Below are 61812 nucleotides of genomic sequence, written 5' to 3'. Positions count from 1 at the left end.
TTGGTGATAAAAGAGCTGAGAAGCCCAGGGGACAGTGAGGCAGGCAATCCAGATATGAACCACAACAGGGAAGCCAGGGCCACTCGTATGGCTGCAGGGGATAATGGGAAAGACAGTGTTAGCAGGACCCAGAATTTAAGGTTGCCTGGTGGAAGCTGGACCCACTGTGGAAATGCAGCCACTGCCATGGACAGCTCAGGAAGGAGAAAGAGAAGGAAGAAAATAACATGATTTCCCTCCGGCTCCCAGTCTTCCCACCAATGCCTTCCATTGGCCCAACCTAGCTAGAAGCCAGAGGGCAAGGGAACCTGGGAAATGTAGTCTCTTATGATATAGAACATGTGAGGAGGAGCCCGGAATGGACCTGAGCAAACAGGCAGTTGATTGATACTACAAAATGTAGTGTATACACTTTATTCACTCAATAATTCCTTTAGCAAATATTTATTGAGGACCTACTAGGTGTCAGAGATCATGTGAGATGCCGGGGATACCATAAAGACGGAAATAAACCTGATCACTGCTCTTAAAGGGATCAAAGACTAACAGGAGAAATAGAATAAACACAAAACTGGGGCGCCTGGGTGGCTCAGTTGTTAAGCGCCTGACTTCAGCTCAGGTCATGATCCCCAGGGTCCCGGGATCGAGCCCCACATCAGGCTCCCTGCTCAACGGGAAGCCTGCTTCTCCCTCTCCCACTTGCCCTGCTGTGTTCCCTCTCTTGCTGTCTCTCTCAGTCAAATAAATAAATAAAATCTTTTAAAAAAAAAAAGAATAAACACAGAACCATCCAATTATAAAGTGTGTTAAGTGCAACGAAGGGAAATATCACAGTGCTATGAGACAGCTAGAGATTAGAGAAAGGATGCAACCTCCCACGGTTTTAAGTCTAATTGACTCTTGAGGTGCGTGTATAGAAACTTGTGTTCAGGAAAACAGAATTTCTATCTAGAAAAAGTTTAGAAGGAGATACTGATGCCTTCATATTTTGACTTAACACCTGCGTCATACCGCTCCACCGTCTCAAAGCTGTGTATGTGATTGTAGGTAATAGAGTGTGTGTTCAAGTGTGTGTGTGACGGAGACACAGAGGGAGAAAGAGACTGTACAAAGAAAGATTCCTTTAGACAAACATTGTAAGGAGCCAGAGGGCTCACAGCAGCTAATCTCTTTTGCTTGCCTGACCCCACCCCCTTCCCTCTCATCATAACTTGTGATCTTAGAGGCATGAAAGAATTTGAGCCCCTCCCCCAGCTTCACCATCTCTGTTGGCCGCTCAGCCGGGTTCCACGTCAAATCCAGCTTGGGCCAGAAGCCTGAGGGCCACACAGAAGTTGGTGAGCTTGCAGGCAGGTTCCTCACCCTGTGGCCATGGGCGGCAACATTGGGCAGCTTGGCATTCATACCTGTAAGTCCCCAGCTGCGGATGACCCCTTTGACCCTGTGGAGCCACCCAAAAGACCCACGAGCAATCTCATCATGCACAGCATGGCCATGCTTGGCCGGGAGTTTTGCTACGCGGTGGAGGCCGCCTACGTGACCCCGGTCCTGCTCAGCGTGGGGCTGCCCAAGAGTCTGTACAGCACGGTGTGGCTCCTCAGCCCCACCCTGGGATTCCTGCTGCAGCCCGTGGTGGGATTAGCCAGCGACCACTGCCAGGCCAGGTGGGGCCGGCGGAGACCGTACATCCTCACCCTGGGCCTCCTGATGCTCTCGGGCATGGCTCTGTACCTAAACGGGGACGCTGTGGTATCAGGTCAGTGGGCTGCACAGGTGGGCAGGCAGGGGAAAGGGGCCCATTATGCAACTCAATAGGAGGAGAAGGCAGATTTCTTTATGTGACACTTACTTAGAAATTGATTAGAACCGATTATCTCTCCTAGGTTACAATGAACTTCCACCTAGGAATGACCCAAATTCCGTGGTTGGGGACACTTCACTTTTAGAAACATCAGGATGCATTGCTGTTGTTGTTTTATTGTTGTGAGGATTTAAAAATAGGAATAAGTTTTTATCTCTTTTATCAAATGAAATATTTTTACATGTTTATCAATTGCAGTGTTCTTTGAGCTTATGCTTTAGTTAGTATTTTTGTCAAATTAACCATTTGCCATATGATTCCATGAATACTTATAATAAATTACCTATGTATCTAAATAAGAGCTAATTCTGTTCATAGAATTACATAGAGTCTTTTAATGGGAGGAGGACATCAGCCTGTCAGCTCAAGGGGACATTTTTGCACTGCAAATTCTGGACAAAAACAAACCTCATGGTGAACACTTTTTCTTGACATTAATCAGCCACCAATTAATCAGTAACTGGTGGTAGTACATGAAAAGTTTCATTGAAAAAAGAATTGTTAAACTCAAAAATAGCACCCATTTCTGGACCATTAACTCTCAGGCTAGCAGAATGGATGATAATGAGGCAGGATAATCAGCTATCATTTGTATGTATTTAAAAGAGGGCATCAACACACAAATGTAGGTTATTTCTGCAATATAATCACAAAACCCCCTGATAAGAATAGTTGCCTCTAGGGGGGACTACTAAAGGACTTTGGAAGTAAAAAGTGGAGTGTAGGCTTATTTTTCACTTATTGTTATGCAGTAATCTTTAAAAATGTGCATATATTGCACATTATTCTTAAGTGAAACTGAAAGCAAGGGAAAAGATTCTTTTTTCTCTAATGGGAGATTGGGTGAATGAATTCGGGCATGTCCACAGAGTGAATATTATTCAGCTGTTAAAAATTATGCAGCAGATCTCCATTAATTGAAATGCAAAGAAATGAGGAGAGCTGGTTATAGATGAGCAGTTCCAACCTGATCCCATTAGTTAGTGCTCCTCCAAGCGTCGTCCTCAGAGCCAGGGCATCATCATCCCTGGGGGCTGTTAGAGAGATAAATGCCCAACCCCACCTCAGAACTCCTAGAGACTCGTGGGAGAATCATGGAGAATTATGGAGACAGAGCCCAGTAAATCTGTTTCAACAAGTTGTCCAAGGGATGATTAAGGATGCTGAGGTTTGAGAAGCACTGCATTAGGGCACAGGTATACACCTTTTTCTGTTAGTGCGTACGTACAGAAAGGGGTATCTGAAGAATGACCATTGGTGGGGGCTGGGATGAAGCATTTTCCCAGCTTTTCTACATTCTTGGAATGGTTTACAATGGTGTATAATTTTTTAAACAACTTTTTAAAATGAGATGTGATACAAATTCATACAACTCAGTGCCTTTTAGCATATCCCAAGGTAGTGCAACCATCACCACTATCTAATTCCACCATATTTTATCACCCCAAAAAGAAACCTAGTAACCATTAGCAGTCATCCCCCATTCCCTCCTCCCTACCAGGCCCAAGCAACCCTTCAATCTACTTTCTGTCTCTATAGATCTACCTTTTCTGGCATTCACGTGTATAATTTTTAAAACCTGAAAAAATAATGAAGCCATTTTTATTTGGAAAAGCAAAGCAAAATGAAAGCAAAGGGAGAAATTTAATGACAGGACATTTTGATGGAAATAAAAATGCAAATCATTCTAAAGCGGGATTTAGATGATGTATATTGATTTCCTTTTTAGCTTTGATTGCTGATCCAAGAAGGAAACGGATTTGGGCCATAACCATCACGATGATAGGTGTAGTTGTCTTTGATTTTGCTGCTGACTTCATTGATGGGCCCATTAAAGCCTACTTATTTGATGTCTGCTCCCATGAGGATAAGGAGAGGGGCCTCCACTACCATGCCCTCTTCACAGGTAGGGAATATTCCAGAAAGTCTCACCTTAAGCTCCCCAGACAGGGAGGCACTTCCACTGAAGCCATCTAGTGTCCATACACGTCAGAGTTTTTGAATGAATGGATCTGTTGATGGAAGGCTCCCATCACGCGGGCTCTGTCTTTCAGTGCATTTCCCTAAACAAATCAGCTTGTGACTGGGTTCTGGAGGTTTTGCAAAGGAAGTTCATACATAAGAGCTTTCTGAAGAATGGTTTGTGGAGACATTTACAACTGCAATGAAAAGGGGCCCTTGTGCATTTTACTTTTTCTTTCTTTCTTTTTTTTTTTAGATCGGTAACGTAGCATCAGCATTACTTAGGAGCTTGTTAAAAATGCAGCTTCCCGGCCTCTCCTCTTGTTATTTTGATTCATTGGGTTTGAGATGGGGCCCGGAAGTCTGCATTTTTAATAAGTATCCCGGATGATTCTGTGGCAAGTGTCCTAAGGGGGAAAAAAAGCCCCACATGTCCTAGAGATTTCTTAGTTTATATATATAAAGAGTTCGCATTTCCTCAACTTCCTGGTTTGAAATGAGGGGCTCTCTTCAATTCTTGGGGCTTTTGCTGTCCTTTGGTTGCTGTTGGGTCATTCATCTAGAGCAATGCTAGCAATGCTCAATATGCATTTATAGAGCACCAGTCAGGACTATTCTAGGACCCTGGGAAGGGAGGTTATACATCAAAATACAACATGATCCTGGCCTGGGAGTGTTTTCATATCTAGTTGGTGGGGTGCTTTATCAGTCCACCTTATTTGATATCTTTATGGCCCAGCCAATATATTTATTTTATGTTTTGATATGTTCTGTGTCTGTTCATGGCCAGATAGCTCCCATGAGAAGCAGGATCTTACATTTTGCTCAGTTTATGTTTCCACAGCCAAGAGCAGTGCCTGCTCATGGCAGCCGTTGGGTCAATATTGGTCATTTGCACCAAAATCTGAATGGTGAACTCTGGAAGAAGGGGGCTGCCCAGCCAGGAGAGTAGTTCTTCTTTGCTTTAGGGAAGATGGAGGAGCCGGAGTCCAGCCCATCCGTCTGTGGCCCCTTGACCACCCTGTCTGCATCTAGAGGGTCTCAGAATAGAGATTCGACCTGCAGTCTTCCAACTTAAATCCCTTCTCCTTTATCATCATTTGCTGAAATTAATTACAACAGTGGGAGATTTTTTGGCTTTTGAACCTGACACATTGAGAGTTTTATTGCTCTAAAGTACTTTGGGCAATGTGGCCACCCTTTCCCAGCTCATGTCAGTGTTAGTCCTGGCCAGTCTCTCCTTTGTTGCCTCTAATATTAGAAGATTGAGTTTGGGGGGCGCCTGGGTGGCTCAGTCGTTGGGCGTCTGCCTTCGGCTCAGGTCATGATCCCAGGGTCCTGGGATCGAGCCTCGTATCGGGCTCCCTGCTCCCGTGGGAGGCCTGCTTCTCCCTCTCCTACTACCCCTGCTTGTGTTCCCTCTCTCGCTGTGTCTCTGTCAAATAAATAAAATCTTAAAAAAAAAAAAAAGTATATAAAAAAAAGATTGAGTTCGGTGTTTAGGGAACTTTTCAAAGGCTAACACATGGTAATATTTCTATGAGTCTGAGAAAATATCTTAAGGTTTTCTGTTGATATTAGTGTATGGTGGTCTCAGCAAACATAGTATAATTTTCATATTACCTTGGTTCAGACTCTCACTACATCTTGTCTGAGCTTTAGTATTTTTCCCTTTACTGTCTCTCCGGTCTCTAATCTCTTCCTATTTCAATTGAATCAACACACAGCTTTCAGATTCATATTACTAAAAGACAGCTATGACCAGGGCACTGTCCTGTTCAGTCACCCTCAGGGGCTCCCCATTCACCTATTGGATAAAGAACAAATTCCTAGACAGGGTTCAAGACTCCCCATAATCTGTTCCCATCCTACTCTTCAAGCTTTACTTCCCATTACTCCCTCCACATTTTCTTTGCTCTGAACAATTTCCCAACATGTTCCTAGGGGCAGAGGCCAGGTCTGTTTTACTCACTGCATCCCTTATACCTTCAGCACAGCCTGGCATATCATATGTGCTCAAAATAAATATTTCTGGGAAAAACAAAGGAGCCTGCCCTTTTCTGTTCCAACTTCAAAATTCCCTTCCCCCTTTCTCCCTTTGGAAATCAAAGTTGCTTGGAAACTTTCCATCCACTTCTTGGGGAGAAGACCCCCTTTCTTCTAAATTGCAGGCAAACAACTTGGTCAGGGACTCTACCCACAAAGTGATCAAAGTAAGAGTTTATGAAGTAGATGAACATAGAGGTATGGACAAGGTGGGTAACTCCAGCAGGGAGAGATGGCAGAGGCTATAGTTCATCTCATACATACCCTGAACTTCAGTGCCCTTGGGTCCCATGTCATCTGCTTGGGCTGCCATAACGGAATACCACAGCCTGGGGGCTTAAACAACAGAAATTATGTTCTCACACTTTTGAAGGCTGGAAGTCCAAGATCAAGGGACTGCAGGGTTGGTTTCTGGTGAGACTTCACTTCTTGGTCCTTACCTGGCCTTCCCCTCACTCTGACCTCACGTGGCCTTTCCTCAGTACACATGTTCCTCATGACTCTTCCTCCACTTATAAAGACACCAGTCCTGGGGCACCTGGGTGACTCAGTTGATTAAGCGTCTGCCCTTGGCTCAAGTCATGATCCTGGGGTCCTGGGATTGAGTCCCTCATCAGACTCCCTGGGAGTCTGCTTCTCCATCTTCCTCTGCCCCTGCTTGTGTGCTCTTTCTCTCTCTCAAATAAATAAATAAAATCTTAAAAACAAAACAAAACACAGTCCTATGGGTTATGGCCCCACCCTTATGATCTCACTTAACCTTAATTACCTCCTTAAAGGCCTAATCTCCAAATGTAGTCACATCGGGGCTTCAACATAAGTCTCTCTCTCTCTCTCTTTTTTTTAAAAGATTTTATTCATTTATTTGTCAGAGAGAGAGGGAGAGAGAGAGAACAGAAGCAGGGGGAGGGGCAGGCAGAGGGAGAAACAGGCTTCCTGCTGAGCAAGGAGCCCGATGCTGGACTCGATCCCAGGATCCTGGGATCATGACCTGAGCCAAAGGCAGTGGCTTAACCAACTGAGCCACCCAGGCGCCCCTCAACATATGTCTCTTTTAAAGAAAGCAAAACTGGGGCGCCTGGGTGACTCAGCTGGTTAAGCGGCTGCCTTCGGCTCAGGTCATGATCCCAGGGTCCTGGGTTCGAGCCCCGCATCGGGCTCCCTGCTCAGCGGGGAGCCTGCTTCTCCCTCTCCCTCTGCCTGTCTCTCTGCCTACTTGTTCTCTCTCTCTATCTGTCAGATAAATAAATAAAATCTTTAAAAAAAAATTATAAAGAAAGCAAAACATTCCTAGAATTCCCATAGACTTCTGCTTGTTTCTCATTGGACAGAATTAGGCCACATGAGCCCCCAGGAGCCTAGGAGATTGGAAAAGTGAGGGTTTGGGGAGGTTGGGAAAGGCAAATCCCTAAACCAAATTTTAGTTCTGTTAGCCAGCAGGAAGGGGTAATTATTATGGAATAGGCCAAAAGGTGGTAGCTATCACATAGAATACAAATACAATTGAGTGGTAGCCTAATGAGAACAATTAAAGGCCAAGACTATTGCAAGAAAGAACTTTCAAAGCCCAATCTATTCGTGAATAATTGAAAGGAAATTGCATTTTAAAATTATACTCCAGTTCACAATGTTACCTGATCACATTTATTATAGGACGGTTTACAGCCTCCCCTGTATTCTAATTCAGTGTGTATTTATCTTTCTCTTTTACAAGATTTTATGAACTACACAGTTTGTAAAAACATTAGGGTTTATTTCCTTATGGCTTCTAACCCACTGCCTTGTGGACAGCAGGTACTTAGAAATGTTAGTTGCATAAAAGGAGATTCTTGGTTTCATAACCCGGCTTACATTTCCTGCAGCTTTACATCAAGTTGATGGCAAATTGTATCAATCAAATAAATATGCTCATTTAGTTATCTAATTTTGTCTCATGACCAACACTGAGCTCTGAATCCCAGCCAACAGTCCCTGGTTAAAGGGGGACCCCTGAGGGTGTGTGGATGGCTCAAATCAAGCTTTTTTTTTTCCTATTAGAAAAAAAGAAAACATCTTCCTCTTCTAAAACAGTACAGTGCAGTCTCACCTTGTTTAAAGCTTAGATTCTAGAGTCCCGGCCTAAGTGATAATCATAGAGTCTCTATTATTCATAAATATCTCACACATAAAATACAGTATGCCTTGTTTTGTGTGCACAGACCTGCATAGCAATGGATACATATAAATATATCTGCAGAAACATCTCCTCTTTAATGTTTACTGCTGGACGTGGGCTCAATGAATGGGAGAGAAGATAGGGTCACCTGTATTATTTAAAATATTAATCTCTCTCTCCCCTTCTTTTCAAAGTATGAATAGTTGAACTCTGTCCAGTTAAACATGGATGTGTTACCCCACCATAGTGTCCTTGCTCTGAATGGAAGACCACATTAAAAAATGGAGTGAAAAATAACAAGCAATGCATTATCATACTGCTCTGTCTTTGCATACAGGCCAGACCTCCTGAATTCACATGAACTTGGCAAAGAAATGTCTATAGCATTCTGCTTGAATCAAGCATTTTATGATAAAGTCAGGTTCAGTGTCAGAGCCTGATGTAGTTTTGGAATATAGGTGAGGTTTGGTGGGGTGAGGTCCGGAGCCGACAACCAAGAAAGAATTCTTGAGACGTCTTTGGTGCAAAATGGTGGTTTTATTAAAGCTCGGGGACAGGACCCGTGGGCAGAAAGAGCTGCTGCCCTGGGGCTGACTATATACTGGGGAACTGGGGGTAGGGAAAAGGGAGGTTTTCAAAAGAACTTTCATATGCTAAAGAGGACCTACAAGATACTCGAGGCCTTGCCGTTGTCAAGTTAAGGTTTTTCCCTCTAGTAAGGCATTAACAAAAAGAGAGTTGGGAGCTTCCTGGAGGAATGTCACACAAATCCCACCCAGGAGTGGGGGAAAGGGGGGAGGTTGCATGGTGTCAGCTTGTGCTTTGTCCTTAGCTAGCCTTCTGCTCCCTCATCAAGCCCATTTTGATTTTCATCATCATCAGCAAGACATTGTTTACCCAAGGAATCCAATCTTCTGAGTAAATTGAAATTCTTCTTATTTATTTCAGAGCTATTTATTTCATTTTAGTCCAGGCCTAACAATTCCAAATGCTTTGCAAATAAGTGTCAAGGATTTGTTGCCAAAATATTTCCCAGCATATTTCTGACTTTTCTTTTTTTTAAGAAAAGTCTCCACTGGTTCCCAGGGGACATTTTTGTCCCCTGGCTTCTTCTGTCTCTTATATTTGAAGGTAACTAACTCTTCCTCCCACCATCGCTGCTACCCCATGCCTTCACTTCTGGGTGCATCTGGGCCTGTGGAACCCACATTCACTAGTAGAGAATTCCTTCTTTGTGTCAGAATGCTTCCAACTGAGTGTATATCTGTTAAGCTGAACCCACCACCTTACTATCTTTAGCAGTTGGCTCTATCCTGCAGTGGGTGACTGGAAAGAGGCATGGTGGGAAAAGTTGTCCTGGTTCAAATCCCCGCCCCTCTTCTTAACTGCTGAGTGGTTTCAGTATTTCTAAACTCTTGTTTCCTCACAGGATCTTAAAGTGAATCTTTACACAATGTTAGTTTTTGTTTTGTTTTTTAAGAATTTACTTATTTGACAGAGAGAGAGAGTACAAGCAGGGGGAGCAGGCTCCCCACTGAGCAGGGAGGCCGATGCGGGGCTCGATCCCAGGACTCTGGGATCATGAGCTGAGCAGAAGGCAGACGCTTAACGACTGAGCCACCCAGGTGCCCCCACAATGTTAATATCCTGCCAAATGCCCAGAGTAGAGATCGTTTAAAAGGATCAAACACCAAATGTCTATATTTAGTTCATTCCCTCTGTTCCCACTGGGCTTATAAAAACCATCAAAATTTTATTTGTGGTAACTCAGAGAGGAACTTGCCCCACGTCCAAGGATGGGTAACTTGTGGAGCACAACCTCTTTGAACTCTTCTGGTTTTTTAATATCCCAAAGTATGTATACAAATGCTCAGGTTACAAATGATCTGATTAGAAATAATTAAGGACTAAGGAAAGAGTCTTAATGAAGGTTAGGCATGAGCTCCTGTGAGCAAACCTCTCACACAAGTGGAAAAGATGCTTTATTTCGAGTTAGAGTCTGTTTGAATGCATGAGTGGTTTTTCTCGTGTCAGCTGGGTTCCCTTTGAAGTTTCCGTCCCTGGTGAATTTTCACATCTCCTCAGTCACTTAGCTCAGAAAAGATGTGGCCAGAGCATAAGCCAAGGACACAGGAATGTCAGCTCTGTGGGCAACATGGGTGACTTAGAGCAAAACAATTCATGTCTCCAAATTGCCATTTCTTTTCCATTCAAGCGTGAGCAACACATCTCTCCAAGAATCTCAAAGGCAGATTAGAGAAGGAAACACTTGAGGGGATTTCTCCCTGGCTCTGTCCTCTGCTTGAAAGAGGTACCCAGATACCAAATCGCCTTGGTTTTATTCCTTGCTTCGTTATACTCTGGAGTCACATAGCCCCTCCTCTGTGATGTGTTTGTCGTTACCTAACTATATTATTTATTCATTTATTGCTTATTTTCTGCCTCTCTAAGCAACATCTAAGCTTCCTGAGGTTAGGAACATTATCTTTCCTATTTGTTGCTATAGCACCAGTCCTTAGAATAGCTCCTGGAATATGCTCATGTAATATTGGCGGGACGAATACTCTGTTTTACCATCCCCACTGTACCTTTGCGGAGGCTGTGTTACTGAGAGGTAAAGCGATTAACCCAAGGTCACACAGCTGGGTAGCAGTAGGCTAGATTAGGGGCAAAACCTCACCAACCTACCAACCAACTAACCAACCAGCCAGCCAGCCAGCCAACCAAAGACATGGTTCATATTTTGGTCCAGATTCCCCTAAAACCTGAGCCCCAGAGAAAGTTTGTATGCATAATTTATTTGGAAAAGGATTCTGGAGTGTGAAGGTGAGGAAATGGTGGAGTGGAGCAAACCAGCCAATATAAGAGACATTGCAGAGTTGGCCTTTGCTCTGGGTGACCGTCCTCCATCTCACCAGGCTCCTCTGAGGAGGAGCCTAATGGAGTTCGTCTCAGAACTTTCTTATTTGAGGGGATCAAGAAGGGGGATTAATCCATTGGCTCCCATCTCCATGGCCAAGGGTGGCCCCATGGGTGTTAACCTCACTTGTGTGAGTGCTGACCCCAACCTGAGTGTGGGTTCCCTCAGGCAAGGCACTGTCCAGATGCACCTGAGTAAAGGTGGCCAAAGCTGGCTTACAACCGGGCCCTGCAGCAGCTGTTGGAGAAGGGGGTGGAGCGCTGAGGGGACCTGCTGAATCGCCGAAGGGATGTCACAGACAGTTCGTGACTTCCTGTCCTGAGCCTTTTCTCTCTAGCATAGTGCTTCGTGCTACTCCATCACTAGAAGAGTTAAAGCATTTTGCAAAGTGCTCAATGATTAACCTTACAGTCAACTGAGCTGTTATAACTCAGAGCTAAAATATTAACTCTGCAGAGTTAAAAGAAAACCCAAGGTAATCACAAATGGCTCCAGAACCAGGCCAGCTAATTACCTGACCTTGCAGTCATTTCTAATCCTTAAGCAAAGAAACAAGAGTTAGGGTTTTTGTGTCGTGTCAGGGAATGAGAAGTTTCGGGAATCTTACCTGAACTAGGGTAGCAATAGTTGTGCATTTCTCAAATCGAGAAACTTGCTTTTGGGAAAATGGGGGGATAATTAAGGTGGATACTTTTATGTGAACCATTATTGCATTAAACATACTTGCACATATTGGCAGCTTTCAGCAGGAACACAAATTGCAAATTCAGCGCATTTGACCTCTGGCAAACACCCTACTCCAGTTCTCTGCATTTATTTCTTTAATGATGAAGAAGAACAGGATTTCGGCATTGCTTTACTGCAATTTTTTTTTTTCCTACAGCATAGCTAATGCTCAGTAATGCAAAGTGTTGGATAAATCTTCATGTCTGAAATGGGAGTGCATGCCAGTCCCCAAAATTAATTTAATCGCTCCTGTGTTGAGCCTCATTGCCACAGGATGGTGAAAATTTAGTCTTGGTTTAGCATGTTCCCCATTGCTTTCCCCAAGGTGGCTTCTAAGTTCTGGGGACTTAGAGTGCAAGGGTTTGGGGCAGAGAGTTCCTGGGTTTTGGTGTCATCTATTCGCGCTGGCCATTTACTGAGATGTCCACTGTCCCACCGCATTTCGGTGCTCAAGCTGAAGTGGTCACAATTGAGTTATGTCTTATTCTCATTTGTGAGGCCCCTGTAGAACCACAGGCTTCTTGGCTCCCTCCCTGCCATTCTGCTCTTCCCTCCCCATGCCAAGGTGAGCGGAACTCTGTGAGCTGCAAACTCGCTTTGCTTTTTGCTTTCTTTGTCTCGAAGATAGAGATAAAATAGAGTTGATCAATTTTATTTAAAGATTTTATTTATTTAGGGGCGCCTGAGTGGCTCAGTCGTTAAGCGTTTGCCTTCAGCTCAGGTCATGATCCCAGGGTCCTGCTGCACGAGAAGACTGCTTCTCCCTCTCCCACTCCCCCTGCTTGTGTTCCCTCTCTCGCTGTCTCTCTCTGTCAAATAAATAAAATCTTAAAAAAAAAAAGATTTTATTTATTTATTTGAGAGAGAGAGAGAGAGAGCCCAAGCGGGGGTGTGGGGGTGGTGATGGGGAGAGGGAGAAGCAAGCTCCCTGCTGAGCAGGGAGCCCAATGCAGGACTTGATCCTGGGATCATGACCTGAACCGAAGGCAGACGCTTAACTGACTGAGCCACCCAGGCGCCCCAAGTTGATCAATTATTCATGGGTTTGTATTTGTAAATTCACTCAGTAAAACTTCTGTGTAACATCCAAAGCAATCCAGGGAGCTCATTTGCAGTCCTGTGCAAACAAGTGTGGGGTGTAGAGGGACAATTTGAAGTCACCCGAGGCCTCATTCCCAGATTCCCAGTTGAGGTAGGTAAAGGTGACCTCTGACTTCCTGTTTGGTTCTCATATTGTAAACAAGTGTCCTTTTCATGGTGTATTTAGTGCCAAATCATTTGCATGTTTGTCTTTTTTGTGTGTATGTGATTTCAGTGTTTAAAATGGTCCCAACTATAGTGCTGAAGTGCTGTCTGGGGCTCAAAAGGGCCAGAACATTGTGATGTGCCTTGTGGAGAAAATATGGGTGTTAAGTTTTGTTCAGGCATGAGTTACAGCGCTGTTGCCCATGGGCTCAACGCTAATGAAGCAACAATATATATTAAGTATCTCTAAATGGAAACACACATGGAAGCACTGTGTTGATCAGTTGGTGAAAAGGTTCACAGTAACTGAGCCTCGTATTTCCCCTCAGAACAGTTGTTTGCTACTCACTAATTCAGTGCTTGGGGTGACTTTTAACACAACTACCGCTAATAATAGGAATCTATTGCAGTACCCTCCTCAAAGTGTTGTTGTGAGGACTGGATGAGTCAATATATGTCAAGAACTTAGAACAGAGCCTGACGCACCATCAGCTCATCTATCTAGACCCACTGCAAACCATTTCTTCCTCGAGGTCTTATTGCCTCCCTGGGGTCTGCCCAGGAAGTGAGGCATTGGTCCCTTCTATTGGGGAATCCCTCCAAGCCATTTGGGGGTGCTTCTGCTCCCTCCCTCCCACCCTCCCAGTACCAACTAGGCCCTAAGAGCAGGGTCAGAACCACCACTGCCTGAGGGGTTCACCGGTACGTGTGCACTCATCACGAATGCCTTGCTCTTAAATCACATTTTCTTTTTTTTTTTAATTTTCTTTTTTAAGATTTTATTTATTCATTTGAGACACAGAGATACAGAGAGAGAGAGAGAAAGCATGAGCAGGGAGAGAGGCAGAGGGAGAGGGAGAAGCAGGCTCCTCGCTGAGCCAGGAGCCCGATGCGGGGCTCGATCCCAGGACCCTGGGATCATGACCTGAGCCAAGGCAGACGCTTAACCATCTGAGCCACCCGGGAGCCCCTTAAATCACATTTTCTACCAAATCTTCCCTCTGTGCCTTTGGAGCCTAAGGACTTTTGAAACTCCGAAGCAAGAAGACATATTCTTGTTTCTCTGCTTTCTACTTTCCTGTCCTTCCCCTAAAGAAATGATGAACCCTGGCTCAGCTTGAATGTGAAGGAAGGGCCCAGAGGGGCAAGGACATAAGGAAATACCACAGGACCACAGGTGGTGGTGGGGGGGCTGGGATGGAAACAATGGCCAACACTTTAAATATATTATCTCACCATGCTTTGGGAGAAAAGTTGCCTTGTAAATCTGAAGAACTGTCTAATTACTCGTGTTTTCTCTCTTTGACCAGAGTATATATGTCTTCTTCATTGATTTTCCTTTACTCTCAGCCTCCAAGAGGACAGGTCATGTCTGTCTTAATCATGGCTGTGTCCCCAGTGCCTCGCACAGTTCTTGGAGAGTGGGTGCTCCATCAATTTGTATTGATAACTGGGTCTAAGGACACACACACACACACACACAGTAGCTGGTACTTATTTGTTACCTCTCCAGGATTAGTGTGTATATGTTGGGGGGAGGTAGGAACCATATACCTAACTGAATACTTTCATTGCTGTTTTCTTAGTATCTAGAATAGAGTCAGAATCACTCTCTCATGAGCTCCATAGGAACCTGGGGGATTTTTAGTTCGATCTCTTGTTGAAGTAGCTAGCTGCACACCGTTAGCTGTCTTGACTCGAGCTATTTTGCCATCAGAATGTGGATTGTTAAGTCATACGCCTGAAGCAGAGGGGAAATTACAGGTACATCGTAGATGCAGAGATTGACATAGATAGACTCTTTAGATTCCTTGGTCCTGCAACTCCCCCCGTTACCCATTTTACCTATTATAGTTGCAAGCTAAAGAAAAATAACCCTATTTCTATATGCTTGGACTTCTTCCAGGACGAGCCTTGTTCAAGTTGTATCATAAGTTATGAAATATAACATCTGTCCGTCCAGCCATGCATTCTTCTGAGGTTGACTGTGGTCTGAGTGTGACAACACGGCCTGGTTCTGTGAAGGAGCCAGCTGAATCACTGTGGGCTCTTCTTTGCAAAGTCTTTGTAAAGGCTCCTCATCTGACATTAGCAGATGTCCCGTGGATGTTCCAGCTTACCGTTTGGCCAACAACCTAGTGGTTAATCCCAGAGGCCCCAGTGAGACTAATGCTGGCAGAGAGAGAAATGCAGTCTGGATGTAGATGTGGGAGGTGGTATTGACCTTTGTTGCACCTAAGATGACTTGGCTTTGTCTTGGAGACTATCTTTGAAGATAAAATCCTTCGCTTAAGCAGAGGCAACAGAAAAGAAAGTGTTCAGTGAATCCCTACAGCCCTCTGCTGGCCTTTATCATATCTGAGGGTGTTTCTATCCAGAGTGTTAATATGCTGTCTCTGGAATAATTACCCCAATGGCCCACTATTCCTTCCGGGCATGTTTTGTTGTAACAGTTAGCTACATCCTACAATAGCTTTGGGACAAATGAAACAGTTTCGCCTGTTTTGTTTTCCTCCGCTTCCCTAAGAGAAGAGAGGGTTCGAAATTCTCTAAATTACTTGAAGCCGGTGTCAAAATTTTGCTCAACTAATGAGGGAACTGACAGAGAAGACCTAAAGAACAGTTTCCCCAAGTTCTTGCAGGGTGTGTGTGTGTGTGTGTGTGTGTGTGTGTGTGACTAGCAAAAGAAAAAGTGTTAGGTTAGATGTAAATCTGATTAACTTTCTACAGGGCAGTAAAACTATAACTCCTCTGTAATATTTTTGGGGTAATTCCTTTATTAGGCTGCAGAAACTTAACACAAATCATAGAACCCTAATAATGTCTGCAACTTAACCTCAATTTTACACAACTGCACATCATTGTACTTTGTCAGTTTTGCACTGTTGGTCAAATATCCTCTGAAAACAAAGTCCTATTCCCTGAGAATATCAGATAAGGGTGGAGCTGGTTTGATTAGAAACTGCTCCCTTGGGCGCCTGGGTGGCTCAGTCGGTTAAGTGTCTGCCTTTGGCTCAGGTCATGATCCCGGGGTCCTGGGATCGAGCCCCGCATTGGGCTCCTTGCTCAGTGGAGAGCCTGCTTCTCCCTCTCCCTCTGCTTGCCACTCTTCGTGCTTGTTCTCTCTCTCTGACAAATAAAATCTTTAAAAAAGAAAAAGAAACTGCTCTCTTACCTGGCTACGCAGAGTGATGCTTGGACTAGCACCATTGGTGTCAGCCAGGAGCTTGGAAAGAATGCAGAATCTGAATCTTTAAAATCAGAACCTGTGCTATACATTCAATGTTTGTCCCCCAAAATGTATATGTGAAAACCCCAATATCCAATGTGCAGGTATCGGGGGTGGAGCCTTTAGAAGGTGTTAGGTCACGAGGCCTCCTGAATGGAATTAGTGAGGCACACTAACTCCAGATACCCAATCTGCTGGCGCCACGATCGTGAACTTCCCAGCCAACACAACTGTGAGAAATAAATCTTTGTTGTTTATAAGCCACCCAGTTTATGGCATTTTTGTTATATAAACCCAAACAGACCAAGACAATCTGCATTTTAATAAGACGTCCATATGACCCATGCACACATTAAAGTTTAAGAAGCATTGCTTTAGACTGATATATTTTTTTTTAAAAGATTTTATTTATTTTTTAGAGAGCAAGCAAGAGAGAAACAGCATGAGAGGGGAGAGGGTCAGAGGGAGAAGCAGGCTCCCCGCTGAGCCGGGAGCCCGATGTGGGTCTCCATCCCAGGACCCTGGGATCATGACCTGAGCCGAAGGCAGACGCTCAACCATCTGAGCCACCCAGGCGCCCCTAGACTGATATATTTTTTAAGACTTTTATTTACTTGACACAGAGAGAGAGAGAGAGAGCACAAGCAGGGGGAGCGGCAGCAGAGAGAGAGGGAGAAGCAGGCTTCCCGCAGAGCAGGGAGCCCGATGTGGGGCTCGATCCCAGGACCCTGGGATCATGACCTGAGCCGAAGGTGAGCCAGCCAGGTGCCCCTAGTCTAATTTTTTTAAATCAGGCACTTAACAGTTTTTACTCTTTCCAGGTTTGGGATACATTTTTCTTCCACAATACTTCCCACCTGCCCTGCTTGGTCAGTGGTAGGCCTGGGTCAGCCCCCAGAATGATCCCTGGATTCTAATCACTGGGCCTTGATGTCCAAGTCCTTTCAGCCAGCTCTAGGCAGATTGTCACCCTGAGTGCAGTAGTTGTCTTCTCCCACTTCTGGGGAAGGCTTGGGAATTAGGGTTTCTGTAGCAAGTCTGTAGGGCACTTGGTTTGGGCCCCGGTTCTGCCACCCTCTGTGCTGATGTGGTACGTATATTGTCATGTTAGCCCTCCTAAGACTCAGACATGGAGGGGTCACCACCCCCATTTCTCAGAGGAGAAGTGCCCAAGATCACATGACTAGAAAGCACACAGGTGGGGATTGAAATCAGGGAAAATTCCAAATCCTTTCTTTCCATGCTCTTCCCTGTCGCTTAACTACTGTAAGCCCTTGGCTTTCAGATGGAATTCAACCAGGTGAGTTCCAAACAGCCTTCTACCTCTAAAATTCTTGCAACCATTGATATATTTGAACTCTTATGAACTTCATTGCTAATCAAGAGGAATCCTATAATAATTATTAAATAATCAACATCATCTTGGTACTCTTAACTAGGCGCCAATAACAAACTCTTCACAACTCTTCCGTACTCTTTGAGTACCCAGCTCACAGTTCTAGCATCATTTTATTTTATTTTTTTTTAAGATTTTATTTATTTATTTGAGAGAGAGAGCACGCACAAGTAGGGGGAGGGGTGGAGGGAGAAGCAGGCCTCCCGCGGAACAGGGAGCCCAATGATGCAGCACTCAATCCCAGGACCCTGAGATCATGATCTGAGCCAAAAGCAGATGCTTAAACGACTGAGTCACCTAGGTACCCCTTATCATCATTTACTACAGGTTTTTAAAAAGTAGCTGTTTTCTTACCTGCTTCTCCCACTTCGAACTGCCTTCTGTGGAGGAAGGGAAAGGGTGCTGTGTCTCATTTACATCTATATTCCCAGAAGCTAGGAGAGTCCTTCACATATATTTAGTGCTCAACAATATTTATTGAAGTATACTAAGCCAGCAGACATGAAAATAGACTAGGAAACCTTCCAATTGTAGGACTTGATCATTCTAGTCAATATTGAATATGAATTCATCATTAGATTTATACCCATATATTTATATTCATAAAATAAAACCACCATTTTATTGCACTGTGGAGGATTTATTTCACATATAAATTCTTTTAAATGGGCAGGCTTTACATTTCCTTTGCTCAGCAGAATGGTAACTGTGAAGGAAAGAGGCATAAATGACAGGAGAATTAAATGACATTATGACAACATTGATCTGGTAACAAATGATAAATAGTTTCAAAAAAGGAATGTGTAAGTTTTCCATTGGATTAATTAAGGTCAAGAGTCCTCAACTGGGGGCCATTTTGGCCCCTACGGGACAATAGGCAATGTCCAGAGACATTTTTGGTTGTTAGGCTAGTGGAGAGGTTGTTACTGGCATCTAGCGGGGAGAGGCCAGAGATGCTGCTAGACATCCTATAATGCACAGAACAGCCCTTCACAACATTCAGCCCAAAATGTCCATAGTGTTGAAATTGGGAAATCCTAATTTAGATAGACCCTCAAGTAGTGCTGGGAATTTAGTACATCTTTATTGGTTGATTGCTCGGCTCAGCCCATGACCTCTGACACCCTGGGCATCTCCACGATGTGATAAAGAGAGTTGTTGTCTGATGGTGATTCTGAGGCACCAGTAGTCCCAGAACTGCCCTCTGAATCACAACAGAATGTGGCTGGCTCAGGGGCCTCTCCTTCCTCTCAAAACCTGGAACCCACCAGCCAGGACAGGTCCCCAATATGTGTCATTTATCTGTTTATGGATACACCCATCATCTATAACTAGACCATATATTCCTCTTGGCAGAAGACATATGTTTAACTTCATTGCACCCATTTGCCACAGTCTCTCCATACTTCTCCCATATAATGCTTTGGCACTTAGGGCATGACAATGATGCTTTATTTTTGAAATTCATTGGTTAACAGTTAAACAGCTGGTCATCTGTAGATATCCTCTGTAGTAAATTGCAACTAACCAGAATGTAGTGTGACTAGAATCGCCCATTCTTCCACCATTCGAGATAAATTAGTTGTCATGGTATTTGACATTCACATTTGTGTTCCTGGGGTCAAGGTTTATGTTGGGTGTTTAGGGTTAGAGTTAGAGAATTCCTTAAGTTCTGTTTTCTTCCTCGATTCCCTGGTTTGTGAGGGTATTGTCTTTTATCTGGGAAATAAAATGGAGACTTCACTCACACAAGAAAAACAAAAACAAAACTTTTCCGTTCAGGTAGATATCAGTATTTGGTAAGGCATGATGGGAGGTTGACATATAAAGGTATCTGACAGGGTGATCAGCCCTACATAAGTTTGTGATGTAGGTAGGCAGTGTGTTTGGCATCCATCGCCTTACTCCCCCAGGTGTATCCCCCTTGCCCCCCCACCCTGCATTTTCAGAATCACTAATACCTGCCACTATGTGAAGAGCACTTACTACTTTGGCATTGGGTAATACAGTGTCTTGCCTGGGGCAGGCGCACTTGTATTTTTTGTTGTTGTTGTTATCTTTTTTTTTTTAATGTTATGTTAGTCACCATACATTACATCATTAGTTTTTGATGTAGTGTTCCATGATTCATTGTTTGCGTGTAACACCCAGTGCTCCATGCAATACGTGCCCCCCTTAATACCCGTCACCAGGCTAACCCATCCCCCCACCCCCTCCCCTGTAGAACCCTCAGTTTGTTTCTCAGAGTCCATAGTTTCTCATGGTTCCTCTCCCCCTCTGATTTCCCCCCTTTCATTTTTCCCTTCCTACTTTCTTCTTTTTTTTTTTTTAACATATAATGTATTATTTGTTTCAGGGGTACAGGTCTGTGATTCATCAGTCTTACACAATTCACAGTGCTCACCATAGCACCTACCCTCCCCAGTGTCCATCACCCAGCCCACCTCATCCCTCCCACCCCCAACCCCTCCAGCAACCCTCAGTTTGTTTCCTGGTTTGTCTCCCTCTCTGGTTTCATCTTGTTTCATTTTTTCCTCCCTTCCCTTATGGTCCTCTGTCTTATTTCTCAAATTCCTCATATCAGTGAGATCATATGATACTTGTCTTTCTCTGATTGACTTATTTCGCTTAGCATAATACCCTCTAGTTCCATCCACATCGTTGCAAATGGCAAGATTTCGGTTTTTTGATGGCTGCATAATATTCCATTGTGTGTGTGTGTGTGTGTATTATATATATATAATAATATATATATTATATATATACCACATCTTCTTTAAACATTCATCTGTTGATGGACATCTAGACTCTTTCCATAGTTTGGCTATTGTGGACATTGCTGCTATAAACATTGGGGTGCACGTACCCCTTTGGATCACTACATTTGTATCTTTGTGGTAAATACCCAGTAGCACAATTGCTGGGTCATAGGGTAGCTCTGTTTTCAACTTTTTGAGGAACCTCCATGCTGTTTTCCAGAGTGGCTGCACCAGCTTGCATTCCCACCAACAAGGGGCACTTGTATTTTAAAATCCAAAAAGAATGAATCACTATTGATAGGATTTCAAATATTAGACCATTAGGGCAGGATCGATTTGGGGGAGTCCTTCCTCAATGTCCCTCAAATCACACTGTCTGTAGAAAAAGCAGGTAAAACTAGCAACAGAAAGACTTCAGGTCAGCGTCCCGTGAGATGACAATAAGATTTTAAAAAATTCATTATTTCAACTTTTGTTATTTGTTCTGTGTCTATCAACTGGGAACAAATTCCTTTAGTTTCTAATAGAGGAAAGAAGACAGAGTTTAAAGCTGTTTGATCTTTGCAAACTCATGTCATGCTAAGAAGCTAATTAACATATAAATGCCAGTACAAATAATTTCACTGCAGTCAGAGGTTGGTTCTCTCTGGGGCTCTTTAAGGGCAAGAATTTTAGTCCTGAAGCAGTTTAGAGAGTGCAGTTTATTATTTTTTTAATTTATTTTTTAAAAGATTTTATTTTGTTTGTTTGACAGAGAGAGAGACAGAGGGAGGGAACACAAGCAGGGGGAGTGGGAGAGGGAGAAGCAGGCTTCCAGCAGAGCAGGGAGCCCGATGCGAGGCTGGTTCCCAGGACCCTGGGATCATGACCTGAGCCCAAGGCAGAGGCTTAACGACTGAGCCACCCAGGCGCCCCTAGAGAGTGCAGTTTAGAAAGGGCACAGGACTTCTGATGGTGGCAATATTTGTGTCTGGGACTAGTCCATTTTCCAATCATGACCCTACTCGTACATAGGTTGCTCTTCTATCATTACCCCCACATTATGAGTGAGGAAGGCCAAGGGCACAGCAAGTATATGTCAGAACTGAGCTTGTACCTGTGTTTCGTGGCTGTAGATGTCTTGGCCTCCTGCTGCGTTAACTCTCCATCATAACCAGGTGTCTCTGCTGTCCTCAGGGAGCTTTCCCACTGAAGGGGGGGGGGGGTGCCTGGACACCATGAAAAGAGAAGATGGTTTGCTAACTATGCTAATACAGCTCTTTCTTGCTTTCTAGGTTTTGGAGGTGCATTGGGTTACCTTTTGGGTGCCATCGACTGGGCTCATCTGGAGATAGGAAGAATGCTGGGCACAGAATTCCAGGTCATGTTCTTCTTCTCCGCCTTGGTGCTCACTTTGTGTTTTATTATTCATCTCTGCAGTATTCCTGAAGCCCCACTTAGAGATGTTACAAAGGACACATCCCCACAGCAAGCCCCCCAGGACTTTCCATTGCCATCAGACAAAATGTACCAGTATGGGTCTATTGAGAAAGCTAAAAACGGTTCTGTAAACCCAGAGCTGACATTGAAGGGAGAAAAAAACAAAAATCCTGCTGAACAGGTAAGATGCAAATTCTTTTTTCTTTACTCAGGAAAAATATCCTTGCTCTTACCCTTATTTTTTTTATTATTCTTTGTTTTGTTGGCTTGTTTGATGTGAAGTCTAATTGAATCCTCCAATCCCCTTTCGCTCTTATCCCTTTGAATTAAAACTTTAAACATGTGTGCATTTTCCTCTGGTCTTCCTCTTATTCTTTTCAGAGCATCAGAGTAGAGAAGAGGAAGCCAGTTCCAAAATGTTAGACCATAAGAGAAGCCTGGAACCATTTTTAGGCCTCAAGAAATATCTTAACTCTTAGATTGGGATTATAAATTTGTTCCTCCAAATGACAGCATCCCTGGGTTGGTAACTGGGTTGGGCATGCTGAATTTGTATTTCATGAGTTGATTAAATATTTTTTTTAGGTCATTTTCAGTGAACTGGTCAGTGAATTAATTAGTTTAAAAATTAAAAAAAAAACTCTACTAAATTACAGAGAAATGGGACTAGGTTAAGGGGAAATTGTCAGAGAGAAGAGGCTAGAACTGTGCTGACCAATACATTGGCTACTCGTCACATAAGGCTATTTAAGTTTAAATTAATTAAAATGAAATAAATTAAAATGTCAGTTCCTTAGTTGCATTAGCCACATTTCAAATGCTTAATAGCTCCTTGGGCCTAGGCACTACAGTCCAGGGCAGTGCAGATATAAAACATTTCCATCACTGTAGAAAGTTCTTTTGGACAACACTGATGCACAGCTGCATCCTCCTTCAAGCTGAGTTTAATGGCAATACCTCATTAATATAAGTACAAAGGATTCCCTCACTGGCAAAGGGGTTGTGGAAGACCTGGGTTTAAATCTTGATTCCTCTAGCTGACTGACCTGTATTATTCATTCAACAATTACCAGGCACTTGCTGTAAAGAGCCTGAAGATTAAGAGCATATGGGGCACCTGGGTGGCCCAGTCAGTTAAGCATCCAGCTCTTGGGTTTCGGGTCAGGTCATGATCTCAGGTTGGTGAGATCGAGCCCTGCTTTGGCGTCGGGGTCTGCTCTGAACGTGGAGCCTGCTTAAGATTCTCTCTCTCCCTCTCCCTCTGCCCCTCCCCACCCAATGCTTACAGGCACTCTGTCTCTCTCTAAAAAAAAAAAAAAAAAAAATTAAGAGCATAGGTGTTCAAATCCTGCCTCTACCACCTCTGGAATGCATGACCTTGGGCATTTGTTTCTGTAAAATAAGAAAGTGATTCTATCTACCTACAAGGATTTTGTGCAAATTCCATGACATAAGCCATGCAAAGTTCCTACCACATAGTAAGGGGTGAGGTACAAGTGCCTATTATGAGCCTGACAGAAGGCTGAGCACCTCACACACCAACAGGGAACAGATTTAATCTGTGCTCTAACAGAACTTTCATACAAGCTCAGTGAATCTCTATGAGTTCAACTTCTCTTGATGGGTGGGCCTATCTATTTTCCAGGATTATTGGGTTGTTCAGCTAAGATAAAGCATGCAAAGGTGATTTTTAAGCTTTATATAAGTATATAAGTGTATTACAGTCATTATTCAGTCAACAAACTACTTCAGGTACCAAGTATGTACAAAGCATTACTAGGTATTTAGGGATCATGAAATTGACTAATCTCTGCTTCCTATGCTCAAGAATTTACAGCCCTAACAGGGGCCATAATAAGCCATTTATACCAATACTTATATTCCAAGGTAGAATATACACTTTCCAAAATGAGGGTGGTGGTGCAGTTTGAGAACTGGGATTATTTTTTTTTTTAATGGCAAGAGGAGGCCTGAATTATTTCAGGATTCAAACTGGATCCCATAAAATTCATTGACAATTCCTCCATGCCATCATTGCTTACCTCAATATTTCAGTAGTCTCCTTTTGAGTGTACGCTTGTGAAGTTCTCTTTCCTACTCTCGCCTCTGTGCCTTTTTCATGTATAAATCCACCCCCCCCATCTCCAGTTGACAAAGTTGTACAATATGTGAAGTAGAGCAACTCCCAAGGGTTCAGAACTATTGAAAGGACTTCACCAAGGGAATCAAGCAGTCACAGAATAAGATGTCAGCTGAATTTTCATTCTGAGTGAAAATACCCAAAGGGCTTTGAATATTTACTTTCCCAGCTTTTACAGAACTACTAGGCACAATTTGAAAGTTCATATTTATTTTTGGATGAGAGGAAAACAGATTAACAATGAAAGTAGGATGAAAATTATGTATAAGGCAGAAGCATAAATTAGTATTTGGAATGAGGATGAATACTTGCTGGCCACATTCACGTCTTAAAATTTTGCATTTTTGGAAAGAAAAGAAGAAAAGTAAAAATAAATCACTTAGTCTGAGGCATGAAACTCAGGCTGTTGCTGTTGTTGTTTAAAGATTTTATTTATTTTTTTTTAAGTAATCTTTACACCCAACGTGGGGCTTAAAACTACAACCTTGAGAACAAGAGTTGTATGCTTTACCAACTGCGCCAGCCAGGAGCCCCTGTTGTTTTTTTGTTCTATACCCTTAGCTTCTTCCTATGGTCAAATAAAAAGTAACAAGGCATCACTGAGGTTTTGTTTTTTTTTTCAGTCAACATTTATTTTTACAGTTACCATGTTTTACATGCAGAGAAGTTATTTTTCCTAATTCCAAAGGAATGTCTATACTTTTTAAATACTGACTAGGTACAGTTGTTCCCGGTTATCTGAAGCTTAACTTTCCACATTTCGGTTACTTGTGGTCAACTGCCATCTGGAAGCAGATTATCCTTCTGATTTATCATCAGAAGGTCAATAGTAGCCTAATGCTATGTCATCCACCTCACTTCATCTCATCCCATAGGCATTTTATCATCCCATGTCATCACAAGAATAAGAAGAAGAGTAGGTACAACATAATGATATATTTTGGGAGAGAGACCACATTCACACAACTTTTATTATAGTATATTGTTATAATTGTTCATTTTATAATTGTTGTTAATCTTATAATGTGTCTAATTTATAAATTAAACCTTATCATTGGTATGTGTGCATAAGAAAAAACATAGTCTATATAGGTTTTGGTACTATGTGCGGTTTCAGGCATCCACTGGGGGTCTTGGAATGTATCCCCCATGCATAAGGGTGGGGATGACTGTGTAAGATCAGTTTAGTCATGGCCAGTAGGTTAACTACTACAAAACTAACAAATTAAAAAAGCAATTTATATAACAAATCTACAATAAGTAAATATATTTTTCCACAATAAATATTGAAGTAAAAAGCATTATTATATAAAGTTAAGAGTTATAAAACAATATGTTGTTATAGTTAAAATAGAAACTCCCAGGAGACCACCTTATAAATAAACTAGCCAGGACTCAATTTCATTATGTTGAGATTCAGAATAAATAAAGATCTGAGAAGAAAGGCCTATCACCCCACCATGACTGATGTTTATAGTCTCAGTGTCTTAATATTCCCAAGGTGTCTTTCTTCTCTTATATAACAAGATGCTGAAAGCTGTTTTATTCTTTGTATTTCAAAACAGTTGTGTCAATAGTTCAAAATTTCTCATCTTCTCAAGGTTTCTGATACAAAAAAAATAGTGTAGCCTTTGGTTTCAACATAATTTAAGCCTAAATTAAAGAATGTGGGGGGGAGGTGCCTGGGTGGCTCAGTCATTAAGCGTCTGCCTTCAGCTCAGGTCATGATCTCAAGGTCCTGGGATTGAGCCCCACATTGGGCTCCCTGCTCAGCGGGAAGCCCGCTTCTCCCTCTCCCACTCCGCCTGCTTGTGTTCCCTCCCTCTGTGTCTCTCTCTGTCAAATAAATAAATAAAATCTTTAAAAAAAAATAAAGAATGTGGGTATGTGTGTGTGTGTGTGTGTGTGTGTGTGTGTCTTCTATATTGTTTTCACCTCTGACTCCACATAGGGCTCATTTATGTGTGCTGGCTCATGGCAGGATCCAGAGAAATAAACTGGGAAGAGGTACGTGACCAAGAGCAGGGAGCTGATTGGCTCTCTGTATCAATTTTCTGTGCTACCTAGCAAATTACCTAACAAATTACCTTGAGCAGCTTAAAACCATATTTATTATCTCACAGTCTTATAGGTCAGAATCTGGGTGGGCTCAACTGGGTTCTCTGCTTAGGGTCTCACAAGGCTGAAATCAAGTTGTTGATGGAGGTGCATTCTCATCCGGAGGCTCAACTGGGGAAGAATCGGCTTCTGAGCTCATTCAGGTAGAATCCAGTTCCTTGTGATTATAGGACTGAGGTGCTTATTTTCTTGCTGACTGATGGCCAGGAGTCATTCATCTCCTAGAGTCCACTCTAAGGTCCCTTCCATGTGACCCCTTCCACCTTCAAAACCAGTAACCTTTGTGCTTTGAAACTCTCTGACTTCCTCTTCTGCTCCCAGCTGGAGAAAATTCTCTGCTTTTTAAAGGGCTCATGTGATTTGGTTAGAATCACCAGATAATCTCCCTTTTGATTAACTAAAAGTCAAGAAATTAGTAACCCTAATTATATCTGCAAAATCCCTCTGCCATGTAACATAACATAATTATGGGGTAACAGCAGGGGACAGAGATCATGGGGCTATCTTAGAATTCAGCCTACCACACTTTTGGATTCAAGAAATCTAAGAATTATAATCATCTAAGGGCTAGCTTAGATCTATGAGCTCTGTCCTTGTGTAGTGGTTCTGTCACTCAAAGACAGGATGCTACATATCTCTTACATCTTGGCCCAAAGCAAGCCCCATTTCCAGTCTCTTTACCTTTAGCTCTCCAAAGCCTTATTTGGGCCTGAAACTGCTAAATATCCACACATACTTAACAGAACACCTCCTATAAGACCTCTCCGTGGAAACCTTGGTGCCATGCCGAGAAAGTGTGACTCTGTGGGGTAATCGACTGACAGATATGTAACATGGCTGTGTGCTCTGGCTCACACAGCTGGCTGCATGTCTGCACTGAAGGTCACACCTGTTTCATGTTTTATTCCAGACTAGGAAGGCAATGACCATGAAGTCACTGCTGAGCGCGCTGGTGAATATGCCTCCCCACTACCGCTGCCTTTGCATCAGCCACTTCATTGGATGGACCGCCTTCCTGTCTAACATGCTCTTCTTTACAGATTTCATGGGCCAGGTAATAAACATGTCTGTGCACATACTCATTGACTTGCACATCAATCCATCATTCAGCACCTGTCGAGTTTCTTCTAGGCTCTCCCCTAGGATGGGCACAGTAAGAGTGTAAGAAAGAGTACATTCAAGAAGCTGTCTTACAGACAGGAACTGGAGCCAAGTTATTACACCCTAGACATCTCTATGGGACCAGTACTTGATCAAATACAACAGATAGGGAAGAATCAGTGTGAGCTGCAGTAGTCATGGCAGGCTTAATGAAGGAGGTATAGTACGATCCAGGCCTTGAAAGGTGAATGGAAGTTGGACAGAGAGAGAAGAGGGAGAAAACATTCCAAGCAGGAATAAGAATGGTATGTGTGGAGATGAGTCAGAAGCCTGTTGGCTGTATCGGAAGAAGGGTGGCAGGGTTGCCTAAGTTAGGCGGGGGCCAGATGTTAGGTGGAAAGAAAGGTGTTAATGATCCAGGGAAATATTGTTTAGACTTGATGGCATTAGGACTTCTGGAAGGTCCTTGAATAGAAGCATAAAAGGATGAAAGGGGTGATGTGGTCATGGGAGAATGAGCTCTGTGTCTTAGGAAGGGCCCCCGGGCAGGAACATGTCACTCCCCAAGGATGGAGAAGCAGAGCGCATGAAAGGGAGTCCCTACCACACTGCATTTGTATCTCAATGGTCCCAAATCTCTCTTTCAGATTGTGTACCAAGGGGATCCCTACAGTGCACACAACTCCACAGAGTTTCTCATCTATGAAAGAGGGGTCGAGGTTGGATGTTGGGGCTTGTGCATCAATTCCGTGTTTTCCTCACTTTATTCTTGTAAGTCTCTTCCTCCTGAAGGTATCTTCTAGAGGGCTCTGGTCTAGCAGAATCTTGGGTTTTATATTTCTATATTTATTTTTTTGCTTTTTAAAATACCAGATCCTTGGGTTGCCTGGGTGGCATAGTCGGTTAAGCATCTGACTCTTGGTTTCGGCTCAGGTCATGATCTCAGGGTCATGAGATCGAGCCTCATGTCAGGCTCCTCCCTCAGTGTGGAGTCTGCTTTGGATTTTCTCTCCCTTTCCCTCTGCCCCTCCTACTCATGCTTGCTCTTTCTCTTTCAAATAAATAAATCTATAAAATAAAATAAAATAAAATAAAATAAAATACCAGATTCTTGATAAATATATGGAGATCAGAAAGGACCCTTAGAAAGGACCACAAGAAGTATCCTTTGCCATATTGAATTCTATGTTATTTTCCTCATTGATTACTTTTTCCTTGGAGTCCATGGGTTCTTGATCAAAGCTCCCTGGAAAATAAAAGGAAATCTTGTAAATAAGATGGTGGAATATTAGATGCACAAGGGCTAGAGTCTCTGCTCTGAGTATTGATTAGCATCAAGTCTATGTTCTACTGGAATAAGATCATTGGTGGAGTTTCACAGATACGCTTATTAGATCTGTATATGACAGAACATAGGAGGGATGGTTAATATGCTAGGTGACAGAATTAACATGCAAAATGACCTTAGCTCAGGTGGGGAGGGAAGTATGTCACAGGAGCACTATTCCAGGATTGAGGATGACAACTTTCTTTCTCAGGTACTAGCTTTCCATGGGGACCAGAGTTGATTAACCCCCACTTAGCTAAGTTTTAGTTGTAAAGACATTGCAAACAAAGAGATTTCTGTGATTGGTTTAATTTATTTATTGTGTTTTTTAAAGATTTTATTTATTTTATTTATTTGAGAAAAAGAGAGAGAGCATGGGGGGAGGAGCAGAGGGAGAGGGATAAGCAGACTTCAAGCTGAGCTCAGAGCCCGATGCAGGGCTCGATCCCAGGACCCCAAGATTATGACCTGAGCTGAAATCAAGAGTCAGTCACTCAACAGACTGAGCCACCCAGGCATCCTTGTGACTGGTTTTAAACAATCCCAAACTAATATACTATAACCCTAGTCTCATTTGGTGCCTGCCAATGTATATGGAAATCTCTAAGACCTGTATACACTGAATTAAGTGAAATAGTCTAGCCTATAAAATGTATGCAGGTTCCCCCATTGGGGATGGAAATTGGGCTTCTAATAATAATGGGAGCTCCTCCTGGATTATGGGGAGATAGTTGGCCCCCAACTCAGAGCTCTAAGCTTTGGGTAGGCCCAAGGGACAGCAGGGTTATGGCCCAGGTGGGAGAGGGGGAAGTGACGGAGGACAATCCCTGTTACCATTCTCAGGGGCACACGTTCTGCCATTGAAGTGTGCTTCTTGGCGGGGGGAAGAGAGTGAATGCATATAATGACCCCTTGTCTGACCTCCACCTAGCCATAGCACAGCAGGAAACCTGCTTCAAGATCAACAAATCTCTTCAAAATATAGCACAGTTGGGAAAAGGTCACCTAATACAAACATGTAAGGAATTCAGGAGCCCAGTAATCATGAAACCATAAACTTTATTAATTTAAAATTTATGATAACCAGATAATAGTGGCTTAAAACTTCTATTTCTCCCTTTTTCCCCCTAGAGTGCATGAACTAAGAAAATCGCAGGAGGAAGATTTCAAGTACTTAAAATAGAATCCGAGATTGGTAGACTAAAAGGGTCTAATTATTCATCTCAATCCCTTTGTGCTTTCAAGACCTGGGGGTACTATTTACTACCACCCTCATTCTTGTAAGAGGAGCCCATTTTCCCACAAGTAATATGCATTTTAGTTTTGTGTCAATTAAAAAATAATTTTTTCTCAAAGAATCCCTACTAGGGACATCCCATTAGTCTAGTCTTAGTTCTTGTATGAATTTCATTGCACTTGAAGATTAAAATGCATGTTATTTTTAGGTCCTTTTGAGTTAAAAGCCCTGTGTACAATAAACTATTATTTGAATAGTTTCCCAAAGTTATATTAATATATAAATTTATGGGATCCCCTTTTTTTTAAAGTAAGTTTCTTTTTTTTTAATTCTTTTTTTAAGATTTTATTTATTTATTTGACAGAGAGAGACATAGCAAGAGCAGGAACACAAGCAGGGGGCAGTGGGAGAGGGAGAAGCAGGCTTCCCACTGAGCAGGGAGCCCAATGCAGGCTCGATCCCAGGACCCTGAGATCATGACCTGAGCCGAGGGCAGACGCCCAATGACTGAGCCACCCAGGTGCCCCTATGGGATCCCTTTCATTTGAATTAGAGCTAAAATTTTATTTATAAAATACCAACCAGCCCTTAAGGATCTTCAGGAGCTCTCTGTGACCATAAGATAAAGTCAAAGTCCTCAGCCTGGCATTCCATGATTTTCAGTTTGGTCCCGTTCACACTTTGACCTCTCTCACTCCTGTTCAGATTCACTACCCCTGATGACTCACTACACAGACTTTCTCAGCTCTGTGTATTTCCTACTGCCTTTAGTTTCTCCTTCTCCAGATGCTCTCTCTAATTCCACATCTAGACAACTGCTAATCCTGCTTTTAGACTCAGCTCCAATGGATCTTGTCTGTTAAATCTTCCAAGTTCTTTCCCTCTGCACTCTAACCCACCCTGAGCAGAATCAGTCTTTTCCTTCAGTTCCAGAGTGCACCATTTATCTTGGACTCATCACATAACATCAGATGCAGATCTGGAATTTCTATCCAGATGGAGTTTGGCAGGGCAAACTGGCTGCTGGGGTGGAGGGTGAGGTATGGCATTTTCAAGTTCCTTTTGCATAGCAAGCATACTTAGATCCATGAAAATAGCAATATCGAGTACTGAAATGTAGCCAATTTATCATATCTGACATTACTAGTCATAGCTGGTGCTTAAATCCGTCATTTATCTCCAATCCTAATGAGAGGCACAGTGTGAGGACATAACTATGACTGGGTATTAGACCCAGTGGAGGGCGAGTCAGGTTTACCCTTACACTGACTGATTTCTCTTCATGGATAAAGGATTCTTTGCTTGGCTTTCAGTCTTTGTTCTGAAGTTACTTATGTTTCCAAATAGCTCTTTATGCTTCTTTGCCTTCTTCTTGGCTGGCCTACATATTGGATGAGAGCATTTCCCCAGTGAATACTGATGGTGTCTTTTAGGTACTGAGACACCTAGATTACATTTTTTTGTATAAATATAATCATTAAGCAAACAGAAACTGACCTAGCTCTATACTGCTTTTTCTCTCAACCTTGACAACAGCCCCCTAGGGATGGTATGAACTTAATAGAGGAAGCAACGTTGCCCACTTGTCATTTTCAGAGCTTTGACTTCCATGGGATGATCTGAGACAGTATTTAGTTTCATAATTGGTTCAAATGTAATACAGATTAGGTTTCTTGTCTCTGTGATGTGAATCTAACAGTTATTTGGATAGATAGGGAGAATTTCATTCTTGAATAGACACATTTCGGTCTTTATCATTTATCCCCTGGGTTCGTGTTCCAGTAGAATGGCCAGGGGAAAGATAGGGAGCCTATGGATGAGAAACAGCTATTTAAAAAAGAAAGACTGAAGTTTTTGTTGTTGTTGTTGTTGTTTAAAGATTTTATTTATTTATTTGACAGAGACACAGAGAGGGAACACAAGCAGGGAGTGGAAGAGGGGGAAACAGGCTTCCCACTGAGCAGGGAGCCTGATGCGGGGCTTCATCCCATGACCCTGAGATCATGACTTGAGCCGAAGGCAAACGCTAAATGACTGAGCCACCTAGGTGCTCCGAAAGACTGAAGTTTTTTAGGGAATTCTCCTACCATGGTGGAACATAGTAAACATTGTAAAACATTGTAAAGCAGAACATAAACATAGTAAAACATTGTAAAGCAGAATTTTCAATTTTTAAGAATGAACTCTACTAGAGTACTTTTATGAGCAAGCCAAATTTACCTGCTGGGTGGGGAACCAAGTTAAGAGATAACCATCTTCAGCCTCAGTCAAGCCTGTATTTGTTGAAATGACAATAGCCACCATTAACGGGATGTCTTCTGTGTGCTTGGCACTGGGCTGAGTGATGTCACAAGCATTGGATTTCATTTGATCCTGACAACAACCACAAAGAAGGGTTTTATTAGTTCCATTTGTTTGTGTAGGTTTTTTTAGATGAGGAACCTGAGGTTTTGAGAAGTGATGGGAATGGACTGACAGGGAGGGAGCCCGCAATGGGGAGGTGCTGGGTATAGTGAGGGCCCCTCACCAGCCTGGGAAGTGTTGGCAAGTCAGGGAACCTGTCTTTAGACAAAGAACATTCTTTGGCTTCCTTCTCAGGTATGCAGATGACATTCAAATGGAGGTGGAGGGACCAGATGACTTGGATCATTCTTAAAATCTGGTTGTTTCAGTTGCCTCCAACCTGACTTTGGGCCATGGGGCCAAAATAGGCCTGGATTGTTGTTTGTGTCCTGTTAGGCCAGACTCTGTGAATTAGAAGGACCCACTTTTCTTCCACGTCTTGCACCCCCACAGTCCCATAGCCAAGGTGCGCTTTTCCAGCACTTCTTTGCATCCTATTGCTATTCAGCTGCCTGCCAGAACGGCGCCTGGTCCTTACTTGTGGGAAAAAAAACCAACCTAGCAAGACAATTTCCAGCTGTCTGCATGCACAGGATTTAAAACCGATTCCAAAAGCCAGCTATTTTGAAGCAAAGATAAGGAGGTTCTTTTGTTCCTGATTCGGTATCAAAGGAAAGCTCCTAAAAAACAGTGAATCTTCAAAAGAAAAGATTGTCTGAAATTACCAAATGCTGTGAGGCACTTCCAGCTGTAATTTCTTTCTTTCTTCTCCCCACAGACTTTCAGAAACCTTTGGTATCCTACATCGGATTAAAGGGTCTTTACTTCATGGGGTATTTGCTATTTGGCCTGGGGACAGGATTTATTGGGCTTTTCCCGAACGTCTACTCCACCCTGGCTCTGTGTACCTTGTTTGGTGTGATGTCCAGCACTCTGTACACTGTGCCCTTTAACCTCATTGCCAAGTACCACCGCGAGGAGCAGGAGGAGAAGGTGCGTCATTGAACTTCACCGGAAGGCTGGGGGGATGTGGTAGGAAAGTACAGGGCAGAGCTGGAGAATCAGGGTCTTGGAACAGCAACTCTAAAATGCCCAGCCAAATGTAGTGAGGGTCTGGCCAAAGCATGACCACCTTCGCAGCCCACACCCCCCTCCTTACTCGGAAGCCCTGGGCACCTGGAGAGCTGTAGAGCAGGTCCAGTTACCCTCCGGTATCTGATTAGGGAAAGAAGGCTCAGTAATGCTGAGAAACAAGCCCACCCTGGTTATCACACAGAGACAAAGAAAGGGGAACCTGGGGACTCTGACGCCTGCCCCAATGTCCCGAGCACCTGCAGCATTTCCCCTGCACTGGCACCCACCCCCGTGGCTGCAAGGTGGCATTTCTGGGAATCGTTGGGTAAAGGTAGGAGATTTCCCTTGGAGACCAGGTTTTAGCAAGTCAGACCCTGCGTGCAAGGAGGAAAGCTGAGGTTGCAGGTGGTCAGCCCACCAGCTGCCTCCAGGGAGGCCTGCCCCAGCTCTGCCTTGAGGCTCAGGCTGGAGGGCAAGGCACCATGCTGCCCCCCAGCAACAGTGGGTTGGTGTTTCTGCTCTAAGAAAACCACCTCTTCTTTTCAAAAGATGTCACTTTTTCTCCATGAAAATAGGCATCACCTTTCCTTAGCTGGAGTAGTGATACAAGAGCTAAAGAGGTAACTTCCAGCTCACTCTATCACAGTGTGACGCTGCAGAAACACGTTTATGTGGCTGCAATGCTCGCCGCTTTCCCTATCCCTTGACCTGGCAAAGGCCGCAGGGCGAAGTGGCACCAGGAGTTAGAACCTTCCAAACGAGAGTTTGTGGCTGTCCTCACCCCCCTGGCAATCAGTGTCACTAATGTTCCGATGCACGCAAGGGTCTTGCTGTTAGAGACAGTTATCACGCAGAACCGTCCCTCCTAGGGGCAGTTAGGTGGTACCAGGGCGCAACACACAAGCTTTGGACTCAGAGAAACCTGGATTCAAATCCTGCCACCCCTACTTGGCAGGTGTGTGACACAGGGGGTGTTATTCGTTTATTTATTAAATATCCCTTAAAATGATTTCCTTTTTCGATAAGGCAGTATGTTCACATGGTTCAACAATGCCAACCATATCCACGCGCACTCCCGAAGTGGCTCCCGCTGACACCTTTCCTATCGCCCTCTGGGGCTTACGCGTGAGCCCCTTGCTAGGTTCTTCTTTATCTTGCTTATCCTTCCAGTATTTTAAAATGAACACCAAGCAAGTATGAATCTGTTTTCCTATTTTTTCCTCTCGTATTCAAAGTATTATGTGCTTTTTTCTGCACAATGCTTTTTTTTTTTTTTTTTTACTTAATGATATAGGAATTATCATTCAGACTCTAGGGCCTGGGCTTCCTAATCAAGCAAATAGGAAAAATAAGCCCACCTTAAGGAGTGGTTGGAAAATGAAATTAAACAAGGTAGTGCAAGTGGGGTGCCTGGCATCATGCCTACCTGGCACCTGGGAAGGACTCAAAAAATGGTAGTTAGTATTATTGTTGTTCTATGGGGATGATAGTATGTGCAACCCGGAAGGAGGGGAGGATGCGGTGAAGCAGCGAAGCGACACAAGCCAAAGAATCTTGTGTAAGGCCCAGCACGTAAAAGACACCCGATGAATGGCAACATTATCAACCAATTCAGACCAACTGCATTCTGAAAGGTTGAAATGTTTTTGTTTTTTTTTTTTCATGTTGCCTCTCCTATGTAGATCTGTGCTTCAATACCCTTCTTATACATATTTGAACTTCTAACACGACGGAAGGAAAGGAATGGCATATTTATTGAGTTTCCATTACATTGTATTTATTGACTTCTTTTTTTTTTTTTAAAGATTTTATTTATTTATTTGACAGAGAGAGAGATAGCGAGAGCAGGAACACAAGCAGGGCGAGTGGGAGAGGGAGAAGCAGGCTTCCCCCCAAGCAGGGAGCCCGATGCAGGGCTCGATCCCAGGACCCCAGGATCATGACCGGAGCCAAAGGCAGACGCTTAACAACTGATCCACCCAGGTGCCCCTACTTACTGACTTCTTAGGAAGAGATAATTTTGCATATCTTAACCATTTAACCTTCCTAGGCATTAACAGGGGAGTTTAAGACTTGGTCTTGAACAGGTTGTGTAGATGCAACCAAGACCATGGGACCCACAAGCTGAAAGGTTTCCTATCTGGCTCTTCACAGAAAAAGTGTGCGCCAACTTCTGCCCTAAAGCACAGTTCCTGTAGATGAAGCGTGTTCCTGTGTTTCCCTTGCAGAGACAGCAGGCCCCGGGAGGGAGCGAGGACGGCGGTGGGAGAGGGCAGGGCCTGGCCTGCGCTGTCCTCACCTGCATGGTGCAGCTGGCGCAGATCCTGGTTGGAGGTGGCCTGGGCTTTCTGGTCAACAAGGCTGGGAGCGGCATCGTGGTGATCACGGCCTCTGCGTTGGCGCTGATCGGCTCCTGTTTTGTGGCTCTCTTTGTTAGATACGTGGATTAGATCAATAAACGTCGTCCCTTCCCTCAGACACAGGGAAGTCCATGGCAGGAAATCAGTCTCTTTTTTTGGCTCTGCAGTTTTAGGGTCTGCCCATTGGATGCCCTGTGATAAGACCTCAGCCTCAGCCGTCTGCCCACACCTCACTTTCTGCCAGCTCTCTGCACAACAGTTTCCAGCTTTCGGGCATCATTTATCTTAGAAAAGATTGGGCTCTGCCTCCATTCACTGGGGCAAAGGTTGAGTGTTGGAGAGAGCTCCTCCATCTCAGGCTATTTCTGGCCTTGACAAAACTCGAGAAGCAGACTAGTTCTACACACGACAAATTGGGTCTATTCTATCATGTGGTTTTTTTTTTCCTAATCAGAGGTCCGTATTTTGTCAGAGGGTCATATTTTTCATTAAGTCACCAATACTCAAAATACTGCTGATGATTTATTTTATGATATTAATTTACTCATATTTAATTCATAATTTGCTCATATAGACAGATAGTCCCTGACTTACAATGGTTCAACTTAACTTTTTTTTTTTTTTAACTTTATGATAGTTGGGAAGCAATGCGCATTCAGTAGAAACCCATACTTCGAATTTTGAATTTTGATCTTTTCTGGGTGATATGCGGTATGTTCCTCTCTCATGATGCTAGGCAGTGACAGCTCAGCTCCCAGTCAGCCTCATGATCACAAAGGTGAACAACTGGTACATTGACCATTCTATCCCCATACAGCTCTGCAGTTTTTTTTCCTTTTCAGTACAATATTCAATAAATTACATGAGACAGTCAACACTCAAAACCACTCCATCTTCCCCAGTCTGCCTTCCTCCCTCTCCATCACATTATCTATCCCAGAGTTGCAAGGTCATGACTGAGTTAGAGGAACGATCAGGGACAATCGATACTTGCTTCCTTCCCGATAAGTGTGGGATGATGATGAGCAAATGCTCAGAGGACCCCATGTGAGTCAGTACCCTACATTTATAAAAGAAACAGCACCTTTATAAAAGAAACAGCTACCTCGCTTGCTTTACCCACCTGTCCTTGACCTCTGTAAGGCTTAAAAATGGAATTATTTGCAGAGTTCAATGTATATTTCCTGATCATTTCTCCAAAGACTGTTCTGGTGGTTGAAGATTTTGAAATCAATGAATGGGTGAGCTAGGAGAGTGACCTGCAGCTGAGGACCATCTTACCTGGACTCCAAGAAGTTAAAAGTCGTCATCTTTGGCCAACCAGAGGGCATGGTCTTTATTATGAGTGAAGCTCTTTTCAGCTGGAGTACTGGATGGGTTGCTGGCATGAGGAAAGGTGCTAGAGCATGCACCCCCCCCCCCCATACATATGCACTCACACACACTCAAATATTCAAATAAACACTGGGCTCTTTCAACTCCACTCCACTGAGGTTTGAATGAGTGGATAGAAGCCAATTTTAAAAGCCTTTAACCACCTTTGGGAACTCAAGTACTTGTTCTCAGTATACCAATGGCATGTTCTCTCTGGGACAAAAATGTTCCATTCCCAGACAAATAAAACAAATACAGGGACACCTAAATTCTGAACAGAAATCCCCGAAAATTCTGTAGAAGAAAAGGAAGCCAAACTGCTTTGCTTCCTGCTTCCCCCACCATGCAGCAGACATTCAATCTCAAACCTTTAATCATTGCTTTTCCTCAGCTTCAAATGTCCTTTCTATGTCCCCACTGCCTGTCTAAATGGGCATTCTTGCCCATCTAAATTGTACCCATATTTCTAGGTCCATCTCAAGTACTATTTTGGTGAGGAAGTCTCTGACTCCCCCCACCCCCCCAGCAGAGCCAAGCTTTCTATCCCTTATATTCCCATAGCACTTTCTTTTAGTCCTTGCTATGACATTCAACTCACTGCTCCATGACTTACGTACCTTGTGGACATGGCTCTGTCTCCTTCTAGATGTAAAAGTCAGTAGTGTGTCCAGCTGGTATATGCCATTTCAGCACCCAGTACAGGGCTTGGCATGCAACTGGCACTCAAAAAAAAAAAAAATGTGGCCATTGCCTAGTTCATTTTTTTGTCTTTGTGGTAGACGGAAGTCATAGCTTTTGCTCCCTCCAGCCATGTTCTTACAAGCCCTCAGGTTCAGATGGGGACCAGTTGATTCTTTTCGCAGTGTTCTTTCATGAAGCCCCTTCCATTTTTCTAGTGTCCATCACAGCAGAAGCACACACTTCAACATACTTTCCTAAAAACCCCAAGCTACCAACACAGTATTTTACTGTCAGAATTGAAATGGCAAGTTCCTTTGATAAAGAGAATCTCTCAATAAGAGTCTAATATCAACACTACACATGGATACACTGTCAAGCTACTACTATTTGTTCTTTCTGGGTGTTCACTTGCATGTTTATTGTGTTTTGGGGACTTGGAGGGGCTTGCAGTTCAATTTTTTTAAAAGATTTTATTTATTTATTTGAGAGAGAAAACACGAGCAGGGAGAAAAAAAAATGAACAGAATCATTCTGAGTTCAGGGCAAGGGCAAAGGGAGAGAGAGAAGCAGGCTCTCCGCTGAGCAGAGAGCCCAATGTAGGACTCAATCCCAGGACCCTGAGATCATGACCTGAGCCGAAGGCAGACACTTAACTCAACTGAGCCATCCAGGCGCCCTGCAGTTAAATTTTTATTAGCCCAATTGCTATTCAATATCTATCAATAATTTTTCTTCCTAAAGGGCAAAGAAAGACTAATTTGCCTACTTTATACATTTATGTTTTAAAGCAAACCCTATACCCAAGATGGGGCTTGAACTTAGGAACCAGAGATCAAAAGTCACATACTCTACTGACTGAGCCAGCCACGGGTGGGTCCCTAATTTGACTGCTTTAAAACAAAAGCATTATTCTGTTTTCTAAAACAGTTAACTTCTCAAGACTGCTCAGGATTGAGGAAATCAGGAAGCTTTTGTTTTTGTGGCAAAGGTATGAATGCTTAGTAATTGCACTGTGTTTTGTCACAGAAAGCAGGATAAAGGACGCTAGGGCTGTAGATGGTCACACTTACCCTTAAATCTCAGACAATATACGGAAATTTCCAACAAAATTACAAAAAGATTTACAGTTTGAGAGGTTATTTAAACAGACATGTTTGTATAATGATTATTTTTTGTATTAAAATAACCACAGCAGTAGATGCCCACGTTGCTGGGTTTTTCTTGTTGTTGCTGTTTTACCCCAAGCTAGATCGCCAAAGAGAACAGAAGCACCTCTGTCAAAACTAGCGGTTGGGTGGATAGACTGATATTTGATTCCCATTCTCTAAGCATCCTCAAGAAAGGATTAAACTGCTGTGACCAGAACAGAATTGTCCTAAGAAACGTGTCACTCTTCAGAGATGGTTCCCTAGATTGCCTGGGGGTTACAGAAGAATTCATAATACTCATTCACTGTGCAGAGCACTGCTTAGAATAAATGGAACTTGGTTAAGGTGTGTCCTATGGGAAGTCTTACTCCCCACCTTGTCCTCTCCATATCATGAGAAAGAGAGAACCCCACACCAGAAATTCTGAGGATCCCCTTAGAACAGACTCTCTGTACTCTCTTCACTTTAGGACAGATTTTACTTGAGTCTTCCGTTCCCTTTCCCACCCCACCCCTCCTGTTGAAATTTGGTTTCCAGGAGCACCCCCCCTTTCCCCCCGCCCCTGCACATTTCTACAGCATCTCTTAGTTTTCTATCTAAGCCTACAAAAACTCTGGCGGAGCCATCCCTCTACTGATTGGTCCTAAGCCGCTATCAAAGGGACATCCGGATTCGCGAAGAGTGAGGGCTGGGGGGGGGGGGGGCGGGGGCGCTGCAGAGACGCCCCCACTCCCAGGCCTGTCTACTCAGACCTTGTCAAGTTGCTCCAGGGCACAGCTCACCTGCAGCGCGCAGTGTTTCCAGGCGCCTCCTCCGCTCTCCGGGGAACCCGGACGTCCCGGCTGCCAGCGCCTGGCGCACTCACTTCCTACTCGGTCACCAAGGAGCACGTCAGCTCCCCTTTTCCTTTAGAGGCGGTGGCCCGAAGAGGTCTCTCTTCAGTCCCTCTCATCACACTGCATCCGCTTCCTCCCGCAGTGAGGCCACTCCCCAGCGAATGGCTAGCGCGTGTTGGAGACAAGTATTTTGCCTCGGTGACATCTAAGCGCAGAGTCGCGGTCCGGCTCCCGCAGAGCCACTCGCTCTGTCCGGGATGATAAACGATACAATGCCCCCCTGGGAGGTGCCCCTCTCGCGGTGCCTTTCTTTGGAGGGCGGATCGGGGTGGTCACTACTTCCTTCCGACTCCGAAGAAGTTTCTTATTCGCGAACTAGGTCTGCTGCGCAGCCACGCAGCAAGTCAGAGGGCGCTGTGGTGGTCTCGCGTGCCAAGGCGCAAAGGATTTTGTAGGCGGCTCCCGCGGTTGGATGCGCTTTGAGGACCCCTTCAAGAGCTCCATAAAAGTGGCTGGAATAAATGCGCTCAATTGTCTGCGCACCTTTGGCTGAGCCCCACTTCCTCGTGCCCCAATTTCTCTACGTTCTTGATTCCTTTCCCGCTTCTGCGCGCCCCCCACCCCCGCCCTGGGTTAACAGCTTAAGGGAGGAAGAGGCGTAGGCGGGGAGAAGGGGACGCAGGCTGGTGGCTTAGTCCTGTGAGGTTGACCTCGGCCCGTTTGCCGGCGTCCTCTCTCCACCCGGTTTGGAAGCCTCCCCTCTCCGCAGACAGCCTCCCCTCCCCCGCCTTTTCACAGGCTGCTCCTTTACGCCTTTCCCTATCCTGGTCCCTCCTACCTCTGGATCCTGTGGGCCCCCAGCATCTCCTAATCCGCTCCCCTCTTTCCCCACTCGGGGAAGGCCACTTTGCAGCGACTGTGCCCCCTGGGCCCGAGTCAGTAGGCGGAGCTGCTGGGCAGCAGGTCGTAGTGCCCCCCGCTGTAGACCACCACGCCGGGCGGGTAGTAGACCAGGTCAGGCTCCGCGGTCCGGTGGAGAGGTGCCAGGGCCTGCAGCCCCTGATCCTCGGGCTCTGGCTTGGTGGTGGCCGTGAAAGGGCGCATGCTGGTGAGGGAAGGCGACGCGCCGCGCCACAGTAGACTCTTGAGCGCTTTGCGGAATTGGCGGCGCACCAGGCAGTAGAGGATGGGGTTGAGACAGCTGTTGGAGTGAGCCAGGCACACGCTCACCGGGAACGCGTACACCTGGCACAGGAAATACTCTTGGCTGAAGGGCACCGCGTTGAACTTGATGAGGATGCTCCAGGTGGTGAGCGCCTGGTTGGGCAGCCAACACAGGAAGAAGGATAGGACCACGATGGTCACTGACTTGGTGACCTTCGACCGTCTCCGGGCGCTGGCTGCGGCCAGGCCGCCCCGGGCCGCTGAGGCTCCTCCTTCGGTCCCAGCCACGCGGCGGTCGGAGATGAAGCGCACCAGCAGAAGATAGCACAGGCTGATGATACACAACGGAAGCACGAAGCCTAGCAGCACCTTCTGCAAGTGGTAGAGGCCCAGCCAGAACTGTCTGTCTCCGCCCAGCAACTTGTCGGGGAAGCGCACCAGGCACAGCTCCTCGCCCATCACCTTGAAGGTCGTGGAGAAGATGGAGTTGGGCAACGAGGCCAGCGCGGCGGAGGCCCAGATCAATACGCACAGTGCTTTGGCTGAGAAGCAGCGGCTGTCCCCCAGGCTTTGGCCGCAGCAGTCGCCCCGGCCATGCCCGCGGGTCCGGTGGCTCTTAAGAGCCGAGGCCACCGAGCGGTAGCGCGCCACGCTCATGGAGGTGAGGAAGAAGACGCTGGCGTACATGTTCATGGACGTCACTATGGATACGATCTTACACATGGCCTTGCCGAAGGGCCATTTGAAGTCGAGAGCGTTTTCCACCGCCCAGAAGGGCAGGGTGAGTACGAATTGAAAGTCTGTCAGCGCCAGGTTGGTGACGAAGAGGTTGATGGAGGACTTGCGCCATCCGTGCTTACTCTTCATCAGGTAGAGCACCAGCAGGTTGCCGGTCAGCCCCAGCGCGCAAACCACCCAGTACACCACGCTGATGAGGATCCGCACCCGCGCCTCGGTGTCCGCACTTTGTGCCCCGCGGGTGCCTGGGGGATGCCCCGGCGCCGCGCCGTCCGGCAGCTCCAGCCCCAGCTCCCACCACAAGTCCTGGAGCTGCAGCGACGCGTTGCCGCTGGTGTTGGCCGCCTGTAGAAGGTACGGGATCAGACTGAAGAGTTCTGCGAGCTCGTCTCCGCCAGCCTCCTTATTCATGGTGACTGTGGTGGCGGCAGCGACCACCTGCAAGCGCAGGGGCTTCTAGGTCCTGTTCCGGGGTGTGTGTGTGGGAGAGTGGAGTCAAGACCGAAGCCAGTCCAACTCGCGGGGGGTTCTGTCCCGGCGAGGGCGCAGGGCGTGCGTGGGAGCTTTCAAAGCCGCAGCTGCAGATAGTTCCCGGAAAGTAGGTGCCAAACGCTTTCCCCGCGCGGGGTGCCCAGCCTCGGACGCCGGAGTTGCGCTTGGCGTCTGTTCTGGAGGGGAGTTCTAGCGCAGCTTCTGAGGCGAACGGTGGGCGCCCAAGGGTTCTCTGGCCAAGGTCGGAGTCTCCCGGTCCTTGCCGTACGATTCAGACGTCCCCCCACTGCCTTTGTTGGGCACTAGCCTATACCCACCCTGCCGCTCAGGAGCGCTACGGGGGGCTCGCTCCTTCTCTTTCAAGTACCTTTGTCGGTTCCCTCCGCTGCTGCTTGGACGAGGTTTCTGTCCTTTGAGAGAAAAAGATAGGAGAATTCCGTCTACCTCGCTCTGACCCTCTGGAGGTCTTTCGACGTCTACCCAGCTGCCTCGCGCCTTCACCTCTCCGCTGTTGTCAGCTCCCAGGAGTCGCCAGCTGCGGCCACCCGAGTTATAGTTGTACCCGCAAAGCCTAGGCTGCGGGCTCCCAGGGAGCATGCGTAACCCCCGCGCGGGGGAGAGGGGGCGCTTTCCGAGGTGCTGAACTTCCTCCTCCGGGAGGAGGAAGCTGTGGGTAGGGGGCAGAGCCCACTAGCTGATTCCCCTTTTCCACTTCAAAGTTTCAGGACATGGTTGTAACCCTTTATTATCCTCTGTTGCTGGAGAAAGAGTCGGCTTTGATTTGCGATCCCTTTTTCTTTCTTATTCCCAAACATAACTACAGGTATTAGAAATTTTTTTCTTTCTTCCTTACTCCCACTTTATCTTTGAAATGATCCCATGTGATGAAAGATGGTTCTAAAAATTCACGATCTCTTGCCCATTTTTGTTTTTAAAAGCAATGAGCAACCTCTTCATGCCCAGACCCTAAGTCAGATGATGGGCTTTAACCGGATAGACAAACACAAGCTACGCTTCTCCTTCTTTAATTATCTAACCACTTTACTTGGTGCCTGTGACTGTCAGGATTTTCAAAGCGTCCTCATATAGCAAAACTCTGGGTTCAAGTGTTGCCCTCTGCCTTTGGTATATTCTGAGAACTGAACCTAAGCCGAGAATATATCATTGGTGAGCTGACTTCACAGACACTAGATATCACCTGTCCAGCCCTCAGCCCAAAGCTCTTCCACAAATTGTTTACCCACATGCACTCTCTTTACCTTGATTTAGTTGGAATAGAGGATTCCATAAGGCTGTTTTTGGACCACCAGCCGCTTCCTTTCACTACTATTATAATCAGAACTCTTTAACAGGTGTTTTTTAGACCAAAGGAAGTAAATGCTAAGGAATCTTCTAAGCTATTTTGGACAAGGGGAACCAGTGTAAACCATTTGAATTACTTCTCAAGTTGTAGTTTATTTAAATGCCAGTTCAACTGCTCTAGTGTAAATTGCACTTTTTACGGTGGACTTGAGAAATTTGAAATGTTTTCCTCACTGTCCCCAACGAAACTGAAACAAAAGTATCTTAAGCATGGCTGTTCTCTCTCCTGCGAAGCCCACAACTTTACTTACAGAAATCGAGAGGATATGACTTTCAAGAAGAGGAGATGGTAAAATACTTAGTTAAAAAAAGAAATGTGGTACCCAAAACATATGAAGGGAAACCAAAACAATCTGGATTCCAAAGCCGCAACCCAGTTCCAAGCACAGAACACTCTTCACTAGAGACTCTGGACTTCTCCACTTGCCTGCTAGAGGGCGTCAGGGCTTTAGTAAAGAACAAACCAAAACCAAACCACCTTTGAACTGTTCTAATCTGGAGAAGCTCAACCCTGCTCTGATTATTGCTCCCAAACCACAGGTTGCCTCTGTGGACACCTCTTATCTCTGTTTTAGTAGTCTCACCTTCAAGCTCACTTTTCACTTCGTGTTTTACAGTTCTTTCTCCATCAAATTTTTCTCTCTCCGTTCTTTAAAAAAAAAGTAAAAAAAAAAAAATTTCAAGGTGCTGTTGAAAAACAAAGAAGACTAGGGCATACCCTGACAGCACTTTGCCTTGGTTTTCACATTTGTATATGGAAGGAATTATAGTTTTCAAATATTCTGAGGATAGGTACTAAGCAGATGACATCAGAGTCAGGTGGGCAGCTTGCTAAAAATATAAATTGCAATTCTCCCCCCAGTCCCACACTGGCCCAGAGATTCTGATTCTCAGTGGATTTGGAAAAGGGCCAAAGACTCTACATTTTAAAAGCATTCTTCCAGATGATATTAATTTTTTCCCAAGTTTGGGAACATCTGGACTTTTATTTCTTTTCTAACATTCCATGTAAAAAATATTAAGTCTCCCAAAGTAATTAATGTCCAGTGATGGTTTATCACACACTAGGATTGGAAGCAAAGGAAAAGAAGGAGGTCTTGGCAAGTTTCCCTAAAATCGCATTTGGGCCCAACAATGACATTTTCTTCACTGTGGGACTGGGATGGCCATGTGCTCTTGAGGTACGCCAGGCCTTGAATACTAGCCCACACAACTCAGATTGAGCCCTCAGGAGAGGCTGTTCCCAAGGGCTACTCTCCGAGAATGCTGCCAGATGCTTCTGAGCCTAGAATGTTCTTCATTTCCAAATCTGCTCTCTGCAAATGAACCAGAGATCATGTTCAGGAATTTATAGTATCACTTAACTAAGCCTTTGTTATGGAAGCAAAAATCCCCTTTCAAATATGAAATGAACTTTTCCAATATGAACTAAAGATATTTTGGACCATTTATCTTAAAAGCATGGGCCATGCTTTTCTCAAACATCATCTAAAAAATTCAAGGAGAGAAACATATCAGTTGTGGTCAAATATCACTTAGGTATAAAAGATCATATCCAAATAATGTAGTATATAACCAACAGGTAAGTAAAGGCCAGGGTGTGAGTTTGGGGGAGCCTGTTATCATATGGATTGTTTGTTCTGGGTAGACTGTAGTAAGACAGAACTTGAGCTGGATCTAAATGAGGAGACAGGACATTACAGGATTCAGGTTAGAGAGGAGATATACAATCTTGATTCTGGGATTCTACAAAGCCAGGTGGGTTTTCAGAAAAAAGAATCTATTCTTTTAAGATTCTTTTGGAATATGTGCAGATACCCTTCACTGTGCATTACTTCTTTTCAGTCTGCAGATATCACAGATTTTTATTTTACCATAATTATGAATTGAGTTCCTAATAGGCACAAAGCAATGTGTTAGGTGTTTGGATATATAGCAACAAAAACAACAATGGCACAATATGAATGATAATAATAGAAACAATGATAACCACTTATATTTCACATTTATTTGGACACTATTATTTTCCTAGAGTTGCTGTAACAAATTACAACAAAACAGGTGGTTTGAAACAACAGAAATTTATTATCTCAAAATCCTAGAGATTAGAAGTCAGAAATCAAGGTGTTGGCAGAGTGGGTTCCTTGGAGACTCTGAGGGAAAAAACATCCCATGCCTCTCTCCCAACTTCTGGTGGGTCTATGTTGATTTCTTGGTTTGTAAGTGCATCACTGTCATCTCTGTCTTTGTCTTCAGATGGCATTCTTCTTTTTGTGTATATCTTTGTATCTCTGTTTTCTCTCTATAAGGACACTAGTCATTGAATTAGGGTCCACTTTAATCCGTAGGACCTCATTCTAACTAATTACATCTGCAAAGAATGTACATTTACATTTCCAAACAAGGTCACACTCACAGGTACCAGGGACTAAGACTTGAACATATCTTTTTAGGAGATAAAATTTTACCAACTACAGGCAACAACCACGTGCACTGTGCAAAGGATTTTATCTGAATTTTCTCACCTAATACTGAAAAACAGTGAGGTTGATACTACTATCATCACAGATCTGATTTTCAGCCTTTAATGCCCAGAACTCCAAAGCTGCATATCCAACTGCTACTTGGCACTTCTACATGGTTGCTAATTCCCTTCAGATTACTCAATCTTAGTCTAAGGCATTACTGTTCATATAACTGTTTGAACCAAAACCCCAAGAGTAGTTCTTTATCTCTCATTTTTCCTTACACCAATTTAACTCAATCTAGAAGGTCTTGTTAGCATGTTCTCAAGAGCAAAAACAAAAACAAACCCCCCAAATTCCTGAATCTATCTACTTCTTTCTATTTTTCCATTTCTCCCTGTGTTAGTTATCTCTTGCCGAATACTAATTTATGTTAAAACTTTACGGCTTAAAACAACAAATATCATCCCATCGTTTGTGTAGGTCAGGAATCCAGGTGCAGCATAGGGTCATTGGCTCAAGGTCTATCATAGGATTGCAGGCAAGCTATCAGCTGGGGCTGTGGGTTTATTTAATAGATTTAGTGGTAGGGAGGGGGATTCATTCAGAAGGGTGTTGGCAGACCTTGATCTTTCACTCTGTGGGATTCTCCACAGGGCTGCTTCACAATATGGCATCTGGTTTCCAGCAGGGTGAGTGATGAGAGTGAGAGAGAGAGAGAGAGAGAGGAATTGGCATGAAAGCTATAGTGTTTTTATGATCTAGTAAAAGTGATACTCCCACCACCTCTTCCCTGTTCTATTTTTTGGAGGCCAATCAATAAGTCTAGGGGCACCTGGATGGCTCAACCAGTTAAGCATCTGCCTTCAGCTCAGGTCATGATCCCAGAGTCCTGGGATCAAGCCCAGTGTCAGGCTCCCTGCTGAGTGGGGAGCCTGCTTCTCTCTTTCCCACTCCCCCCACTTGTGCTCTCTCTCTCTCTCTGTCAAATAAGTAAATAAAATCTTAAAAAAATAAGTCCAGTCCACACTCAAGGAGGGGGGAATTATACAGGCATATGATTACTAGGAGGCAGACATCATTGGGATCATCTTGAAACCTGACATAGGGCAGGTTGTCACAATACCCAGCAGGAAACAGGAGTTGAAGTCCTACAGCTCCGCAGTGCTGGAACAATAAAGACTGAAATTCAAGCTTAGTAAAGTGGAGGGGAGTAAGTAAACAGTCTAGGCTTTCAGGCCAAACCCCAAAAGAGGAACATCCTAAAGGTAAGTTCTACACTCTATTCTTAACATCCTGAAAATACACACTTTCTTCAAATACACATAAAACATTCACCAAGCTAGGCCACTTGCTGGGCCAAAATCAAGATTCAACACATTTCAACGGGTTGAAATCATACAGAACATGTATTTTGAGCACAGTGGAATTAAACTAGATATCAACAAAAGAATGATAACTGTAAGTCTTTGAATGTTTCAAAATTAAGCCACACATTTTAAACAACCCTGATTAAAGAACTAAAATACAAAACGTTATAAAACAAATTATAGAATATTTTAAAGTAAATCATAATAAAACATGGCATCAGATTTTGAGATGCAATCAAAACAGTGCTTAGAGGGAAATTTATAGCTGTAAGTGCATATTTTTGAAAAGAAAAGAGGTTGGGGTGCCTGGGTGGCTCAGTCGTTAAGCGTCTGCTTTTGGCTCACTCAGGTCATGGTCCCAGGGTCCTGGGATCGAGCCCCACATCAGGCTCCCTGCTCAGCGGAGAGCCTGCTTCTCCCTCTACCACTCCTCCTGCTGTGTTCCCTCGCTCGCTGTCTCTTTCTCTGCCAAATAAATAAATAAAATCTTAAAAAAAAAAAAAGAAAAGAGGTTAAACATCAATGATCTAAGCTTCCAACTCAAAATCCTAGAGAAAGACAAACACTTTAATTCCAAAGAAAGAAGCAGCATGGGTATATTAAAGATAAGAGCAGAACATTTGGACAGCCCCTGCGATGTCAGGGATTAACCTTCTAGTTGCTGACTCAGAGAGAGTGGGTGGAGGAACTGTCAAGAGAAGACCAGAGCGGCCAAGGTGGGGTTACTCGGGGGGCTTTCAGCATATCCATAAAGGAGAATATTTATTTCTAAGGGCAAAGAGAGAAATGAATAGTCTAATACTAAAACCAGAATCTGTTTCCCCAGAGTTCCCCAGAGGCTACCTGGGAGTTAGGAGAGGAAGCCAACTCTTTAATGGAGAGGTGTGTCCATGGGTCTCAAAGCAGGTCGTTCCCAGAACATTCGCCACTAAGTCTCCCAGCCACCCACCCTCGGATCAAATATTTGTTTATCATTTTTATCTTTGAGGGAAATGCAGCAATAAATAAAACATAGTCCTTGTATCTATAGTTTATAATCAAGGGGAAAATCAAGATAAGGAATCATGAGATTCATTAACTTCACACAGTGAAATTCAGCTTGGCTGCCTGCTTTCTAATTCACCACTTGACAACATCAGTTCTTTCTACGAGTCTTTCACAGATTTTTCTTTGCCTTACATACTAGTCCATGTATTCAAAAAACATATCCTGTGTGCCCAGTTTTCTCACATTGGGTTTCAAAGACTCCATCAGTCTATCCATACACGTTATCAGTCCTCTCACCTTCAAAAGAGGAATCACAACATCTTAATCGGATCACAGCCACCACTACTGCAGGAAGTGGTGACTGAATCAATACAGCCTTTTGCTCTTGGAGGCCTCTCAGGAGACTGGGGGCAGGTTTAATAGGACAGCAAACAATCAACTAATAGTTGAGTCAGTGTTATCTGCAACACTCAGAGGGGCTGTGAAGCAACAGAACAGGCCTTCTTGTTGCCAAGGAGGTCATCCTGGTGGGCACCATTTGGACAGTGTGGCCAAGGTAGAGAAAGGTGTTCGAAGAGGCATCTAGCCCTCGGCTAGCTGTCCCCTGGGCCTCATGAAAGGGTCTCTGAAAGCACAGAGTCTGGCTTTCTGTGCTCTGAAGACCAAAGGGCTGCAAATACTCATCTCGTGGCTGTAGAGATAACCTACATCTCTGTCTGGCAGAGTGGACAAGCTATGTTGAAACTCTACAAAACCATACAGAGAAGTTTTATCTTTATCCAGGCTTAACTTCAAAGTGAATTTGTTGTGATTTTCATGTGTATTTTTTAAAGTCACTTCATCCTTAGGAGAAACATATACTGTCCATTGAAATGAGATTGCTGGAGAACTTAGGGGCCTTGCTTCCTAAGTTACAAGGAAATATCTTTAACAGGAATTAGTAGTATGTATGCGTCTGCCTGATTTTAGGCTAGGTGTTGCTGACCAAGTTTTTGCTCCATTGGTTTTCCAACGACCAACAGATAAACTAGTGACAAGGTGAATGAATGGGCCCACAGTGGTAGATCCCTACAATAGAACACTGTGCAGAAATAAAAAGGAGCAGTGCACTAGGACACAAAATATCCAAATAATGATGCTGAGTAAAAGAAGGCAGGCAGAAGTTAGTTTATACTGTATGAGTCCCTTTATGTGAAATTCAAGAAATTGCTAATGAATGTCCAGTGACAACAGGAGTGACTACCTGTGGTTGTGGGGTCATACAAGTAGGGACAGGAGGAGGGGACTGCAAAGGAGCAGGAAGAAATTTCTGGTTTGATCCACGCACACTAGCACGCACACACCACATGTGCACATACACATATATATGTCAAAATTTACTGTGGCGATGGTTTCGCAGGTGTGTATGTATACACTTGCAAACACATAAAATTGTATACTTTAAACATACGCGGTTTATTGCATATCAATTGTACCTCAATAACACAAAAAGGGGGGTACTCTTATGGTATATCTTTATTGCTACCTGAACTGATCTCATTAACTCATTCCGAAGTTCCTTGGGGGCATAGCTGATCTGCTCTCAATGACCACAGGAGGCTAACAGAAAGCAGTGATGAACATCAGGGGGGTGACCCCCTGGGACGAGGGCAGGAGCTCTCCTCTGAGGAGGAGAATGCCAGCCCAGGCTACTCATGGGCTCTTGTTGACCTCAGTGGGTTAAAAGAATATTAAAAGTGGGATAAACTAGGGTTGTGAACCTTCCTTGGCACTTTCATACCTTCCTGACACTGCTTTCCATGAAAGAATTTATGATTGGTCAGATTCCAAGGACGTTGATCGAGCTACATTTATTAGTAGGTGGAGTTATTGTTTCTTAACCAAACGAACTCAATCTTTCTCTTCCATTTTTTTCCTTCTGGGCAGCAGAGTATGTAAAGCCTGGACTTTTCTCCTGTTCTTATTCCAGTTTGTGCTAGTGAATAACTCCTCCTTGAAATGCTTTCCACTTGATTTTGAAGATACCACACTCACCATTCATTCTCTTCTTATTTTGTTGGCCACTCCTCAGTCTCCTGTGCTGATTTCTCTTTATTTCCCGGGACTCTAAATATTGGTGCTCTCCCAGGGTCTTAGCCTATTTGGGCTGATATAATAAAGATGTCAAAGACTGGGTTGCTTATAAACAACAGAAATTCATTCCTCACAATTCTGGAGGCTGAGAAGTCCCAGATCAAGGCCCTGGCAGAGTCAGGGCCTGGTGAGAGCCTGCTTCCTGGTTCACAGACGGCCAACTTCTTGCTGCGTCTTCACATGGTAGAAAGGGTGAGGGAGCTCTCTGGGCTCTCTTTTATAAGGGCACTAATCCCATTCATGAGGCCTCCACTCTTATGACCTAATCACCTCCCAAAGACCCCACCTTCCTATGCCATCACACTGGGGTTTAGGATTTTAACATATGAATTTTGTTTATGTGTAGCGATGGGGACAGGGGGACAGATATTTAGTCTATTGCACCCAGAGTACAAGCCTCATGTCTTTTTTCTTCTCTGCTACATGCATACAATAGGTATTCTCATTCCATTTCAAGACTACTAATATCATCCAAATACCTATGATGACTTCCCAACCTGAACCTCTCTCTGAACTCCAGACTTGTATATCCAGTGATCTACTTGACATTTCCTTTCAGATATCTAAGAGACATCTTAACATGTCTCAAACTAAACTTTTGATTTTCCCCACTCCCACCATTTCTATTCTACCTTCCGTTTTCCCCATCTCAATTATGGGCAACTCTGAACCTTGAAATCCATCCTGAGTTCTTTTTTCTCACACATCCAATTGATTAGAAAGTCTTGTTTTTTTACCTTCAAAATAAATCTGACCAATTTTCACCATGTCTTCTGCTGTAATGTAATCCATCATTATCTTGTACCTGAGTTAATTCAGTGGCCTCCTAACTGCTCTTTATGCTCCTCCTTTTCCCTCTACAGCAGCCCAAGAGACCTTATAAATCCTAAGTCAATTCTTGTCACTCCTGTACTCAACCTCCCCACCCCCAATGGCTCTTAAAGTGCTCAGGGTCAAATCCAAAGTCTTCCTTGTGGTATCTAAGTGCCTTCATGACCTTCCCTTCTCCTGTCTATCACCACTCTGCCCTTGTTCACACACTATAGTCACAACAAACACTTTGCTTCCTCTTGAGCTCTCTAAGCATATTCCTACTTATTCCCAATTGATGGTCTTTCCTATTACTGTCTCCCTGGCCTGGAATGCTCTTCTCCTAGATACCTATTTCATCCAGATTCTTAATGCCTTCCCTTAAAATCATCTTAGGGGAGGCCATTCTTGACCCTCTTATATAAAACAGGAACCCACCCATCTCGATCACTTCCAGTCCTCCTTAGTCTGTTCATTGTTCTCCACTGTTCTTACCACTGTCTTACATATTATATCTTTACTTGTTTATTCTCGTTCCCCCTGGCTCAAGCAAACATGAGGAAAGAGTCTCTGATTATTTCATTTGTTGCTCTATTCCCAATGCCTGGACACAGAAGGCAGTCAATAAATATTTGTTGAATGAAGATATGAAGTATTCTCTTTTTGCTAAGGCAGTCGTGCTCAAGCTTTCCCTAATACATTCCATTCCTAATTTCCTCCTCTCCTTGGGAACAATGGGCACACTATTCTTTAGTTCATACTTAATCTTTAAGGCAGAATGACAGAGAGGGACTGGTGCCCACATGGCTCAGGACTAACACAGGACCAATCTGATAATGATGGCATCTGTAGGTGCCAGCATGGCTGCTCAGAGACCACCAGGCATGGGCACTCAGTTGGCTACCAACTTCTCATTATTGGGCTTCTCTAATTTCCAATTCTATAGTATCTCCACCAAATGTCAAATTATTTTAAAGAATAAGAACATACTGTCACATTTTGTGTTTTTTATTTAGAAACAATCTCAAACTCACATAGAAGTTGGAAGTAAAGTTAGAGACAACATTTTGTGTTCTGAATCATTTGAGAGTAAATTGTCAACTAGATGCCCCTTCACCTCCAAATACTTTCATGTGTATCTCTAACAAAAAAGGACAGTCTTCTACACAGCCACAACCCTCAGAATCAGGACATTAAGTGATACAATACTAACATCCCATTCTCTGTCTCCTAACTGTTCCAACAATGTCTTCTGTAACAGAAGGATCTTCAGAATCATGTGTTGCTGTTCGTCGCCATATCTCTTTGGTCTCCTTCAATCTGGAACAGTTTTTCAGCTTTCCTTTGACTTTCTTGGCATTTTGAAGATTAAAAAAAAAAACAAAAAACCACAGTTATTTTGTAGAATGTCCCTTGATTTCAGTTGTCTGATGTTTTCTCATGATTAGATTCAGGCTATGTATCTTGGGCAGATATTTTACAGAGTGATGGTGTTCTTACTGGAGCCTGTCAGGTAGCACGCGGTTTTGATTGTCCACACTACTGATTTTGTTTTCTTTGCTTACTTGATTAGGGGGATATTTGCTATGCTTGTCTATGCTGAAGTACTCTTTTTGCTTTTCTTTTTTTTTTTTTAAAGATTTTATTTATTTATTTGAGAGAGAGAATGAGATAGAGGGAGAGCATGAGAGGGGGGAGGGTCAGAAGGAGAAGCAGACTCCCTGCTGAGCAGGGAGCCTGATGCGGGACTCGATCCTGGGACTCCAGGATCATGACCTGAGCCGAAGGCAGTCGCTTAACCAACTGAGCCACCCAGGCGCCCTCTTTTTGCTTTTCTATTTAATAAACATTTGGGAGGAGATGCTTTAAAATGATATAAAGTTCCCATTCCTCATCAATCTCTCTATTCGTTTATCTATTTGTATCAGTATGGATTCATGGGTTCTTATCTTAAGACTAATAATTTATTACTATTATATATTTTTGCTTAAATTTTCCTAGACTTGGCCAGTGGGGGGCCTTTCATGTTAAACCCTCTCTCCTTTCGACAAGCTCTCATCTTTCTTCGAGGTTTTTGTTTTGTTTTGTTTTGTTTGTTTGTTTATTTTAGCAATAAAATGTTTCAGTTTTATCTTCTATCTCCCAAGCCCTAGTTCTGAAGTCAGTCATTTCTCTAAGGAGTCCTGGTTCCTTTTAGAGGAGAATGGTATTTAGAATCCAAGATCTGGGCGTCAGATGTGCTCACTGCTGCTGGGGAGTCGTTGCTCCAACACCCTCAAGTGAACAGGCCTAGACAATATATGTATGTACACACACATATACATAATACTTATGCTTATTTATATCTTTACTTCTTTTTTTTTTAAAAGATTTTATTTATTTATTTGACAGAGAGAGACACAGCAAGAGAGGGAACACAAGCAGGGGGAGTGGGAGAGGGAGAAGCAGGCTCCCCGCAGAGCGGGGAGCCCGATGTGGGACTCGATCCCAGGACCCTGGGATCATGACCCGAGCCGAAGGCAGTCGCTCAACCGACTGAACCACCCAGGCGCCCTATATCTTTACTTCTATATGCGCCTATACAATCATCAACAACTTTGGATTCATACCAGTTACCTTAGTTATAATCCAACATAGAGTTTATTCTACTTTCCTCTTTTTTTTTACATTGGTAATTGTCTTCACTGGTAGTGAGAAACTTGACTCCCATTATACTTGCTACGTTTACTCATCTGATCAGTATGTATGCAACCAATCTCCAATTACCACCATCAGTTGCCACCATCACCCCACCCCTCCTTACCCTGTCATTATTTCAACACCCTGCTGGGACAGTTCTTCTCAGATGGATGCCCTCCTCACTCTGCTCAGTCTCTGATACCATGCATTGGGCAGCGGTCCTACATGGATGACAATTAAAATGGCTGAGGTTCTGACACCTTTCAATAGGCTCCTTCCTGCCCCCCCCCATATAACTTGGGCTCTCTCTGGCAGACCTCCCATGTGAATCTCCCCCTACCAACCCAGTAAAATCTTGTTGTATTTCATTTTGATTAGGCTTAAGGTGCATTAAGAAACAAACTGAAGTTAGTTTCAATTTACTGCAATAATTTGATCTATGTGCTACACATTTTTTTCTGAAATATGCTGTTTTCTTCCAGCCAATAGTATGTTTCATTAATCAGGGATCCATAGCCTTTTCAGCCATGGCTTTCAAAGGGGCATTACCATGACACTGTTTATTTAATTAAATTGATTAATTACAACATCAGAAGACTGTTCCAAAATAGAATCCACTTGATCCAAGGCCAGGTAACTACAAAATCTGCAAGGCATAGATTCCAGGATCTTCAGATTGAGCCAGGTAGGCAAACTCTCTGCGGGCTGAGTGTGCAGAGTGGGCAGCGCTGATGATTGATCCACTTACACACTGAATACACTTGGGTGGAAGAATAAAAGTGAACTGACACTTCTGAGGGTTACAAATACTTACTTCCATCTTCTTTTAAGACTGCAGAGAGGTTTAAAAGAAAATAGTACAGAACTACCCTACAATCTGGCAACTGTACTACTAGGTATTTACCCAAAGAATACAAAAATGTTAATTCAAAGGGATACATGCATGCAATATTTATAGCAGCATTATTTATAATAGCCAAATTTTGGAAACAGCCGAAGTGTCCGACGACTGATGAATGGATAAAGAAGACGTGGTACACATATACAATAGAATATTACTCAGCCATCAAAAAGAATAAAATCTTGACATTTGCAATTACATGGATGGAGCTACAGAATATTATGCTAAGGAAAATAAGTCAGTCAGAGAAAGACAAATACTATATGATTTCACTCATATGTGTAATTTAAGAAACAGAACAAATGAGCAAAGGGGAAAAAAGAGAGAGAAAGAGAGGCAAACCAAGAAACAGACTCTTTCTTAACTATAGAGAACAAACTGATGGTTACCAGAGGGGAAGTGGGTCGGGGGATGGGTGATAGGTGATGGGGGTTAAGGAGGGCACTTGCTGTGATGAGCACCAGGTGTTGTATGGAAGTGTTGAATCACTGTATTGTACACCTGAAACAATATTACACTGTATGTTAACTAACTGGAATTTAAATAAAAATGTAAAAAAAAAGAAAAGAAAAGAAAATAGTACATGTGACAACAATATTTAAATGTATGATTTTTGAAGAAAGGGTGGTTTGGGTTTGTTTTTGTTTGCAGTCAGTTTATCTTGCCTTTCCAGTGTTAATGACAGCTCTGAGAAATGCACTGGACTCCCTGTCCTTGAATTTTAGCTATCCCTTGGGCTTCTATAGGCTTAGTTGGAAAGTATGAGCTTTTTGAAAGCCTTCTTTGCTCATGAAAACAGAGGGAGCTCTTGGTGAGGCAATTTATATCTTTTGTCACAATTTGTATTTTTGCACAGAAAACACTTCACCATAGGAAACTAAACCACCACCCGAGATGCTACAATGATGTCTGTATATCAGTGTTCTTAGCCCTTCCACTCTCTGTAAATGAGGGCATGACACAGGGGCCTTAAGTAAGACAGACATGTGTTTGATTCTGTTTAGTGGCTTGGCTAAATCTTTTCCTTCTTCTGACCCTCACTACTTCATCCGGTTTCCCACTTCATAGTGATGTGGTCCTAGGCAAGTTGTATAATCTTTCAGTGTTTCCCCACCTATCAACCAAGGATAATAATAGTACTTACCTAATAGGTTTTTGTGAAGATTAAATAAGGTAATGCAGATACAGTGTTCAGCACAGTGCCCCGTACATAATCAGTGTATAATAAATTTTTCTCTTCTTAGCTATTATTCTTGTATTTTACATGTTTTTATAGTCTTTCTTCAGTGGTAGTATATTTTCATCAGCCACCTCAGGGATGTTTTGGAGACTCTGCAGTGATTCACAGCTCTGCTCTCTACAGTGGACATATCAGGAAAGGTAGTTGGCTTTTTTTTTTTTTTTTAATCACTGCCAACCTTTGTCACCAAGAACATTTGTTACCTTTTCCCAAAGAGCAGAGGAAAAGTTGAGTAAGATGAACTCTTCCCTCTACCCCGAGGAAATACCAAGCTTTGGAGGCATTTTGTAAATTTTGGAAAAAGTAGGAAGAACTTGGTGTTAGAATAGTAGCAGGATGCGTATTTGTGCTGAGTCATGTTGAAAACTTGCTGAACTTGGAGACATGAATTGATAGTTGCACCAGTAGGTGCAATTAGGTGAGTTGTTTCAACAGCACTTGGAAACAAAGAGCGAGAAAATCAGCAGTTAGGGTAAAACAAGGTTAGAGTTTGATGAGGAAGAGTTGAAGGCACTGGTGAGAGATTATTTAAGGAGATGAATCATAGGATATGGCTGGCAGAAAAGGAGATAAAGCCAGAGAGATGCTCATAGATTATGAGACAACCAAAGATGGAGAGATCAGGAGACAGGCAGTCCTTACTAGGCTGAAGACCCAAGGTACTGGGTATAAAGGTTTGAAAGGGCTGACAGAATACAAAATTTTGGTGGGATTTTATAGTTTCAATATTTCAGGCTTGGATGACTCTGGATGACAGGTATTTCTGGTCATGGTCTTGAGAGTAGGAGGGGCAGAGAAAGTAAGGGGAAAGCCATTAGAGTTGAAGAGGTTGTGAAACTCTGAGTCCAGAATGTTCCATGGATCCTCCCTGATATTCCCTGACATTATTGGGACTCAAAAGTTCCCAGAGTTTTTTACCTGAGAGACATAGCTCTTCTCCAGGGCACGGAAGCCAGGAGTGATCCCACCCTCAGATGAGACTCCGCTTGCTATTAAAAGGATAAAATGAAGAGGAAGAAGAAGAGGAAGTGGAGGAGGGAGACTGAGGGGAAGGAAAAGAGGGAGAAAGGAAAAGAAACAAAAGGAGTTCTGGCTCTAAGTGGTTCTTCAGTGCCCTTGTAATTGCATTTCTGCCTGATCATTTCACCAGATCGCCTGTCATATCTGAGTTTCTTTTGCACTTAAGTTATGCTCTTCCTACTTAATATTTACGTCACAGGAGAAGAGGCTCAGAGCACTTCCATGACTGGCCCATGATGACATAACATGCCATGTTACACGACAAGGGGGATAAAGGTTGCAGATGGAATTAATGTTGCTAATGGGCTGGCTTTAAGATCAAGAGATTATTCCGGGTGATCTGAGTGGGCCCACTGTCATCACAAGGATCCTTATAAATGGAAAAGGGAGGGAAAAGAGATAGTGTCACGATGATGCCATATAGGAGACTCACTGGCCATCGCTGACTTTGAAACCAGGGGCAGAGGGCAAGGGACTGAGGAGTGTGGGTAGCCTCTTAGAAGATGAAAAAAACAGGAAAACAACTCTTCCCCACAGCTTCCAGAAAGGAATGCAGCTGTGCTAACACCTGGATTTTAGTCCAGGGAGACCCATCTCAGACTTCTGACCTCCAGAGCTATATGACACTAAATCTGTGCTGTTTTAAGTCGCCAACATTATGGGAATGCTTAATGGCGATAATAGAAAACTAATTCATACCCCCTGGAAATACCGTGGAGCATATGCTTCCAGTCTGAAGGATTCATACCCACCCCAAGACTGTGAGGACCACCTTGCCCTTGGATCACGCTTTGCTGGGGCTGCCCAGGCCTGCACAGGGTTGAAGGAGTTGCTTTCCTGCACCTCTCATTGGACACATGGCTGGCTGGAGGCCATGGAGGACCAGTATGGGGCCAAATTCCTCCTGAATGGAGTAAGGAAGCCTGTTTCAGCCCAGAGGTGTGAAATCTTGGCTGGATTACCCAGTAAATTCTCAGGATGCTTAGCGAGCTCCCTGGTTTGCAGCATTCTCTCAGTAATGTAAAGCTCCAGCCCAGTGGATGCGCCCTCCATGAGCAGCTGGGCAGGTCAACTGGAGAAATACCTTCACACAGGTCTTGGGCTTATTTACTTCCTCCGCTGTCTTGGTTTCCTTGTGGGTGAGTGGAGGTGGGCTAGGAAAGGTGGGGTAATAAAAGTAGAAAGGCACCAAAGGGACCTGCAGACCCAGCGTAGCTCATAATCATTTGGTCTCATCACGTCTTCGTGCCCATGGACTTGTTCAGGGTTGAACCAGAAGATTAGCTCAGGCCATTTCCCTCTGTGTGACTTGGCCAAGAGAGAAACTGCCCATTTCTTTTTTAAATGGAAGTCCTAGTATGCCTTGGAAGGGAATCCCCGGGAAGCCTGGCGGATGGAGGGGTCTCCGTAGAGCATTGTTAGGAAAAGTTCGGAACTGGGTGGACAAAGGCAGCCAAGGGGGCAGCACTGAGCCGGGAGGGTGGAGGAGTGGGGTCCCCTGTGCCCTACCTCTGCGCTCGGCACTTTCGGCCTGTATTTCGGCCAGGGAGGGCTGGCCTGGGGGCCTCTCTTTTCGCAGTCCCGCCCAGGGTGGCTCTCCCGGGTCTCCCCTATTTGGCCGGCTCGGCAGGGCTCTGGGCGGGGCCGGAGGAGCGTGGGGGTGGGAGGCCGGAGGAAGATGCGCGGAGTTGGCTGCGAGGCCGGGCGCGGAAGGCAGAGGGGTGGGGATCTTGGGTGGGCTGCCCCCTCCCGCTCTGACCCGTTCCACACCCCGCGGAAAGCAGACTGCCAGTTGAATCATTCCCCTTTCAGGAGGGAAGGGGGATAAAGGTAACTAGCCCTTTTCTGCTTGAAAAAGCAAAGGGAAGTCGTGGGCAGCTTTGCAGCCGCTCCGTCCCACTCCTGGACCATGCACCTCTGCATCTTTCTGCTCGGCCACAGGCGAGGACTTGATTTCTTGAGCTGAGAGCTAAACCTTGGTGACTTTTCTTCTCCCCAACAACCGAATCATGCCATGTGCCCAGAGGAGCTGGCTTGCAAACCTCTCCATTGTAGCGCACCTCCTTAACTTTGGGGCCCTTTGCTATGGGAGACAAGCTCAGCCAGGCCCGGTGCACTTCCCGGACAGGAGGCAAGGTTAGTGGCTTTTCTTTATTTCCTTTGAAAACCGTGGTGGTGAGACGCGTGGAAAGTTGGTTGCTCTCCCTTCCCCTCCCCCACTGGCTGAACTCTGCAAAACCGTTTGGCTGAGTTGTAAGGAAATCTGGGCTGGGAGCTCAGTAACATAGGGTGTCTCAGAATTCAGTGTTGAATGTGATGGTTCCTTAATTCTTACTGAAAGGCCAGTATCCCGTCTCTAATACACTAATGCTGTGGCAGGAAAGACCCAAGAGGTAACTGGTAATGCCCCCCCCCTTTTGTCTCTTCTTTGAATGCTGCTCTGTTTCAATCCTCTATTTTTCAAATCATGAATATGGAAAATGATTTTTTTTTTTTTTTTTTTTAAGTTCCAACTGGCCACTGGCGGTGTTTCCAGTTAGTTTCAGCTCTGGACAGGGGAGGGGAAATGTGATTCCGGCCCCCTGCTGAGTGAGTTTGGCTGTGTTTTGGTTTCCTGGAAAGATTTAGGGCTGTCTTTTTAAAAATAACAGTTCTTTTTGGGGGACATTTACCACTGTAGGGGCTCACCTTTCCCTGTCCTGCCTTCCTGGGGGCGGCTGACTGCACGTCCTTGTGAATGTCATGAAACATACAATGCTATGGAAAACACTGGCGGGGTTGTGAGGACAACTTGTCCTTAAGCCTAACCCCTCGGGCAGAGCAGCACGGCTGCCTTGGTTTTTTTTATTGGACTTGGAAGGGTCAGAGACACTTTTGTGTTCGGTGGGGAGTTCCTTGCGCATCTAGGAGAAGATAGAGGGGCAGCAATGGCCCGCATGGCTGGAGAAAGTTCCATGCATCGAGACTGCTAAGGCACTCTGCATGTGTCAGCCCAGCAACCACTGTCCACAGCCTTCTGGGGTGCAGGGACCATTGTTACCGTCCCGGTTTTAATGCTGAGGAAGCCTGATGAGTTTATGGGCCCAGCTCATGGTGGAGTGAGGTTTTGAACCCAGGTAGCCTGGCTCCAGAGGCTGGCCTCTTAGCAATAATAGGGTAGGGGCAACACACACACACACACACACACACACACACACACACACACCCACCCACCCACCCACCACTGCTTTAGCAAACATTATGTTCAGTGTTTGCTGACTATGCTCAAGCCTTGAGAAGCTTCTCTAGCATTTGGGCCCCCTTTAATCTGCAAGACCACTTGGGTGGCAGAGATCAGGAGCCTGCCTTTGTTGAGGATTTCCACACAGGGTTCTGCCTACATTGCAAAGTTCAAATACTGCTGAGAGCTCATCTGCTGTGACTTCAGGAGCAATCCGAAGCAAGTCCCTTTGCTTTCCTTGGAAGCTGGAGCCTGAACACCAGGGTTAGATGTCAATCACCCAGCACTTGCTTGTGTAAACCTTCCAGATACAATCTCCCACCCCCAAGTTTAAAATAGCAGCATTTGTTTTTCTTTGAAAAACAGCCCCTTTGTGAAAAGTCTCCCTTCTGGCAGCACAATCAGAGCCTGTGAGCACTTCCCAGGGCGTTTGGAGAGGATTTGGTTCAAAGACACACATTCTCCTGCGTTGGTTTTCAGCTCTCCTTGCTCCACATCTTCTTTGTAAGCGAATTCAGCTTAGTGTGGAGCAGACCCCCCCTGGGCGTTGCTCTCTCCTCCCTGGAAGGGGAGAGATGGTTGTTTTGCTTGGTGGCCACTGGGGTTATGTCCTGAAACTATTTGACACTGACAAGTAGCTGTAGAGGGCTCGGAGTTTATCAGCGATGCACAGATATTTAGGTTTTAAAAATAATTTCCACTTCTAAAAGTCTTCTCCAGAATATTTGTTCTTAACTCACCAATGGATTTACAAGTAATCCACATTTGGTGCAACAGAGAAATTCCTGAGCAGGCTTCATTTAGAACCGAGTGGAGACAGGGAGAACAATTGAGAGAGAGAGAGGTGGAGAGAAGGGATGAGAAAATTCTAAGGCTTCATGGGACTAGGATGACCTGGGTTTTGCCCCAAATGATCAGCCTGTCATTTCACAAAGAACCGATGGACCTAGATTTCCACTTCTACTCTGACAACATTTTTTTTTTTTTTTTTAAAGATTTTATTTATTTATTTGACAGAGACAGAGAGCACACAAGCAGGGGGAGTGGCAGGCAGAGGGAGAGGGAGAAGCAGGTTCCCCGCAGAGCAGCGGGGGGGGGGGGGGGGGCGCAGTGTGGGACTTGTTCCCAGGACCCCGGGATCATGACCTGAGCAGAAGGCAGTCGCTTAACCAACTGAGCCACCCAGGCGCCCTCTGACATTTTTGAATTGCACCCAAATTCTGAGCATTTAAACTTGAAAGTGACTTCAGATATCATCTCTGCCATCCTTATTTTTCCAGAGGAGGAAGGGGGGGCCTCGGAGGTGAGTCTGTTAGTCAGTGTGTGTTCAGTGAGCACCTATGAAGTGCTCCTTCACCCGAGGGGTGGAGGGGATTGTACAGGGTGTGGTTGGAAACATTCTGATCCTAGATAATCATTAACATTCTTTCTAGCCCTACGGGTCGGGCAGAGGGAGGATTTTAGCCCTGGAAAAGAACACAGAGGTACATCCAATCTTTTCTGGGACCAGAAAAGGCAGATTTGACACTCTGCCCAGTATTCTTTCCACATCACTCACTTGTGATACAGAAAAGTGCAGTGACTTCCACAAGGTTTCTTGGTTCCCAACCAAGTGTCAGAACAACGGGAAATATTAGTCCTGCGCACAACGTACTGCCTTTTTTCCCACAACCAGTGATAGCCCCTTGGGTTCCTTATTCCTTGTATTGTCTACAAGTCACCGGCTGCATCTATGATCTCTTTTGCTCCCAGCAACTCTGAAATCAACAGGGCG

The 61812-nt window shown here is 44.3% G+C and overlaps 3 protein-coding genes across 3 annotated transcripts in view; 2 read left to right on the top strand and 1 right to left on the bottom strand.

Moving 5' to 3' along the window:
- Window positions 1-1129: 1129 nt before the first annotated feature.
- Window positions 1130-35891, top strand: LOC118006367 (membrane-associated transporter protein-like). The gene is made up of 7 exons (XM_034998997.1): window positions 1130-1756; window positions 3591-3767; window positions 21574-21899; window positions 26887-27030; window positions 27725-27848; window positions 32763-32977; window positions 35287-35891. Exons 1-7 carry the CDS (start codon window positions 1372-1374, stop codon window positions 35506-35508), a joined length of 1593 nt encoding a protein of 530 aa, XP_034854888.1. The 5' UTR covers window positions 1130-1371; the 3' UTR covers window positions 35509-35891.
- A 4331-nt stretch (window positions 35892-40222) lies between these two features.
- LOC118006390 (relaxin-3 receptor 1) lies at window positions 40223-41875 on the bottom strand. Its single transcript, XM_034999011.1, has one exon. It carries the CDS (start codon window positions 41768-41770, stop codon window positions 40394-40396), a length of 1377 nt encoding a protein of 458 aa, XP_034854902.1. The 5' UTR covers window positions 41771-41875; the 3' UTR covers window positions 40223-40393.
- Window positions 41876-58526: 16651 nt separating this feature from the next.
- The window catches only part of LOC118006334 (A disintegrin and metalloproteinase with thrombospondin motifs 12-like), a 298264-nt gene continuing 294978 nt past the window's right edge, over window positions 58527-61812 (top strand). Inside the window, exon 1 of the mRNA XM_034998952.1 lies at window positions 58527-58954. Coding sequence (XP_034854843.1) covers window positions 58828-58954 — 127 coding nt within the window. The 5' untranslated portion in view covers window positions 58527-58827. The remainder of the gene's footprint in view (window positions 58955-61812) is intronic.

This window comes from Mirounga leonina, unplaced genomic scaffold (genome assembly GCF_011800145.1).
Source record: "Mirounga leonina isolate KUSES-001 unplaced genomic scaffold, KU_Mleo_1.0 Mir_96, whole genome shotgun sequence".
NCBI classification, from domain to species: domain Eukaryota; kingdom Metazoa; phylum Chordata; class Mammalia; order Carnivora; family Phocidae; genus Mirounga; species Mirounga leonina.
This window is presented reverse-complemented; position numbering and strand designations above follow the sequence as displayed.

Coding starts and splice junctions, on each gene's coding strand:
- LOC118006367 (XM_034998997.1), top strand. CDS start 1,372: ATGGGCGGCAACATTGGGCAGCTTGGCATTCATACCTGTAAGTCCCCA. Junction 27,031..27,724: donor TTACAGATTTCATGGGCCAG/GTAATAAACATG, acceptor TCTCTCTTTCAG/ATTGTGTACCAAGGGGATCC. Junction 27,849..32,762: donor GTTTTCCTCACTTTATTCTT/GTAAGTCTCTTC, acceptor TTCTCCCCACAG/ACTTTCAGAAACCTTTGGTA.
- LOC118006390 (XM_034999011.1), bottom strand. CDS start 41,770: ATGAATAAGGAGGCTGGCGGAGACGAGCTCGCAGAACTCTTCAGTCTG.